We start from the raw sequence: 72,089 nt of genomic DNA, 5'->3' as shown, positions 1-72,089 counted from the left end.
TAAACATCAACCTCACCCTCACTCTAACCCTAACCCTAACCCTCAACCTAACACTAAACCTCACCCTCACCCTCACCATCAGCCTAACCCACACCCTAAACCTAACCATAACCCAAAACCTAATTCTCTACCTCACCCGAACTCTCACCCTAACCTGAACCCTCACCCAAACCCTAACCCTTAGCGTCACCCTAAACATCACCCTAACACTAACCCTAACCCTCACTCTAACCCTAATCCTAACACTAACATTAAACCTAACCCAAACCCTTACCTAACCGAAAATCTCACCCTCACCCAACACACACCCTATCCCTCATCCTCACCGTAGCCCTCACCCTAAACTTAAACCTCACCCTAACCCTAAACGTAACCCTAACCCTCACCCTAACCCTAACCCTAACCCTCACCCTGAACCTCAAACTCACCCTAACCCTCACCCTCACCATAACCCTAACCCTAACCCAAATCCTCACCCTCACCCTAACACTAACCCTAACCCTCAACCTCACCCTCACCCTCACCCTCATCCTAAACCTTACCCTAACCATAAACCCAACCATAACCCTCACCTTAAACCTAACCCTAACCGCAACATGCACCTTCACCCTCACCCTCATACTCACCTTCACACTAAACCTCACCCTCACCCTCACCCTCACCTCACTGTCACCCTAAACATCAGTCTAACCCTAACCCTCAACCTAACCTTAACCCTTACACTAAACTTAACCCTAAACCTAACCCTCACCCTAACTCTAAACCTAACCCTCACAATCAGCCTCACACTAACCCTAACCCTAACACTAAACCTCAGCCTAACCCTAAACATTACCCTAAACCTAATCCGAACCCTCACCCTAACCCTAACCCTAAACCTAACTCTAACCCTCACCCTAACCCTAATGCGAACCCTAACCCTCACCCTCACCCTAAACCTCACCCTAACCCTTATCCTCACACTAACACTAACCCTAAACCTCACCCTCACCCTCAATCTAACCCTAACAATAAATTTTACCCTCACTCTAACCTTAACACTTACCCTAACCCTAACCTTAACCCTCACACTAACCCACACCCTAACACTTATCCTCACACTAAACCAAACCCTAATGCTCAATCTCACCCTCACCCTAACCTTAAACCTATCCCTCACTCTAACCCTAACCCTTACACTAACCCTAACCATAACCCTCACACTCTTACCCTAACCGTAACCCTAACCCTAACCCTCACCTTCACACTCACCCTCAACCTAAACCTAAACCTGAACCAAACCCTCACCCTAACCCTAACCCTACCCCTCACGCTAAACTTCACCCTCAGCCTAACCTTAACACTAAGCTAAATCCTAATCCTCACCCCTAATCCTAATGCTAACCCTAACCCTCACCCTCACCCAAAACCTCACCCTAACCCTTATCCTCACACTAACACTAACCTTATCCCTCACCATCAGCCTCACTCTAAACCTAACACTAAACTTAACCTTCACTCTAACCTTAACACTTACCGTAACCCTAACCCTAAACCTCACAATAAACCACACCCTAACCCTTATCCTCACACTAACCCTAACCTTAAACCTAACCCTCACCCTTACACTAACCCTAACCATAACTGTCACACAAACTCTCACCCTAACCGTAACCCTAAACCTAACCCTCACTTTCACCCTCACCCTCAACCTAAACCTAACCCTGAACCAAACCCTCACCCTAACCCTAACCCTTACACTAACCCTAACCCTACCCCGCACCGTAAACCTCACCCTAACCCTAACCATAACCCTAACCCTAAACCAAACCCTAACACTAATCCTCACCCTAACACTAACACTATCCCTCACCCTATACCAAAACCTAACCCTCACCATAAACCTAACCCTAACTGAAACCTCACCCTAACCCTAAACCTAACCCTCACCCTAACCCTAACCCTTACCCTAAACTTAACCCTAACCCTAACCCTCCCCCCAACCCACCCTTAACGCTAACCCTTACTCTAACTATAACCCTCACCCTTACCCTAACCCTAACCATCACCCTGACCCTCACCCTAACCATAACCCTAAACTAACCCTCACCCTACCCTAACCCTAATACTAAACCTAATCCTCACCCTCACCGTCACCCTCACCATCACCCTCACCCTCAAACTCACCTTCACCCTAACTCTCAAACTAACCTGAACCCTCACCCTAACCCTCACCCTAACACCCACCCTCACCCTCACCCTCAGCCTAAACCTCACCCTAACCCTAATCCTAACCTTAACCCTCACCCTCACTCTAAACATAACCCTCAACGTCACCCTCACCCTCACAATCACCCTAACCCTCGCCCTCAACCTCACCCTCACCCTAATATTCAACCTCACCCTAAACATCACCCTAAACCTAACCCTAACCCTCACCCTCACCCTCACCCTAACCCTAACCCTAACCCTAACCCTCACCCTAACCCTAACGATAAACCTTATGCTCACGCTCACACTAAAACTCACCCTAAACTTTATCCTCATACTAACCCTAACTCTAACCCTAACGCTAAACATCACATTAACCCTAACCCTCTACCTAACCCTAATCCTACCCCTCAAACTAGCAGTCACCCTAAACCTAACACTAACCCTAACCCTAATCCTCACCCTAACCCTAACCCTCACCCTCACCCTAATCCTCACCGTCACCCTAACCCTCACCATAAACCTAACACTAAACCACACCATAACCCTCAACCTCACCGTCCACCTCACCTCCACCTCACCTCAACCTAGCCCTAACACTCAGGCTCACCCTAAACATCACCCTAACACTAATCCTCAATGCAACTCTAACCCTAACCCTCACCCTAACACTAACACTCAAACTAAGACTCATCCGCAACCTAATCCTCATCCTAACCTTAACAGTAATCCTTACCTAACTGAAAACCTCACCCTCACCCTCACACTCACCCTAAAACACACCATCACCCTAGCCCTCACCCTAAACCTAAACCTCACACTAACCGTAACCCTAAACCTCACCCTCATCCTCACCCAAACCCTAACCCTAACCCTCACCCTATCGCTAACCCTAACCCTAACCGTAACCCTCACATTCAACCTAATCCTCACCCTAACAATAACCCTTACTCTTACCTAAACGAAACCCTCACGTTCACCCTCATTCTCACCCTAACACTCACACTCACGCTAGCCCTCACTTTAACCCTAACCCTAAACCTAACCCTAATCTTCACACTCACCCTCACCGTTACCCTCAGCCTAACCATAACCCTAAACCTAATCCTAAATCTAACGCTCAACCTCACCCTCACCCTAACCCTAACCCTAAACCTAACCTTCACCCTCACTCTCACCGTCATCCTCAGCCTTACCATAACCCTAACCAAAATCGTAACCCTTACCCTCACCCTCACACTCACCCTAAACCACACCCTCATCATAGCCCTCACCCTAAACCTAAACCTCACCCTAAACCTAACCGTAAACCTCACTCTTACCCTAACCCTAACCCTAACAATAACCCTAACCCTAACCCTAAGCCTAACCCTAACCCTCACCCTAACACAAACCCCAAACCTAAAATTCACCGTAACTCTAATCCTAACCCTAACCCTCACCCTCACTGTCACCATCACCCTAACACTGACCCTCAACCTCACCCTCACCCTAACCCTCAAACTAAACCTAACCCTCACCCTAACTCTAATCCTAACTCTCACACTCACGCTAACCTAACCCTTACCCTAACAATAACGCTCACCATCATCCTCACACTAACCCTCACCGTAACCCTAACCCTAACCCTACCCCTCACCCTAAACTTTACCCTAACCCTAACCCATTCCCACACCCTAAACCTCACGCTAACCTGAACCCTAATCCTCACCCTAGCATTCACCCTCACCCGAAACATCACATTCACCCTCACCCTGATGCTAACCCTAATCCTAACCCTCAATCTAATCGTAACCCTCACCCTCACCCTCACCTTCAGCCTGATCCTAACCCTGAATCTAAACCTAACCCACAACCTAACTCGAACCCGAACCTGAAACCGAACCCGAACCTGAACCCTCACCCTCACCTTAACCCTCAGCCTCACACTAAACATCACCCTAACCCTAACCCTCACTGTAAACCTAACCCTAACCCTAAAACTAACCATAACCCAAATCCTTACCTAACCGAAAACCTCACGTTCACCCTCACACTCACCCCAACCCTCATCCTCAACGAAGCCCTCACCCTAAACCTAAACCTCAACATAACACTAACCCTAACCCTCACCCTAACTCTAACCTTAACCCTAACCCTAAACCTAACCCTCACCATCACCTTAACCCTCACCCTAAGCCTAACCATCACCCACACCCTAAAACTCACCCTCACCTGAAACCGAACCTGAACCCTAACCCTACCCTAAACCTCAACCTAACTCTAACCTTCACGCTAAACCTCAACCTAACCCTAATGCAAACCCTAACCCTCACTCTCAGCGTAACCCACACCCTAACCCTTATTCTCACACTAAAGCTAACGCTAACCCTAACCCTCACATTAACCCTAACCCTCACCCTAACCCCTCACCTTACCCCTCACCGTAACCCTAAACCTAACCCTCACCCTCACCCTAACCATAACCCTGAACCTAACCCTCAAGCTAACCCTAACCCTAATGCTAACCCTAAACCTCAACCTCACTTTAAACCTCACCCTAAATTTTACCCTCACCCTCAACCTCACCCTAACCCTAACCTTAAGCATAAACCTCACCCTAACCCTCACCCTAACCCTAACCATAATCATACCGCTCAGCCTAATCCTCAACCTAAACCTAACCCTAACACTAATCCTCACCCTATCCCTAACCCTAACCCTAACCCTCACCCTAACCCTCACCCTCACCTTAACACTAATACTAACAATAACCCTCAACCTCACCCTAAGCTTCGCCCTAACCCATACCTTCAATTTAACCCTATCCCTCACCCTCACCCTAACCCTCACCCTAAACCTTACACTCACCCTAACCCTCACGCTAACCCTAACCCTAACACTAACACTAAACCTCACCCTAACCCTCATCTGAAACCTAAGCATAAACCTAACCCTAACACTCACCCTAACCCTTACCCTCACACGAACACTAACCCTAACCTTCAGCCTAACCCTCATCCTAAACCTAACCCTAACCCTAACCCTCATACTGATCTTAGCCCTAAAACAAAATACAACCCTCACACTAACATTAACCCTCACCCTCAACCTCAACCGCACCCCCAGCCTAACCCTAACCCTAACCATAATCCAAACCCTAAACCTCATCCTCACCCTCACCCTAACTCTAAACCTAAACCTAAGCAAATCCTTCACCCTAACCCTAACCCTATGACTAATCCTCGCCCTAACCCTAAAGATAATCCAAAACCTAACCCTCACCCTCAAACTAACCCTTACCCTCACGATAACCCTAACCCTAACCCTCAGTCTAACTCTTATCCTAAACCTAACCCTAACCCACACCCAAAAGCTATCCCTCTCCTTCATTCTCAACCTCACCATCACTCTCACCCTAACCCTCACCCTCACCCTCACCGTAACCCTAACCATAACCCTAACCCTCACCCTAAACCTAACCCTCACCCTCACCCTCACCATCACCCTTAACCTAACAATCACCCTCACCCTCACCCTAACCATAACCATAACCATAAACCTCACCCTAAACCAAATTCTGACCCTCACCCTCAGCCTTATCCTAAGCCAAACCCTAAACTTAAGCCTAATCCTAAACCTAACCCTAATCCTCACCCTCACACTAACCCTAATCCTCACCCTAACCCTAATCCTCACCCTAACCCAATCCTCACCCTAACCTTAACCCTCACGCTCACTCTCACCCTAACCCTAACACTAAACCTAACGCTCACCCTAATCCTAACCCTAATGCTATCTCTAACCCTCACCCTAACCGTAAACCTCACTCTAACCCTTAACCTAACCCTAACACTCACCCTAACCCTAATCCTAACATTACCACTAAACCTCACCCTAAACCTTACCCTCACCATAACCCTAACCCTAACCCTCACCCTCAACCTAACCCTAACCCTAACCCTAAACCTAACTCTCACCAGGACACTAACCCTCACCCTCACCCTCAGCCTAACCCTAATCCTAAACCTAATCCTAACCTTAACCCTCACCCAAAACTTAACTCTAACCCTAACACTATGCTGACCCTCAGTCTAGCCCCAAACCTCACCCTATCCCTGACCCTCACCCTCACCCTAATCCTAACCCTCACCCTAACCCTAATGCTAACCCTAACCCTCTCCCTCACCCTAAATATCACCCAAAACCTAAAACCCACCCCAACCCTAAACCTAACCATCACCTACAACCTAAACCGCACACTCACTCTCACCCTCACTCTCACCCTCACCCTAATCATAACACTAACCCGAACCGTCAACCTAACCAAAACCCTAATCCTCACCCTATCCCTAACCCTCACCTTAAACCTCACCCTCACCCTAACCCTGACCCCAACCCTAACCCTAAGCCTTTCCTAACTAAAAAACTCACTCTCACCCTAATCCTCACCCTAAACCTCCCCCTCCCCCTAGTCCTCACCCTAAAACTAACCCAAACACTAACCCTCACCTCACCCTCACACTCAACCTCAGCCTAACCCTAACCCTAACCCTATTCCTAACCCTAACCCTAAACGTCACCCTCACCCTAAGCCTAACTCTAATCCTAGCCCTAAACCTAATGCTAACACTAGACCTCCCCCTCCCCCTAACCCTAACCCCAACCCTAACCCTCACCCGAACCCTAACTCTAACCCTAATGCTAATCCTAAACCTCAACCTCACCCTAACCCTCACCCTAACACTTACCCTCACCCTCAACCTCACCCTACCCTCACCCTATCACTTACCCTCACCCTCAACCTCACACTAACCCTAACTGTAACCCTTACCCTAACTCTCACCCTAACCCTAAACCTAACCCTCAACCTAACCCTAACCCTCAGCCTAACCCTCACGCTAAACCTAACCCTAACCCTAATCCTTACCCTGTCCTAATCCTAACTCTAACCCTCACACTAACCCTCACCCTCACCATAACCCTATTTCTAACATTAACCCTCAACCTCACCCTTAACCTCGCCCTAACACTTACCCTCACCATAACCCTATTCCTTACCCTCACCCTAACTCCCACCCTAACCCCTACCCTCACCCTAAACCTCATCCAAACCCTAAGCCTAACCCTAAACCTCACCCTCACCCTAACCCTCACCCTAACCCTTACCCTCACCCAAACCCTAACACGAACCCTCAGCCTAACCCTCATCCTAAACCTATCCCTCATCCTAACCATATCCCTCACCCTAACCCTCACACTCACCCTTACCCTAACCCTAACCCTCACCTTAAACCTCACCCTCACCCTAATCCTCACCCTAACCCTAACCCTAAGCCTGTCCTAACTGAAACCCTCAGCCTCACCCTAACCGTCTCCCTAACCCTCAACTTGAACTTCACCCTCACCCTAAACATAACCCTACACCTATCCTAACTGAAACCCTCACCCTCACCCTAACCCTCCCCCCTATCCTCACCCTCATCCTAGCCATCACCCTAAACCTAAACCTAACCCTAACCCTCATCCCCACCCTCACCCTAACTCTAACCTTAACCCCAAACCTCACCCTAACCCTAACTCTAACACTAACACTAACCCTCACCCTAAACATCACCCTAACTCTAAACCTAACCCTACCCTTCAACCTAACGCTCACTCTCACCCTAACCCTAAATCTAACCCTAATCCTCACCCTCAGCCTAACCCTCACCCTCACGCTAACCCTCACCCTAACCCTTATCCTCACCCTAAACTAAACCCTAATCCTAACACTAAACCTCACACTAAACCTAACCCTCACCTTAAACCTAACCCTAACCCTCAACCTAAACTTCATCATAACCCAAACCCTAACTCTCAACCTAAACCAACCCTAACCCTAACCCTAACTGTCACCCTAACCCTCACCCTCACCCTCACCCTCAGCCTAAACTTCAGCCTCACCCTAACCCTAACCCTTATCCTAAAGCTAATCCTCACCCTCATCCTCACCCTAACTCTAACCCTAATCCTAACCCTGAACCTCACCCTAAACCTAAACCTATCCCTAACCCTCACCCTAACCCTAACCCTCACCCTAAACCTAACCCTAAACCTCACCCTCACCCTAACCCTAACCCTCACCCTAACCATCACTCTAACCCTAATGCTAACCCTAAACCTCAATGTCACCATAAACCTCACACCAACCCTTACCTCAACATAACCCTAACACTAATCTTAATTCTCACACATATCCTAATCCTAACCCTCACCATAAACCTAACACTAACCCTAACATGAACCCTCACCCTAACCATCACACTAACCCTAGTCCTCACGCTAACCATTACCCTCAACCTCACCCTAACCCTAACACTCACCCTCACCCTAACCCTAACCCTAACCCTCAACCTCACACTCACCGTAACCCTACCCTAAGCCTCACCCTCAACCTAACCCTAACCATATCCCCAATGCTAAATCTAAATATCACCCTCACCCTAACACTAACCATAAACCTAAACCTAATGCTATCCCTAAACCTCACCGTCACCCTAAACCTCACCTTACACTTAACCCTCACCCTCACCCTCAGTCTATCCCTAACACTAACCCTAATCCAAACTTTAACCCTCACCCTCACTCTAACTCTAACCCTGACCCTCACCCTAACACTAAAACTCACCCTAACCCTAACTCTATCCTTAACCCTCACCCTAAACCTAACCTTAATCCTAAACTTAACCCTCACCCTCACCCTAACAATAACCCTAAAACTCAATTTAACCCTAACCCTAATCCTAACCCTAATGCTATCCCTAAACCTCATCCTCACCCTAACATTCACACTAACTTTAACCCTCACCCTCACCCTCACTCTAACACTAACCCTAAAGCTAACCTTAACACTCACCCTAACCCTAACGCTATCCCTAACCCTGACCCTAACCCTAACCCTAACCCTAATCCTAAACTTAAACCTCAGCTTCACCCTCACCCTCATCCTCAGCCTAAACTTAACCGTAACCCTAATCCTAAACCTAATCCTCACCCTCACCCTCACCCTAACTCTAATCCAAACCCTAACCCTAACTCTCACCCTAACCCTAACCCTAACCCTATCTCTAACCCTCACGCTAAAACTAACCCTCACACTCACCCTAACCCTAAACTTCACCCTCACCCTAAACCTCACCCTAATCATTACCCTCACCATAACCTTTACCCTAACCCTAATCCTCATAATAACCCTAAACCTAACCCTCAACCCTTACCCTAATCCTCACCATCACTCTAATCCTCATCCTCAACTTAACCCTCCACCTAACCCTAACCGTCACCCAAACCCTAAAACTCACTCTCACCCTCACCCTCACTCTCACTGTAATCATAACCCTAACCCTCACCCCAATCCTAATCCTCACCCTAACCCTAACTCTAACCCTCAGCCTAACCCTAACCCGAACCCTCACCATAACCCTCACCCTAAACCTAACGCTAACCCTAAAACTCACTCTCACCCTAACCCTCACCCAAACCCTAACTGTCAACCTCAGCATCACCCTCAGCCTAACCCTCACCCTCAGGCTCACCCTAACCTTAACCATAACCTTAACCCTCACCCTAAACCTAAATCTGACCCTCAACCTCACCCTCACCTTAAGTCTAAGCCTATACCAAAGCCTAATCCTAAAAATGACCCCCACCCTCACCCTCACCCGAAACCTAAACCTCACCCTAACCCTAACCCTAAATCTAGCCCTCACCCTAACCCTTACCCTCACCTTCACCCTAAACATAACCCCCACCCTAATCCTAACCCTCACCCTAACCCAAAACCTCACATTCACCCTCACACTCACCCTAACCCTCACCCTAACCCAACCCTCACCCTAACCCTAACCCTAACCCTAATGATAACCAAAACCCTCACCTGCACCCTAATCCTAACCCTAACCCTAACCCTCACCTTAAAGGTAACACTTACCCTAATGCTATCCCTTACCCTCAAACTCAACCTAACCCTGACTCTAACCTTTGCCCTCACCCTAACCCTCACCCTAACCCTATCCCTAACACTAACATAAAACCTCACCCTAAAACTCAGCCTAACCCTAAACCTAACCCTAAACCTCACCCTAACGCTCATACAAACCCTCACCCTAACCCCAACCCTCACCCTCACCCTAACCCTCACCCTAAATTTTATCGTCACCCTATCCCTAAACCTAACCCTCACCCTAAACCTAACCCTCACCCTAACCTTCTCCCTAAACCTAACTCTCACACTAACACTCACCCTAACCTTCACACGAACCCTAACCATCAGCCAAACTCAAACCCTAACCCTCAGCCAAACCCTCTTCCTAACCCTAACCATAACCCTCAACCTAAATCTACCCATAACTCTCACCCTAACCCTCACCCCATCCCTAACCCTCACCCTCACCCTCACACTCTCCCTCAGACTAACCCTAACCCTAACCCTAATCCTAATTCTAACCCTCACCCTAATCCTAACTCTAACCCTCACCCTCACCCTAACTCTAAACCTAACCCTAACCCTGACCCTGACCCTAACCCCAAAACTATGTCTAACCCTCACCGTCACCCTAACCCTCACCCTAACTCTAATGCTAACCCTAACCCCCACCCTCACCCTAACCCTTACCCTCACCATAACCCTAACCCTAACCCTAATCCTCACAGTAACCCTAACCATAACCCTCACCCTAATGCTCACCGTAACCCTAACCCTCAACCTCACCCAAACACTCACTGTCACCTTAACCCTCACCCTAACCCAAACCTTCACCCACATCCTAACACTCACCATCACCCAGACCCACACCCTCACCCTTACCCTACCCTAATTCTCAACCTAACCCTAACCCTCACCCTAAGCCTAACTCGAACCCTCACACTCACCCTCACCTTAACCCTCACCCTAACACTCACCCTAGCCGAAATGCTAACTCTAACCCTCACTCTCACCCTAACCCTCATCCTAAAACTTATTCTCACTCTAACCCTAAACCTAAAACACACATTAACCATAACGCTCATCCTAAATATAACGCTACCCCTCATCCTATCCCTCACCCTAAGCATCTCCCTAACTGAAACCGTCACCTTCACCCTAACCCTCACCATCACCCTAACATTCACCCTAACCCAAAACCTCACCTACACCCTAAGCCTCACCCTTACCCCCACGCTCAGCCTGTCCTAACCCTAACCCTAATCTTAACCCTAACCCTAATCCTCAGCCTCACCCTCACCCTCACCTTAACCCTAACCCTAACCCTCACCTTAAACCTCACCCTCACTCTAATCCTCATACTAACCCTAACCCTCAGCCTTTTCTAACCGAAACACTCACCCTCACACTAACCCTCACCATGACCATAGAATTCACCCTAAACCTAACCCTAAACCTAACCCTCTATCTCAATGTCACCCTATACCTAACCATAACACTAAAACTAACCCTAAGCCCAACCCTATCCCTAACCCTAATGCTAACCCTAAACCACAACCTCACTCTAACCCTCACCCTAAACCTTACCCTCATCCTTAACCTCACCCTAAACCTAAACCTAACATTAAACCTCACCCTAACCCTCACACTAAACCTTACACTAAACCTAACACTCAGCCTAACCCTCACCCTAACCCTAACCCTAACCCTAATCCTCACCCTCTCCCTAACCCTAATCCTACCCCTCACCCTAACCCTCACGCTCACCGTAACACTAATGCTAACATTAACCCTCAACCTCACCCTAAACCTCGCCCTAACCGTTACCCTCACCATAACCCTATCCCTCACCCTCACCCTAAACCTCGCCCTAACCCTCACCCTCACCAAAAACCCTATCCCTCACCCTCACCCTAAACCTCACCTAAGCCTTACCCTCACCCTCACCCTCACCCTAACCCTAACAATCACCCTAACCATCACCCTAACCCTAAACCTAACCCAAACTCTAACCCTCACCCTAAACTTCACCCTAACTCTAAGCCTAATCCTAACCCTCACACTCAACCTAAACCTTTCCCTCAACCTAACCTTAACCCTAACCCTCAGCCTAAACCTCATCCTAACCCTAACCCTAACCCTCACCTTAACCTTAACCCTAACCCCAATCCTAACACTCACCCTAACCCTAACCCTCACACTCACACTCAAACTCACCCTCAGCCTAAACCTAAACATAAAACTAATCCAAATCGTAACCCTCACCCTCAACCTCACCCTAATTCTAACACTACCCCTACCCCTAAACCTATCCCAAAACCTCACACTGACCCTAACCCTAATCCTAAACCTAACCCTCACCTTCACCCTCACCATAACCCTAACACTCACCCTAATCCTTACCCTCATCATAACCCTATCCCTCACCCTCAACCTCACCCTAACACTAACCCTCACCCTAACCCTAACCATGACCCTAACCCTAACCCTAACGCTCACTCTCACACTCACCCTAACCTACCCTAACCCTAACCCTCAACATAACCTTAACTGAAACACTGATGTTAAATCTACACCTCACCCTCACCCTCACCATGACCCTAACCCTACCCCTCAACCTAACCCTCACACTAACCTTAACACTAACTCTAATCCAAACCCTAAACCTCACCTCCCCCTCACTCTAAATCTAACCCTAACCCTAAACTTCACCCTAACCCTAACCCTAACCCTCACCCTTCCCTACCCTTAACCCTAATGCTATCCCTAACCCTCACACTCACCATACCCTCACCCTACCCTAAACACCCACCCTCACCCTCACCCTAACCCTTATCCTCTCCCTAATCCTCACCCTAACCCTTATCCTAAACCAAACTCTAAACCTCACCCTAATGCCCACACTAAACCTAACCCTAACCCTATCCCTCAAACTCACCCTAACCCTCACCCTAACCCTTACCCTCACCCTAACTCTAACCCTAACTCTAACCCTAAACCTAACTCTCAGCCTAACCCTCATCCTAACCCTAACCCTATCCCTAATCCTCACCCTAATCCTAACCCTCACCCTAACCCTAACCCTAACCCTCACCCTCACCCTGACCCTAACCCTAACCGTCACCCTAAACCTCACCACATTAACGTTAACCCTAATCCTCACCCTCACCCTAAACCTCACCCTAACTCTTAACCTCATCATAACCCTAACCCTAACCCTAGCCCTCACACTCACCTTCACACTCCCCCTAACCCGAACCGTCACCAACACCCTAAACCTCACCCTCACCCTCACCCTCACCCTCACCCTCACCGTTACCTTAACCATAAACCTAACCCACACCTTAAACCTGAATCTAACCCTCAACGTCACCCTAACCCTAACCCTCACCACAAACCTCCTCCTAAACCTAATGCTAACCCTAACCCTCACTCTCACCCTAAACCTTCCCCTAACCCATATCTTCACACTAACCCGAACACTAACACAAAGCCTCCAACTAACCCTAACCCTCACCATAACCCTCACCGTAACATTAAATCACACCCTAACCTAACGCTAACGCTAACCCTCACTCTCACCCTAATCCACACCCTAAACCTTATCCTCACAGTAATCCTAACCCTAAACCTAACCCCCACATTAAACGTAAACCTCACCCTAAACTTAGCCCTTACCCTCACCCTAACCCTAACCCTAACACTCACCTTCACACTAACCATCACCGTCACCCTAACCCTCACCCTAAACCTAACCCCAACCTACAACCACACCGTCACCCTCACCCTCAACCTTACCCTAAACCTCACCCAAACCCTAAATATCACCCTAACCCTAACCCTCACCCTCACGCTAACCCTAATCCTCACACTAACCCTAATCCTCACCTTAAACCTCACCCTCACCCTAAAACTCACACTAAACCTAACACTAAGTCTTTCCTAACCGAAACCCTCATCCTCCCCGTAACCCTCAGCTAAACCCTCCCCCTCACCCTAGCCCTCACCCTAAACCTAACCCTAACCCTTAACCTCATCCTCACCCTCACCCTAACCCTAACCCTAACCCTCACACTAAGCCTAACCCTAACCCTAATGCAAACACTAACCCAATCTTCACTCTAACGCTAAAACTTCGTCTAAACCTCACCCTCACCCTAACCCTTACCCTCACCCTCACCCTCACCATAACCCTCACCCTAACACTAACCCTCAACCTAAGCCTCACTCTAACCCTAAACCTAACCCTAACCCTAACCCTAAAACTCACCCTAACCCTAACCCTAACCCTCACCCTCACACTCACCCTAACCCTACCCTAACCCCAACCCTCAACTTAAACCTAACCTTAACCCTAATGCTAACCCTACCCCTCACCCTAACCCTAACCCTAATCATAACACTCACACTAACCCTAACCCTAACCCTAATGCTAACGCTAAACATCACTCAAATCCTAACCATCACAGTCAACTTTATCCTCACCCTCACCCTAACCCTAACCCTACCCCTCAGCCTAACCCTCACCCTAACCCTTACCCTAACACTAATCCAAACCTTAACCCACACCCTCACCCACACCCTAACTCTAAACCTAACCCTAACCCTAACCCTCACCGTAACCCTAACCCTATCCATAACCCTCATGCTAACAATAAAACTCAGCCTAATCTTAACACTCACACTCACACTCACCATAACCCTAACACTCACCCAAACCCTACCTATAACCTAGCCCTCACCCTAGCACTTACCCTCACCCTCACCCTAAGCCTAACCCTAAACATCACCCTATCCCTCAACCTAAGCCTTAAAATCACCCTAACTCTAATACTAAGCCTAACCCTAACTCTCACACTAAACCTAACCCTATTCCAAACCCTCATGCTAAACCTAACCCTCACCCTCACCTTAACCCTAACCCTCACCCTCACCCTCACCCTAACCTAACCCTCACCCTAACCCTCACCCAAACCCCAACCCTCACCCTAACCCTCACCCTCACCCTAAACCTCACCCTAATCCTTATTCTCACCATATCTCTAAACCTAACCCTAAACCTAATCCTCACACTAACCCTAACCCTAACACACACCCTAATGCTAACCCTAACCCTAATCCTCACCGTTACCCTAACACTTACCGTCACTTTAACATTCACCCTAACCCTAACCGTCACCCACACCCTAACCCTCACCATCACCTGAACCCTCACACAAAACCTAACCCTGCCTCTCACGCTTACCCTCACCCTAAACCTCACCCTAACCCTCACCCTAAACCTAACCCTAACCCTAGCCCTCACCCGAACCCGAACACTCACCCTAACCCTAACCCCAAACCTAACCCTAACGCTAACCCTATCCCGCACTCTCACAATAACTCACACGCTAAACCTTATCCTCACACTAACACTAACCCTAACCTTAAACCTCACATTAACTCTCACCCTCACCCTAATCCTAACACTAGCCTTCACACTATCCCTCACCCTAAATGTAATCATAACCCTCAACCTAATCCTAACCCTAACCCTCACCTTCACCGTCACCCTCACCCTCACCCTCATATTCACCCTAACCCTTAACCCTCACCCTAAACATCAAGTTAAAAATAACCCTAAACCTAATGCTCACCCTAACCCTAATCCTCACCTTAAAGCTCACCTTCACTCTAATCCTCACCATAACCCTATCCGTAAGCCTTTCGTAACCGAAACCCTCACCCTCACCCATATCCACATCCTAACACACACCCTCACCCTAGCCCTCACCCTAAACCTAACCCTAACCCTAAACCTCACCCTCACCTTCACCCCCACCCTCAGACTAACCATAACCATAACCCTACTCCAAACCCTAACCCTTACACTATACCTAATCCTAAGCTTAATGCTAACACTACCCTCACCCTCACTCTAAGCCTAACCCTTACCCTAACCCTCACCCTAATCCTAATCTGAATGCTAAATCTAAACCTCAAACTCACCCTAAACCTCACCCTAACCCTTATCCTCACCCTCACCGTCACCCTAATCCTTACCCTGACCCTAACCCTCACACTAACCCTCACCCTAACCCCAATCCTAACCCTAACCCTCATCCTAACCCTCACCCTAACCCTAACCCTAACACTAATCCTCACCCTAACACTAACCATAACCCTCATCCTCAACCAAACCTTAAATCTAACCCTAAACCTAACCCTACCTCTCACCCTAACCCTCACCTTAACCCTAACGCTAACCCTCACCCTAACCCTAATGCTAACCCTAATACTCACACTAACCATAACCCTAACCCTATCCCCATCCTTCACCCTAACCCTCACCCTAATCCTAACCCTAACACTAACCCTCAGGCTAATGCTACCCCAATCCTGAACCATCACACTTACCCTAACTCTCAGAGGCACCCTAACTCTCACCCTAAATATCACCCTCATCCGAACCCTCACCTTCACACTAACCCTAACACTAACAATAACCCTAACCCTCACCCTCAAATTCACACTTACCCTAACCCTAACCCTAACCCTAACCCTCACCCTCCCATTCACACTCACTCTAGCCCTAACCCTAACTTTCACCCTCAGCCTAAACATCACCTTAAACCTAACCCTCACCCTAAACCTAACCAGAACCCACACACTCACCCTAACCCTAACTCTAAACCTAACCCTCACCCTAAAACTCACACTAACACTCACGCTAATCCTAACCCTCACTCTCACCCTAACCCTCACCTAAATACTTACCCTCAACCTAACCCTAACCCTAACCCGCATACTAAACCTAACCCTCACCCCAAATCTAACCCTAAACCAAACATAATCCGAAACATAACCCTCACATTCACCCTCACCCTAAACCTAACCCAAACACTCACACTCACCCTAAACCTCACCCTCAACCTAAACAACACACTAACCCTAACCGTCACCCTAAACCTAACCCTAACCCTCACCTAACCCTAACCATCATCTTAACCTTAACCCGAACCCTCATTTTCACCCTAGCCCTCATCTTCACCATAATCCTAACAATAACTGTAACCCTAACCCTAATCCTCACACTAACCCTAACCCTAACACTCACCCTAATGCTCACCCTAGCCCTAAACCTCGCCCTCACCCTAACGCTTACCGTCACCTTAACACTCACCATAACCCTAACCGTCACCCACACCCAAACCCTCACTCTCACCCGAACCTTCACCCAAAACCTAACCCTGCCCCTAAAGCTTACCTTCACCCTAAACCTAAACAAAACCCTCACCCTAAACCTAAACCTAACCCTAACCCTCACCCTCACCCGAACCCTCACCCTAACCCTAACCCCCTCCCTAACCCTAACACTAACCCTAACCCTCACTCTCACCATAACACACACCCTAAACATTATCCTCACCCTCACCCTAACCCTAACCCTAGCCTTCACCCTACCCCTCACCCTAAACCTAACCGTAACCCTCACCCTAACCCTAACCCTAACCCTCACCTTCACCCTAACCCTCACAGTCACCCTAAACCTTACCCTAACCCTAAACCTCACCTACACCCTCACCCTCACCCTCACGCTCACCTTCACCCTAACCCTCACCCTCACCCTAAACATCAATCTAACAATAACCCTAACCCTAACCATAATGCTCAACCTAACCCTAATCCTCACCTTAAAGCTCACCCTCAGGTTAACCCTCACCCTAACCCTAACACTCACCGTAACCCTAACAGTCACACTAACCCTAACATAACCCTCACCCTCACCCTCACCTTCACCCTAATCCTAACCCTAACCCTCATCCTAACACTAACTATCAGCCTCATCCTCACCCTCACCCTAACCCTAACACTAACCCTAACCCACACGGTCACCCAAATCCTCAAACTAACCCTAACCCTAACCCTTACCTAACCGAAAAACTCACCCTCAACCTCACCCTCACCCTAAACTTCACGCTCAACCAATCCCTCACCCTAACACTAACCCTCACCCTAACCGTAACACTCAAACTCACCCTCAAACTCTCCCTAACCATCAACCTATCTCTAACCCTCATCCTAACACTAACCCTAACCCTACTGCTAACCCTAAAACTCACACTCACCCTAACCCTCACCCTAAACATTACCGTCACCCTAATCCTAACCCTAAACCTCACACTAAACCTAACCATCAGACTAACTCTAACTCTACCCCTCAGCCTAAACCTCACCCTGAACCTAACACAAGCCTAATCCTTAACTTATCCTTAAGCTTAACCCAAACCCTCACCCTAAACCTCACCCTCACCATAACACTAATGTTAACCCTAACCCTCAAATTCACCCTAACCCTCACCCTAAACCTTACCCTCACCCTAATCCTAACCCTCACCCTCAAACTAATCCTCACCCTAACACTTACCCACACCCTAACCCTCACCCTAACCATAAACTTAACCATAAACTAAACCTAACCCTAACCCTAACCCGCACACTAACCCTACACCTAACCCTCAGCCTAACCCTCATCCTAACCCTAAACCTAAACCTAACCCTAACCCTAACCCTAACCCTAATCCTCACCGTAATCCTAACCCTCACCCTCACCCTCACCCTAACCCTCACCCTCACCCTCACACTAACTCTCAACCTCACCCTAAACCTCACCCTAACCCTAACTCTCACGCTAACCATAACATTAAACCTCACCCTATCGCTAACCCTCACCCTAAATCTCACCCTAACCCTAACGCTAACCCTAAACCTCACCCTCACCCTAACACTCACTTTAACACTTATTCTCACACTAACCCTAAACCTAATCCTAACCTTCACTCTAACCCTAACCCTCACACTTATCCTATCCCGACACTTCACCCTAACTCTCACCATAACCCTAACCTTAACCCTCACTCTAAACCTAACCCTCACCCTAAGCATAACACTAACCCTCACTCTAAACCTAACCCTCACCCTCACCCTAACACTCACAGACACCCTAAACCTCACCGTAAACCTAACCCATAACCACACCCAAACCCTCACCCTCACCCGAACCCTAACCCTCACACGAACACTCACCCTCACCCTAACACTCAACCTAACCCTTACCCACACCCTAACCCTAAACCTCACCCTCACCCTAACCCTCACCCTAACCCTTACCCACATCCTAACCCTCACGCTAACCCTAACAATAAACCTAACCCTCACCCTCACCCTCACCCTAACGCTAACCATAACCCTAACCCTTAGCTCACCCTAACCCTCACCCTCACACTAACACTCATCCTAAACTTTACGCTCAACCTAAACCAAACACTAACCCTAAACCTAACACTCACACTAACCCTAACCTTAACCCTCAGCCTAACCCTTATCCTAACCCTAAACCTAACCCTTACCCTCACCCTAACCCTAACCCTAACTCTAATCCTAACACTAACCCTCACCCTCACCTCACCCTAACCCTCACACTCACCACAACCTCAACCTAACCCTACCCCCACCCCACTCCATAATTCTCACCCTAATCCTAACACTCAACCTAACACTAACCCTACCCCTAACACTCACCCACACACTAACCCTAAACCTAACGCTAACCCTCATCCTAACCCTAATCCTCACCCACACCCTAACCCTCATGCTCACCCGAAAACTCAACCTCACCCGAAACCTCATCCTCACCCTAACCCGAACCCTCACACTAAACATCACCCAAATCATAACCCAAAACCTAACCCGAACCTTAACCCAAACCCTCACCCTCACCCTCACCCTAACCCTCACCCTAACCTTAACCATAAATCTAACCATAACCCTCAAACTAACCGTGCCCCTCATACTAACCCTAACTCTAAGCCTAATCTTCACCCTCAACCTGACCGTCACCCTCAGCCTAAACATAACCCTAACCCTCTTCTTATTCCTAACCCTCACCCTCACCCTCAGCCTAAACCTAAACCTAAACCTAACACTCACATTCACCCTCACCCTCACTCTCATCCTAACCCTCACCCTCACCCTAACCCTCATCCTCACCCTAAACATCACCGTAACCCTAACACTCACCATAACCCTAACCCTAACCCTCACCCTAAAACTAACCTCAGCTTAACACTCACCCTCACCCTAATCCTCACCCTAACCCTAATCCTAACCTAACCGAGACCCATATCCTCACCCTAACACTCACCCTCACCTTAGCCCTCACCCTAAACCTAACCTTAAACCTAATCCTCACCTTCCACCTCCCCTTCCCCCGAAGCCTTACCCTAAACCTAACCTTAATCCTAACCCTAACCCTCAACCCCACCCTTACCCTAACCCTAACCCTAACCCTAACACTAACCCTCACCCTCATCCTCATCCTAACCCTAAACCTAACCCTAAAAATTACCATGACCCTAGCCCTAACCCTAACCCTAACCATAAAACTCACCCTAACCCTTAACCTAACCCAAACCCTCACCCTCACCCTCACCCTCATCCTAAACCTCACCCTGAACCTGACCCTAACCATCACCCTAACCCTTACCCTCACCCTAACCTTCACCCTCACCCTCAGCCTAACCCTAACCCTAACCCTAATCCTAACCCTAACACTCACCCACATCCTAACCCTAAACTTTACACTCACTCTCAACCTAAACCTCACCCTCACACTAACTCTCAACCTCACCCTAAACATCACCCTAACACTAACCCTCAACCTAACCCTAATCCTAAGCCTCACCCTAACCCTAAACTTCACTGTAACCCTAACCCTAACCCTAACCCTCACCCTCACCCTAACCCTCACCCTAACCCTCACCCTAAACTTTATCCTCACACTAAACCTAACCCTAACCCAAACCCTCACACTAACCCTAAACTACACCCTAACCCTATCCCGACAACTCACCCTAACCCTAAAAGTAACCCTAACCCTCACCCTAACCCTAAACCTAAGCCTAACCCTCACCTTCACCGTAACACTCACCATCACCCTAACCCTCACCCTAACCCTAAATTTCAACCACACCCTAACCCTCATCCTCACCAGATCTCGACCCTCACCTGAACACTCAGCTGCACCCTAAACGTGACCCTCACAATGACCATCACCCTAACACTAACTCTCACCCTAACACTAAACCTAACCCTCAACCTAATCCTAACGCTCAACCTAACCCTACCCCTCACCCTAAACCTAACCCTCACCCTAAGACTAACCCTCATACTAAACCTAACACTAACATTCACCCTCACCCTCAACCTCAACCTCACCCTAACCATAAACCTCATCCTAACCCAAACCCTAAACCTAATGCTAACCCTAAACCTCACCCTCACCCTAACCCTAACCGTCACACTAAACCTAACCATCACCCTAAACCTTGCCGTCACCCTAACCCTAACCCTTACCCTCACCCTACCCTCACCCTAACACTTACCCACACCCTAACCCTCACCCTACCCCTAAAACTAACTCTCACCCTAAACTTCACCCTAAGCCTAACCACAACCCTAAGCCTAACCCTGACCCTAACCCTCACAATAACCCTAAACCTCACCCTCACCCTTACCCTCAACCTAAACGTTACCCTCAACCTAACCCAAACCCTAACCCTAAACCTAACACTCACACTAAACCTTACCCTAACCCTCAGCCTAACCCTTATCCTAACCCTAACCCTAACCCTAACCATAACCACAACCGTAACCCTAACCCTAACCCAAATCCTCACAGTAACCCTAACCCTAACCCTCAGCCTAACCCTCATCCCAACTCTAAATCTAACCCTAACCCTCCCCCTCACCCTAACCCTCCCCCTCCCCCTAATCCTCACCCTAACCCTAACCCTAAGCCAAACCCTCACCCTCACTCTCACGCTAACCCTCACACTCACCACAAACCTCAACCTAACCCTATCCCTTCCCCTATCCCTAAACCTCACCCTCACCTTAACCCTAACCCTAAACCCAACTCTAACCCTATCCCTACCCCTCACCCTCACACTAACCATAAACCTAACGTTAACCCTCACCCTATCCCTAATCCTCACCCACAGCCTAACCCTCAACCTCACGTGAACCCTAACAATAACCCGAACCCTCATCCTCAGCCTAACCCTCACCCAAAATATCACGCAAAACCTAACCCTCACCCTAACCCTAACCCTAACATTCACCCACACCCTAACGTTCACCCTAACACTTATCCTCACCCTAACCCTATCCCTAACCCTAACCATAACCGTCACATTAGCCGTAACCCTTACCCTAACCCTAACCCTAACCATAAACTTCACCCTCACCATCACCGTAAAATTAACCCTAACCCTAATCGTCACCCTCACCCTCACCCTCACCATCACCCTAACCTTCACCCTCACCCTAAATATCACTCTAACCCTAACATTCCCCCTAACCCTACACCTCAACCTAACCCTCACCCTCCCCTAACACTCAGACTAACCCTAACCCTCACGCTAACCCTAACCCTCACCCTCACTTTCACCCTCACCCTCAGCCTAATTCTAACCCTAACCCTAATCCTAACCCTAACCATAAACCTCACCCTAACCCTAACCCTAACCATCATCCTCACCCTCACCCTCACCCGGACCCTCAACCTAACCCTCAACCTCAGATTCACCCTCAAACTAACCCTCAACCTCACCTTAAACATCACCCTAAACCTAACCCTCACTCTAACCCTAAACCTAACCCTCTACCTAAACCTAACCCTAACCCTCACCCTCACCCTAACCCTAACCCTAACGCGAACCATAAACCTCACCCACAACCTAACCCTCACCCTAACCCTTATCCTCACACTAACCCTCAACCTAACCCTAACCTTCACCCTAACCCTATCCCGACACCTCAACCTTACTCTCACCTAACCCTAACCCTAACCCTAACCGTCACCCTAACCGTAACCCTAAACCTTACCCTCACCCTCACCCTAATCCTCACTGTCACCCTAACACTCACCCTAAACCTAACACTCAACCACACCCTATCCTTCACCCTCACCCGAACCCTCAACCTCACGCGAACAGTCAACCTCACCCTAATCTCACCCTCACAATAAACATCAACATAAACCTAACTCTCACACTAACACTAACCCTAACCCTCACCCTAAACCTAACCCTCAACCTAACTCTAACCCTCACCCTGATGCTCAGCCTACCCCTACCCCTAACCCTCACCCTAAAACTACCCTAACACTAAACCTCACCTTAAACCAAACCATCCTCTAACCCTAACGCTCACCCTATCGCTAAAGCTAAACCTACACCTCAGCCTCACCCTAACCCTCACCCTAACCCTTATCTTCACACTAACCCTCACCCTAACTCTAACACTAACCCCCACATTAACCCTAATCCTCAACCTATACCTCACCCTCACCCTAACCCTAACCAAAAACCTAACCCTCACACTCACCCTCACCCCAACACTCACCCTCACCATAAACGTCACCCTAACCTTAACCCTCATCCTAAACCGAACCCTAACCCTCACCCTAAACCTAACCCTAACCCTCACCCTAATGTCACCCTATCACTAACGCTAACCCTATACCTCACCCTCACCCTAACCCTCACAAAAACCCTTATCTTCACACTAACCCTAACCATAACCATAACCATAACCCTCACACTAAACCTAAGCCTCACCCTAACCCTATCGCTACCCCTCATCCTAACCCTCACCCTAAACCTAAACCTAACCCAAATCCTCATCCTATCCCTAACCTTAACCCAAACCCTCAACCTATCCCTCAACCTCACCATAACCCTCACACTTATCCTTACCCTCACCTGATCCCTAACCCTCACCCTCAACCTAACCCTCACCCTAACACTTACCCACACGCTAACACTAACTCTAACTCAAACCATAAACCTTACCTGCACCTTAAGACTCAACCTAAACCTAACCTTCACCATCACCCTAATATTCACCCTAAATTTTACCCTCACCCTAACACTTACCCTAACCCTAAACCTAACCCTCACATTAACCCTGAACCTAACCCTCAACCTAACCCTTATCCTAACCCTAAACCTAACCCTAACCCTCAACCTAAACTTAAATCTAACCCTAACCCTAACACTAAACTTCATCCTAACCGAACCCTCACCCTCACCCTCCACATCACCCTCCGCCAAACCCTAATCTTAAAACTAAACCTAACACTTACCCTCACCCTCACCTTAACTCTAACACTAAACCTAACCCTAACACTCACAATCACCCTCACCCTAATCCTAACCGTATCCCTAACCCTAACCCTAACCCTAACACTCACCGTAACCCTCACCCTATCCCTAACACCAACCCGAACCCTCATCCTCACACTAAACCTCAGCCTAATCCTTAAGCTCACCAGAACCCTAACCCTAATCCTAACCCTAATCCTCACTATACCCTAACCCTCATGCACACACTAACCCTCACCCTCACCCTTACCCTCACCCTAAAACTCACCCCAATCCTAACCTTAACCCTAATCCTAAACCTAACACTCACCTTCAAACTCACCCTAACACTAACCCTAACACTAACCCTAACCCTCACTCTCACCCTCACCCTAATCCTCACACTCACCCTAACCCTACACCTCTCCGTAACTCTCAAATTAACCCTAAACCTAACCTTACCATTCACCCTCACCCTGACCCTCAAACTCAGACTAATCCTAACCCTAACCCTATTCCTAATCCTAACGCTTAGCCACATTTTCAACCTAAACATAACCGTAACCCTAACCCTCACCCACAACCTCACCCTCACCCTCACCCTCACCCTCACCCTAAACATCACCCTAACCCTAACCTTCACCCTAACCTTAACCATAACCCTCACCCTAAACCTAAACTCAGCTTAACCCTCACCATCACCCTAATCCTCACCCTAACCCTATCCCTTACCTAAATGAAACCCTCAGCCTGACCCTCAACCTAACCCTAACCCTAACAATAACCCTAACACTAACTCTAACACTAACCCTAAAACTCACCCTAAAACTAAGCCTAAACCTCACCCTCACCCGCACCCTAGCCCTAACCCTCACACTAACCATAACCTTAACACTCAGGCTAAACCTCATCCTAACCCTAACCCTAAACCTAACCCTCAACCTCATCCTAACCCTCACCTTCATTTTCACCCTCACCCTCACCCTAACCCTAACCCTAACCCTCATCCTCAACCCCACCCTCTCCAGCACCCTCACACTAACCCTCACCCTCACCCTCACACTCACACTAACACTAAACCTCCCATTAAACAGCACCCTAACCCTAAACCTCACGGTCACCCTAAACCTAACCCTAACACTAACCCTAAGCCTCACTATCACCCTAACCCTCACCCTAATCCTTAAAATCACACTAACCCTATCCCGAACTCTAACCCTCAAACTAACCCTAACACTCACCCTAAACCTATCCCGACACCTCACCCTAACTGTCACCCTAATCCTAACCCTAACCCTAACCCTCACCCTCACCGTCACCCTAACCTTCACCCTAACCCTAAGCCTCAAACACACCCTAACCCTCACCCTCACCGGACCCCTCACCCTCACCCGAACACTCACCCTTACCCTCAGCCTCACCCTCAAAATAAACATCACCCTAACCCTAAATCTCACCCTAACACTAACCCTAACCTTCACCGTAACCCTAAGCCTCAACCTAACACTAACCTTCACCCTGAAACTCACCCTAACCCAAACGTAACCCTAAACCTCACCCTAACCCTTACCCTAACCCTAACACTCACCCTAAAACTAACCCTCACCCTACCACTAACCCTCACACTATACCTAAAACTAACACTCTTCCTCAACCTCTACCTAACCCTAACCCTAACCCTCATCCTAACCCTAACGCTAAACATAATGCTAACCCTAAATCTCACCCTCAGCCTAACCCTCACCCTAAACCTTACACTCACCCTAACCCTAACCCTAACCCTCAGACTAAACCTATCCCTCACCCTAAACCTAACCCTAAACCTCACACTAAATCTAACCCTCACCCTAATCCTAACCTTACCCCTCATCCTAACCCTCACCCTAAAAGTAACTCTAACCCTAATCCTCACCCTATCCCCAATCTGAACTCTAACCCCAACCCTCACCCTCCCCCAACCCTAATGCTAACCCTAACCCTCCACCTCTCCCTAACCCTCACCCTAACCTTTTCCCTCACCCTAACCCTCACCGTAAAAGTTACGCACACCCTAAACGTCCCCCTAACCCTAACCCTATACCTAACCCTGACCCTAACCCTAACCCACACCCTTACTGTCACACTCACCCTCATCCTAACCCTAATACTTACCTATTCCTAACCCTCACCCTCACCCTCACCCTAACTCTAAACCTAACACTCACCCTCACCCTCACCCTAACCCTATCCCTAACCCTCACCTTAGCGCTAACCCTCACCCTATACCTCAACCTCACCCTAATACTAAATGTAAGCCTAAGCGTCAACCTAACCCTCACCCTAAACCTAACACTAAACCTAACCTTTATCCACACACCATACCTCACCCTAACCCTTACCTTCACTATAATCCTAACCCTAACCCTCACCCTAACACTAAACCTAACCCTAACCCTCAACCTAATTCTAACCCTATCCCTAACCCTCACCCTCCCACTAACCCTAACCCTAACACTAACCCTCACCCTAACACTAATCCTCACCCACACCCTAACCCTCTCCCTCACCCAAACCCTCACCCTTCCCCGAACACTCATCCTCACCTAACCCTCAACCTCACCCTAAACCTCACCCCAACCCTAACCCTTACCGTAAACCTAACCCTTACCCTCACCCTAACCATAACCCTCAACCTAACCCTCAACCTCACGCTAATCCTCACCATAACCCTAACCCTTACCTAAAAGAATCCCTCGCACTAACCCTCACACTAACCCTCTCCTCACCCTAGCCCTCAGGCTAAACCTATCACTAACCCTAACCCACTCCCTCACCCTTAACCTCATCCTAACCCATACCCTCTGCCTAACACTGAGGCTAACCCTATTCCTAATCCTAACCCTCATACGCACCCTCACCCTAAACCTAACCCTAACACTAACCCTCACCCTCACCCTCACCCTCACCATCATCCTCACCCTCACCGAATGCTCACCATCACACTAAACATCACCATAACCCTAACCCTCACCCTAAGCCTAACCCTAACCCTCACCCTAGCAATAAACTCAGCTTAACCCTCACCCTCAACCTCAATTTCACCCTAAACCTAACCCTAAGGTAAATGAAACCCTTACCTTCACCCTCACACTAACCCTCACACTCACCCTAGCCCTCACCCTAACCCTAAACCTAACCCTTACCCTCAACCTCTCCCTCCCCCTACCCCTCAGCCTAAACCTAACCCTAAACATAACCATAAACCTAACCCTCCCCATCACCCAAACATTCACACTAACACTTACCCTCAAAATTACCCTAACCCTAACCCTCACCTTTACCCTCACCCTCACCCTAATCCTAACCCAAACCCTAAACCTAAACCTAACCCTAACCACTAACCCTCTCTCTCACCCTCACCCTAATCCAAATCCTAACAATAACCCTAAACCTCACCCTCACCCTAACCCTCACCCTAACATTTACACTCACCCTCACCCTTACCGAAACCCTCACCCTCACCATCACCCTAACCCTAACCCTTACCCTCACCCTACCCCTAACCCTAACCCTAAACCTAACCCTCACACTAACCCTAACCTTCACCCACACCTTAAAAACCACTCTCATCCTCACCCTCATCCTAAACCTTACCCTCACCCTAAACCTAACTGTAACAATAACCCTAATCCTAACCCTAAACCTAACCCTAATCCTAAACCAAATGCTCACCATAACCCTCACGCTCACGCTAACTCTAACCCTAATCGTCACACTCATCCTAACCCTCAGCCTCACCCGAACAATCACCTAAACCCTAAAACTCACCCTCAGAATAAACATCACCCTAACCCTAACCCTCACCCTAACGCTAACCTTAACCCTCACCCTCACCCTGAATCTCACCCGCACCCAAAACATCACCCTAACCTTAACCCTCTCCCTAACCCTCACCCTAAACCTAACCTCAGCTTAACCCTCAACCTCACCCTAATCCTCACCCTAAACCTAACCCTTACCTAACCGAAACCCTCACCCTCACCCTCACCTTAACCCTAACCATAACCCTAACAATAACCATAACTCTAACCATAAACCTAACCCTAAATATCAACCTACACCTAATCCTAACCCTAACGCTCACCCTCACCATCAAACTCACCCTAACCCTAAACCTAACGCTCACCCTAAATGTCACACTCACCCTAAACCTCACCCTAATAGTACCCCTACCCCTCTCCCTAACCCTCACCCTAAGCCTAACCCTAACCCTAACCCTAACCCTAAACCTAATCCTCACACTAATCTTAAACCTAAGGTTAACTTCAACCTAACCCTAATCCTCAACCACACCCTCACCCGAACCCTCACCCGAACCCTAACCTTCACCTAAACATCACCCAAACCATAACCCTCACCTTATCGTCACACTAACCCTAACCCTAACCCTAACATTAACCCTCACACTAACCCTCACCCTCACCCTCACCCTAACCCCAAACCTAACCCTCACACTAACAATCACCCTAACCCTTACCCTAATACTAACCCTCACCCTAAACCTAACCCTAAGCCTAGCCCTCACCCTCACCCTCAAGCTTATCCTAACTCTCACCCTCACCCTGAATATCACCCAAACCCTATCTCTCACCCTAAACCTAACCCTAACCCTGACCCTCACACTAACCCTCATACTCAATCAAAACCTCATCCTAATCCTCAACATAACACTAACCCTAACCCTTACCTAACAGAAACCGTCACCCTCAACCTCAGCCTCATCATAAACCTCACCCTCACCCAAGCCCTCACCCAAAACTTAACCCTCACCATAATCCTAACACTAACCCTCACTCTCACCCTAAACCAAACCCTAACCCTAACCCTAACCCTAAACCTAAACCTCACCATAACCCTAACACTAACGCTAACCCTCAATCTCACCCTACCACTCACCCTCACCCTGAACCTCACCCTCAACTTAACCCATATCCTCACAATATCCCTAACCCTAAACCTAACCCTAACATTCACCCTCACCCTCATCCTAACCTTAACACTAACCCTAATCCTAAAACTGACACTCACCCTCACCCTAACTCTAACCCTAACCCTAACCCTCACCCTCAACCTCACCCTAACTCTAACCCTAAACTTAATCCTATTTCTAATCCTCACCCTCACCCTAAATCTAACCCTAACCCTAACCCTATTCCTCAACCTCACCCTCACCCTAAACGAAATCCTCACCCTAACCCTCAACCTAAAACTCACCCTCACCCTAATCCTCACCCTAACATTAACCCTTACCTAAACAATCCCTCACTCTCACCCTCACTGTCACCCTAACTATTACCATAAACCTAACCCTAACCCTCACCCTCACTCTCAGCCTAACCCTAAACCTAACCCTAACCCTCACCCTACCATCACAATAACCCTAAATCTAACCCAAACCCTAACCCTCACCCTAACCCTACCCTCAACTTCACCCTTACCTTAACCCTAACCCCCAAACTCACCCTAACCCTCACCCTAAAACTAAATCTAATCCTAACCCTAAACTTCACCCTCACCCTCACTGTCACCCTCCGCCTAAACCTAAACCTAACACTAATCCTAACCCTAACCCTCACCTTCACCCTCACCCTAACCCTAACCCTAACCCTAACCCTAAACTTTACTCTCAACCTAAACCTAACAATAACCCTAACCCTAACCTGAACCTTAATCCTAACCCTAACCCTCAAGCTAAAGCTAAACCTAACGCTAAAAGTCACCCTAACCCTAATCCTAACCCTAACATTCACCATCACCCACACTCTCACCCTAAACCTAACCCTCGCCCTCACACTCACCCTCAGCCTAAACCATAACCCTAACCATAATCCTAACACTAACCCTCAACCTCACACTAACCCTAACCCTAAACCTAAACCTCACCGTCTCGGTCACCCTCACCGTCACCTTAACACTCACCCTCAACCTCACCCTCACCCTAAGCATTACTCTCACCATAACCCTCACCCTAACCCTAAACATAACCCTCATCCTAACCGAACCCTCACCCTAACCCTCACCCTAACCATAAACATAACACTTACCCTCACCCTCACCCTAACCCCCACCCTACCCTTCAACCTTAAACTAACCCTAACTCTATCCCTAAGCCTAACCCTCACACTGACACTAACCCTCAACCTAACCCTAACGCTACCCCTCAGACTAACCCTCAGCCTAAACCTAAAACTAACCCTAAACCTCACCCTCACCCTACCCCTAACCCTCACCTTCACCCTAACCCTAACTCTCACCCTCACCCTAACCCTAACCCTCACCCTCACCCAAACACTCATTGTCACCCTAATCCTCATCCTAACCCTAACCCTAACCCACAAACTAACCATCACCCTCACCCGAACTCTCAGCCTCACCAGAATGCTCAATCTCACCCCAACCCTCAGCCTCACCCTAAACATCACCCTAACCCTAACCTTCACTCTAACCCTAACCCTAACCCTCACCCTAACCCTAACCCTGAACGTAAACCTCAACCTCACCCTAAACTTCACCCTAAACCTAACCCTAACCCTTACTTAAACGAAATCCTCACCCTCACCCTCACTGTCACCCAAACCCTCACCCTAACCCTAACCCTAACCCTAACCCTCACCCTCATCCTCACAGTAACCCTAACCCTAAACCTAACCCTCACCCTAAACCTAACCGTAACACTAACATAACCCTCATGCTCACCCTCTCCCTAACCCTAATGCTACCCCTAAACCTTACCCTACCCGTAACCCTCACCCTAACCCTAACCCTCAACCTAACCCTAACCCTAACCCTCACAGTCACCCTAAACCTCACCATCACCCTAACCCTCATCCTTACCCTAAACCTCAGCCACACCCGATCGCTCAACATCACCCGAACCCTAACTCTCACCCTAAACCTCACCCATACTCTAAACCTCAGTCTAACCCTAACCCTCACCAAAACCGTAAGGCGAAACCTCACCCTAATACTAACCCTCACACAAAACCTCACCCTCAAGCTAATCCTCACTCTAAAAATATCCCTAACAATTACCTACCCTAAACTATTACCCTCACCTTCACCCTCACCCAAAACCTCACCCTCATCCTAGCACTCAGACTAACCCTAAATCTAACCCTAACCCTAATCCTCACCCACACCCTCCACCTCCCCCTCAGCCTAACCCTAACCCTGACCCTAACCCTAACGCTAAACCTCACCCTCACCCCAAACCTAACCCTAAACCCAACCCTAACAATAACCCTAACTCTAAAGCTCAACCCAATCCTATCCCTAAGCCTCACTCTATACCTAAACCTAACGCTAAAACTCACCCTAACACCAATTCTAAACCTAACCCTCACCCTAAACCTAACCCTCACCCTCACGCTAACCCTAACACTCACCCTAATCCTAAACCTCACACTAACCCTAACGCTATAACGCTAACCCTCACCCTCAACTTAACCCTCACCCTAACCCTTATCCTCACACTACCCGTAACTCTAACCCTAACCCTCACACTAACCCTAACCCTCACCCGAACCCTAACCCTACCCCTCACACTAACCCTAACCCTAACCCTGACCCTAATGCTAACCCTCAACATAACCCAACACTAACCCTAATCCTCACACCCAACCTCCCCCGGACCCTCACCCTCACTCAAAACATCACACATAAACCTAACCCTCACCCTAAACCTAACCCTAACCCTCACCCTAACCATAACCCTCAACCTAATGCTCACCCTCACCCTAATCCTCACCATAACCCTAACCCTAACTCTTACATAACCGAAAACCTCAACCTCAACCTCACCCTCACCCTAAGCCTCACCCTCACCCTAGCCCTCACCCTAACCTTAACTCTCACCCTAAACCTAACACAAAATCTCACCCTCACCCTAAACCTAAGCTTAACCCTAAAGCTCATCCTATCCATCAACCTAAATCTAACCCTAACCCTAACGCTCACCCTAAACCTCAAATTAACCCTAACCCTCAACCTCAACATAACCCTCACCATCACCCTCACCTTAACCCTCACCCTAACGCTTATCCTCACACTAATCGTAACCCTAATCCTGAAACTAACCCTAACATTCACCCTCACTCTCACCCTAACCCTAACCTTAACCCTAATCCTAACACTAACCCTCAACCGCACACTCACACTAACTCTAACCCTAACCCTAACCCTCACTCTCACCCTCACCCTAAACCTAAACCTAACCCTAACCCTAAACCTAAACCTAAACCTAACCCTAACCCTAACCCTAATCCCCACCCTATACCCAACTCTAACCCTAACGCTCACCCTAACACTCACCCTCAAGCTAACCCTAATGATAAACCTAACCCGTACCCTCAACCTAACCCTCACCCTTATCCTTGCCCTCACCCTAATCCCAAACCTCATCCTCACCCTAACCCTCACCCTAACCCTTACCGTCGCCCAAAACACTCACCCTCACTCTAAACCTAAACCTAACCCTAAACCTCACCCTCAACCTCCACCTCCCCCGCAGCCAAAACCTAACCCTAACAGTAATCCTAAACCTATCTCTCACACCCACCCTCACCCTAAACCTAACCCTAAACTTAAAGCTAAACCTCACCCTCACCCTCACCCTCACCCTAACACTAAACTTAAAAATAACCCTAACCCTAACCCTAATCCTAACCCTAAACCTCACCTAAGCCTAACCCTCACTCTAACCCTAACCCTAACCTTCACCTTAAACCTAATCCTCACCCTAAAACTCACCCTAACCCTAACGCTAACCCTAACCCTCAACGTAAACCTAACCATCACCTTAAAACTTATCGTCACACTAACCCTAACCCTAACCCTAACATTAACCCTCACACTAACCATCACCCTCACCCTCACCCTAACCCTCACACTAACAATCACCCTAACCCTAACCCTAATACTAACCCTCACCCTAAACCTAAACCTAAGCCTAGCCCTCACCCTCACCCTCAAGCTCACCCTAACTCTCACCCTCACCCTAAATACCCAAAACCTATCTCTCACCCTAAACCTAACCCTAACCCTCACCCTCACCCTATCCCTCATACTCAACCAAAACCTCATCCTAATCCTCACCATAACACTAACCCTAACCCTTAACTATCAGAAACCCTCACCCTCACCCTGACCCTCACCATAAACCTCACCCTCACCCAAGCCCTCAACCTAAACTTAACCCTCACCATAATCCTAAAACTAACCCTAACTCTCAACCTAAACCAAACCCTAACCCTAACCCTAACCCTAAACCTAACCCTCACCATAACCCTAAACCTAACGCTAACCCTCAACCTCACCCTACCACTCACCCTCACCCTGACCCTCACCCTCAACTTAACCCATATCCTCACAATATCCCTAACCCTAAACCTAACCCTAACATTCACCCTCACCCTCATCCTAAACTTAACACTAACCCTAATCATAACACTAACACTCATCCTCACCCTAAGTCTAACCCTAACCCTAACCCTCACCTTCAACCTCACCCTAACTCTAACCCTAAACTTAATCCTATTTCTAATCCTCACCCTCACCTTAAATCTAACCCTAACCCTAACCCTATTCCTCAACCTCACCCTCACTCTAACCGAAACCCTCACCTTAACCCTCAACTTAACCCTCACCCTCACCCTAATCCTCACCCTTACCTAAACAAATCCCTCACCCTCAACCTCACTCTCATCCTAACTATACCATAAACCTAACCCTAACCCTCACCCTCACTCTCAGCCTAACCCTAACCCTAACCCTAACCCTCACCCTAACCATCACAATAACCCTAAATCTAACCCAAACCCTAACCCTCACCTTCACCCTCACCCTAACCCTAACGCTACCCTCACCTTCACCCTTACCCTAACCCTAACCCTCAAACTCACACTAACCCTCACCCTAAACCTAAATCTAATCCTAACCCTAAACTTCACCCTCACCCTCACTGTCACCCTCCGCCTAAACCTAACCCTAACCCTAATCCTAACCCTAACCCTCACCTTCACCCTCACCCTAACCCTAACTCTAACCCTAACCCTAACTCTAAACTTTACTCTCAACCTAAACCTAAAAATAACCCTAACCCTAACCTGAACCCTAATCCTAACCCTAACCTTAACCCTCAAGCTAAAGCTAAACCTAATGCTAAAAGTTACCCTAACCCTAATCCTAACCCTAACATTCAACATCACCTACACTCTCACCCTAAACCTAACCCTCACCCTCACCCTCACCCTCAGCCTAAACCATAACCCTAACCATAATCCTAACCCTAATCCTCAACCTCACCCTAACCCTAACCCTAAACCTAAACCTCACCGTCTCGGTCACCTTCACTGTCACCTTAACACTCACCCTCAACCTCACCCTCACCCTAAGCATTACTCTCACCATAACCCTCACCCTAACCCTAAACATAACCCTCATCCTAACCGAACCCTCACCCTAACCCTCACCCTAACCATAAACATAGCACTTACCCTCACCCTCACCCTAACCCCCACCCTACCCTTCAACCTTAAACTAAGCCTAACTCAATCCCTAACTCTAACCCTCACACTAACACTAACCCTCAACCTAACCCTAACGCTACCCAACAGACTAACCCTGAGCCTAAACGTAAACCTAACCCTAAACCTCACCCTCACCCTACCCCTAACCCTCACCTTCACCCTAACCCTAACTCTCACCCTCACCCTAACCCTAACCCTCACCTTCACCCTAACCCTAACTCTCACCCTCACACTAACCCTAACTCTCATCCTCACCCTAACCCTCACTGTCACCCTAACCCTCACCCTAACCATAACCTTAACCCACAAACTATCCGTCACCCTCACCCGAACTCTCAGCCTCACCAGAACGCTCAATTTCACCCCAACCCTCCGCCTCACCCTAAACATCACCCTAACCCTAACCTTCACTCTAACCCTAACCCTAACCCTCACCCTAACCCTAACCCTGAACGTAAACCTCAACCTCACTCTAAACTTCACCCTAACCCTAACCCTAACCCTTACTTAAACGAAATCCTCACCCTCACCCTCACTGTCACCCAAACCCTCACCCTAGCCTTAACCCTAACCCTAACCCTCACCCTCATCCTCACAGTAACCCTAACCCTAAACCTAACCCTCACCCTAAACCTAACCGTAACGCTAACATAACCCTCATGCTCACCCTCTCCCTAACCCTAATGCTACCCCTAAACCTAACCCTACCCGTAACCCTGACCCTAACCCTAACCCTCAACCTAACCCTAACCCTAACCCTCACAGTCACCCTAAACCTCACCATCACCCTAACCCTCATCCTTACCCTAAACCTCAGCCACACACCATCACTCAACATCACCCGAACACTAATACTCACCCTAAACCTCACCCATACTCTAAACCTCAGTCTAACCCTAACCCTCACCAAAACCATAACACTAACCCTCATCCTAAGACTAACCCTCACACAAACCCTCACCCACAACCTAATCCTCACCCTAACAATATCCCTATCCCTTCCCTAACCGAAAAACTTACCCTCACCCTCACCCTCACCCAAAACCTCACCCTCATCCTAGCCCTCACACTATCCCTAACCCTAACCCTAACCCTAAACCTCACCTACATTCTCCCCCTTCCCCTCAGCCTAATCCTAACCCTGACCCTAACCCTAACGCTAACCCTCACCCTCACCCCAACCGTAACCCTAAACCTTACCCTAACAATAACCGTAACCCTAAACCTAAACCTAATCCTATCCCTAACCCTCACCCTATACCTAAACGAAACACCAAAACTCACCCTAACACCAATTCTAAACCTAACCCTCACCCTAAACCTAACCCTCACCCTAACCCTAACCCTAACTCTCACCCTAACCCTAAACCTCACCCTAACCCTAACGCTAACTCACACCCTCAACTTAACCCTCACCCTAACCCTTATCCTCACACTAAACCTAACCCTAACCCTAACCCTCACACCAACACTAACCCTCACCAGAAACCTAACCTTACCCCTCACACGAAGTCTCACGTAACTCTGACACTAATGCTAACCCTCACCATAACCCAACCCTAACCCTAACCATCACACCCACCCTCCCCCTCCCCCTCACCCTAACCTTCACCCTCACCCTAAACATCACGCAAAACCTAACCCTCACCCTAACCATAGCCCTAACCCTCACCCTAACCCTAACCCTCAACCTAATGCTCACCATCACCCTAATCCTCACCATAACCCTATCCCTAAATCTTACATAACCGAAACCCTCACCCTCAACCTCACCCTCACCCTAAGCCTCACCCTCACCCTAGCCCTCACCCTAACCTTAACTTTCACCCTAAACCTAACACTAACTCTCACCCTCACTCTAAACCTAAGCTTAACCCTAAACCTCATCCTATCCATCAACCTAAATCTAACCCTAATCCTAACGCTCACCCTAAACCTCAAACTAACCCTAACCCTCACCCTCACACTAACCCTCATCCGAACACTTATCCTCAAACTAAACCAAACCATAACCCTAACCCTTACACTCACATCAACCCTAACCCTCACCCTAACCCTAAACCAACCCCTCACCCTAAACCTCACCCTCACCCTAACACAAAACCTAACCGTCACCTGAAACCTAACCCTAACCTGCACACTCACACTAACGCTCACCGTCACCCTAAACCTCACCCTAATCTTAACCCTCACCCACACCCTAACCCTCACTCTCAACCGAATCCTAACCCTCACCCTAAACCTAAACCTCACTCTCACCCTAAGCAACACCCTAACCCTCACAATAACCCCTATCCTAACCCTCACCCTAACCCTAACTCTCAAGCTAAACCTCAACCGAAACCTAATCTTCACCCTAATCCTAACCCTAACCCTTACCTAACCGAAAACCTCACCCTCACCCTCACTGTAACACTCACCCTCACCCTAGCTCTCAGCCTTACCCTAGCCCTCAACAAAACCTACCCTTAACCCTCAAACTCACCCTCACCCTAACCCTCAACCTCACCTTCAACAGTTCCCTCACCCTAACCCTCAACCTAACCATAACCCTAACCCTCACCCCAAACCTAAACCTCACCCTAACTCTAAGGATAACCCTACCCAAAACCTCACCCTAACCCTCACGCTAAGCTTAAATCTATCCCTAACCCTAACCCTCACACTAAACCTAACCCTCACCCTAACCCTAACCCTAACCCTCACCCTAATCCTCACCCTAACCCTAACCCTAACCTTAACACTGACCCTCAACCTAACCCTCACCCTCACCCTAATCCTCACACTCACCCTAACACTAACCCTTACCTAACCGAAAGCCTCAACCTCACCCTCACTCTCACCCTAACCCTCACCCTAAACATAACCCTAAGCCTTAGACTCACTCTTAGCCTAACCCTAAACCTAACCATTTCCCTAACCCTCACCCTAAACCTAACCATAAACCTAACCCTCACCATAAACTTCACCATAACCCTAACGCTAACCCTAACATTTACCATCACCCTAAACCTCACCCTAACCCTTACCCTCAACCTAACCCTAACCCTAACACTCACACAAACCCTAAACCTCACCATAACCCTAACCCTACCCGTCACCCTAACCTCAGCATAAACCTAACCCTAACCCTCACCCTAAACCTAACCCTAAACCTCACAGACACCCTAACACTCGCTGTCACCCTAAGCCTCACCCTAAACCTAACCCTCACTGACAACCTAACGCTCACCCTCACCCTCACCCTAACACTCACCCCAAACGTCACCCTCACCCTAAATCTCAACCTAAACCTAACCTTCACCAAAACCCTAACCCTAACCCTAACCCTTACCCTAACCCTCACAGTAACCTTAAGCCTCAACCTAATCCTCACCCTAAGAATAACACAAACCCTTACCTAAACGAAACCCTCAGCCTCACCCTAAACCTCAGCCTCAAACTCACCCTCACCCTAAACCTAAACCTAACCCTAAACCTAAACCTCACCCTCAACCTCCCCCACACCAGCAGCCTAACCCTAAACCTAACAGTAATCCTAAACCTAACCATCACCCCCACCCTCACCCTAAACCTACCCCTAAACATAACACTAACCCTCACCCTCACCCTCACCCTCACCCTAACCCTAACCCTAACAATAACCCTAATCCTAACCCTAATCCTAAACCTAACCGTCACCCTAACCCTAAGCCTAAACCTAAAACTCACTCTAACACTAATCCTAACCATACCCCTCACCCTAAACCTAATCCTCACCCTAAACCTCACCCTAACCCTAACGCTATCCCTAAACCTCACCCTAAACCTAACACTCACCCTAACCCTTATCCTCACACTAACCCTAATCCTAACCCTAACATTAACCCTCACACTAACCCTCACCCTCACCCTAACCCTAACCCTAACCCTCACACTAACCCTCACCCTAACCCTAACCTTAATACTAATCCTCACCTTAATCCTAACCCTAAGCCTAACCCTCACCCTCACCCTCAAACTCACCCTAAATCTCACCCTCACCCTAAACATCATCCAAACCCTAACTCTCACCCTAAACCTAACCCTAACCCTCACCCTCACCCTAACCGTCAAACTAAACCAAAACCTCATCCTAATCCTCACCATAACACTAACCCTAAATCTTACCTAAAAGAAACCCTCATACTCACCCTCACCCTCACCATAAGCCTCACACTCACTCAAGCCCTCACCCTAAACTTAAACCTCACTGTAACACTAACACTAACCCTCACTCTCACCCTAACCCAAACCCTAACCCTAACACTCACCCTAACCCTATACCTCACCCTAACCCTAAGCCTCACCCTAACCCTTAACCCTAACCCTCACCCTAACCATAACCCTAATCCTCAACCTCACTCTACCACTCAGCCTCACCCTCACCCTCACCCTAACAATCAATTTAACCCTTATCCTCACAATAACCCTAACCCTAACCCTAACATTCACCCTCACCCTCACCCAAACCCTAACCCTAACCCTAATCCTAACACTAACCCTCACCCTCACCCTCACCCTAACTCTAACCCTAACCCTAACCCTCAACCTCAACCTCAGCCTAACTCTAACCCTCTTCTTAATCCTATATCAAATCTTCACCCTCACCCTAAATCTAACCCTAACCCTAAACCTATACCTCAACATTACCTTCACCCTAACCATAACCCTTAACCTAACCCACAACCTAACCCTCACTCTCACCTTAATCCTCACCCTCAACCTAACCCTTACCTAAACGAATCCCTCACCATCACCCTCACTCTCACCCTAACCCTTACCCTAAACCTAACCCTAACCCTCACCCTCACCCTTAGCCTAACCCTAACCCTAACCCTAACCCTCAAACTACCCCTCACAATAACCCTAAATCTAACCCAAACTCTAACCCTCAATGTAACCCTCACCCTAAACTTAACGCTAACCCTAACACTTACCCTCACCCTAACTCTCAACCTAACCCTTACCCTCACCCTAACACTCATGCTGACCCTTACCCTCAACATAACCCTAACCCTAACCCTAACCCTCAACCTAATCCTAACCCTCACCCTAACTCTAACCCTACCCCTCACCCTAAACCTCACCCTAACCTTAACCCTAACCCTAATTCTCACCCTAAATCTAACCCTAAACCTCACAGTCACCCTATCCCTCAACGACACCCTAACACTCACCCTAACCCTAACCCTCACCCACACCTTAACACTCAACCTCATCAGAACCCTAACGCTCACCCTAAATCTCACCCTCTCCCTTAACCTCACCCTAAGCCTAACCCTCACCAAAACGGTAACCCTAACACTCACCCTAACCCGAACCCTCACACTAACCCTCACACTCAACCTAATCCTCACACTGACAATAAACATACCCCTTACGTAATAGAAACCCTCACCCTCACTGTCACCCTCAACCTCACCCTAGCCCTCTGCCTAACCCTAACCCTAACCCTAAACTTAACCCTAATCCTCACCCTAACCCTAACTCTCACCCTCAGCCTTGTACTCACCCTAAACCTAACCCTAACCCTAATCCTAAACCTAACCCTCACCCTAACCATCACCCTCACACTAACCCTCACCATCACCCTAAATATCACCCTAAACCTAACCCTCACCCTAACCCTAACACTCACCCTAACAATAACCATGACCGTAACCCTCACCCTAACCATAACGCTAAATCTAACCCTAATACTCACCATCATCCTAACACTCAGCCGAAACCTAACCCTCACCCACACTCTAACCCTCACCCTCACACGAACACTCACACTAACCCGAATCCTCATCCTCACCCTAACCTGAACCCTAACACTCACCCTAACTCTAACCCTAAGCCTAATCCTAACATTCACCCGTATCCTCACCCTAAACCTAACCTTAACCCAAATCCTAAAACTGAACCTCAACCTCACTCTCACCCTAACTCTAATCCTAACCCTCACCCTCACCCTAATTCTAACCCTAACCCTAATCCAAATTCTAACCCTCAGTCTCACACTCACCCTAACTCTAACATTAACCCTAACCCTAATCCTCACCCTCACTCTCAGCCTAACCCTAAGCCTCACCCTAACCCGCACCCTAAACCTAACCCTCAACCCAATCCTAACGCTAACCATAACCCTCACCCTCACCTTAAATCTCACCCTAACCCTTAAACTCAACCTAACCCTAACCCTAAACCTAACCCTAATCCTCGCCCTAACCCTAACTCTCACCCAAAACCCAAAACTCAATCTCACCCGAAACCTCACCATCACCCTTGCACTCACCCTAACCCTAACCCTAACCCTAATTCTAAACCTAACCCTCACCCTAACCATCACCCTCACACTAATTCTCACCATCACCCTAAATATCACCCTAACCCTAACCCTCACCCTAAACCTAACACTCACCCTAACACTAACCCTCACCGTAACCCTCACCCTAACCGGAACGCTAAATCTAAACCTAATACTCACCATCATCCTAACACTCAGTCGAAACCTAACCCTCACCCACACTCTAACCCTCACCCTCACACGAACAGTCACACTAACCCGAATCCTCAACCTCACCCTAACCCGAACTCTACCACTCACCCTAACCATAACCCTAACCCTAACCCTGACCCTAACCCTATCACTCACCCTAACCCTAACCCTAACCCTAATTTTAACACTGAACCTCACCCTCACTCTCACCCTAACTCTAATCCTATCCCTAATCCTCAACCTCACCCTAACTCTAACCATAACCCTAATCCAAATTCTAACCCTACTCTAACCCTCACCCTAACTCTAACCCTAACCCTAAACCTAACTTTCACCCTCACCCTCTCCCTAACCCTAACTGTCACCCTAAACCGCACCCTAAGCCTAACCCTCACCCTAACCCTAACATTAACCATAACCCTCAACCTCACACTAATCCTCACCCTATCCCTTAAACTCACCATAACCCTAAACCTAACACTAACCATAATCCTCACCCTAACCCTAACTCTCACCCACAACCTAAAACTCAATCTCAACTTAAACATCACCCTAACCCTAACACTCACCCTAACCCTAACCCTCAATGTAACCCTCACCCTAACCCTAACACTAACCATAACCCTAACCCTCACCATCCCCCTAACACTCACCCGAAACCTAAACCTCACCCAAACTCTAACCCTCACACTCACCTGAACACTCACACTCACCCGAACCCTCAACCTCACCCAAACCCTAACCCTAACACTGACCCTAAACCTAACCCTAAACCTAACCCTAACACTCACCCTAACCCTAACTGTAGCCCTAACCCTCACCCTCACCCTAACACTACTCCGTAACCTAATCCTCACCCACACCCTGACCTTCACCATCTCCCGAACACTCACACTCACCCGAATATTCACCTACACCCTAACACTCATCCTCACCCTAAACATCACCCTAACCTTAACCCTCAACCTAACCCCAACCCTAACACTCACGCTAACCCTAGCTCTCAACCTAACCCTCACCCTCAACTTAATCCTCAATCTGACCCTAAGCCTAATACTTACCTTATCAAAACCCTCACCCTCACCCTCACCCTCACCCTAACCCTCACCCTCACCCTAGCCCTCAACCTAACCCTATCCCTAACCCTCAGCCTCATCTTCATCCTAACCCTAAACCTAACCCTCAGCCTCACTTTCAACCTAACCCTATCCCTTACCCTAAACCTCACCTTAACCCTAATGATAACCCTATCCCTAAAACGAACCCTAACCCTCACCCTCACCCTAACTCTAAACGTAAACCTAACCCTCACGCTAACCCTCACCCTAACCCTAAAGTTATCCCTAACCCTCACCCTCACCCTCAGCCTCACCCTCACCCTCAACCTAAACCTCACCCTCAACCTAACCCTAATATTAACCCACACCCTAACCCTCACAATAACCCTAAATCTAACCCAAAACCTAACACTCAATTTAACCCTCACCCTAAAACTAACGCTAACCCTAACCCTTACCCCCACCCTAACTCTCCCTCTAACTCTTACCCTCACCCTAACCCTCTTGCTGACCCTTACCCTCAACCTAACCCTAACCCTAACCCGCAACATAATCCTAACCCTAACCCTACCCCTCACGCTAAACCTCACCCTAAACTTAACCCTAACCCTAATTCTCACCCTAAATCTAACCCTAACCCTCACAGTCACCCTAACCCTCACTGACACCCTAACCCTCACCCTAACCCTAACCCTCATCCACAACTTAACGCTCAACATCACCTGAACACTAACGCTCACCCTAACACTCACCCTCACCCTAAACGTCACCCTAAACCTAACCCTCACCAAAACGGGAACCCTAACACTCCCCCAACCCTAAACATCACACTAAACCTCACCGTGAACCTAATCCTCACCCTGACAATAACCATAATGCTTACCTAACAGAAACCCTCACCCTCACCCTCAACCTCACCCTAGCCCTCAGCCTAACCCTAACCCTAATCCTAAACCTACTACTCACCCCCAACCCTCACCCTAACCCTAAACACTAACCCTACCCTCACCCTCACCCTTACCCTCACCCTCACCCTAACTCTAAACCTAAACCTAACCCTCACGCTAACCCTCATCCTCAACCTAACCCTAGCACTACGCCTCACACTAACCCTCATTCTAACCCTCACCCTCACCCTAGACCTCACTCTAACATTAACCCCCACCCTAACCCTAACACTAACCCTCACCCTCACCCTAAACCTAACTCTAACCCTAACCCTCACCCTAACCCTCACCATAACCCTATTCATAACCCTAACCCTCACTCTAACCCTCACCCTAACTCTAATCCTCAACCTCACCCTAATCCTCACCAAAACCTTAACCCTCACCCTTACCTAAAGGAAACCCTCACACTCAGCCTCACCCTAACCCTCACCCTCACCCTAGACCTCACCCTAAACTTAATCCTCAACCTAAAATTAACCCTCACTCGAACCCTATTACTAACCCTCACCCTCTCCCTAACCCTGACCCTAACTCTAACCATCACCCTAACACTAACCCTAACCCTCACCATAACGCTAACATTCACCCTAACGCTCACCCGAACCCTAATGCTAACCTTAACACTCTCCCTCAACCTAAACCTCAGCCTAACACTTATCCTCAAACTAAACCTAACCCTAACCGTCACACTAACAGTAATCCTCACCCTATCCCTAACTCTTACCCTAACCCTCACCCTAACCCTCACGCTCACCCTAACCCTAATGCTAACCCTAACACTCAACTTCACCCTAACACTTACTCTCACCTTCAAACTAACCCTAACCCTCACCCTAAACCTCACCCTAACCCTAACCCTAACCATATCTCTAAACTGAATCCTAACCCTCCCCTCACCCTAACTCAATACCTAAACCTAACCCTCATGGTAACCCTCACACTAACCCTAAAGTTATCCCTAACCCTCACTCTCACCCTCACCCTCACACTCTCCCTCACGCTCACCCTCAACCTAGCCTTCACCTAACCCTAACCTAACCCTAAACCTCCCCCTCAACCTCCGCCTCACCTTTAGTCTAACCCTAACCCTATTACTAAACCTACACCTCACCCCCACCATCACCTTAACCCTAAACCTATCCCTAACCCTCACCCAAACCCTCACCCTAACCCTAATCCTCAACCTAACCCCCACCTTCACCCTAATCCTCACCATAACCTTAACCCTAATCCTTACCTAACCGAAAATCTCACCCTCACCCTCAACCTAACCCTCCCCCTAACACTTATCCTCACACTAAACCTAACCCTATCCCTCACACTAACCCTAATCCTCACCCTATACCAAACCAAAATCCTAACCCTCACCCTAACCCTCACTCTCACCCTAACCCTAATGCTAAACCTAAACTCAAACTCACACTAACCCTCACCCTAAACCTTGCCATCACCCTAACCCTAAACGTAACCCTCCCCCTAACCCTAACTCTAAAACTCACCCTCACCCTAACATGAAACCTAACCTAACCCTTACACTAACCCTCACCCTAACGCTTACGCTAACCCAAACCTCAACCTCACCTTAACCTCACCCTAATACTTACCCTCACTATAACCCTAACCCTAACCCTAATCCTCACCTTAAAAATAACCCTAACCCCCACCCTAAAATTCACCCTCATCCGAATCCTTACCCACACCCTAACACTCACCTTACTCTAAACAAAATCCTAAGCCTAACCCTCAACATCACCCTCACCCGCACACTATCGCTAACCCTAACCCTAACCCTCAGCCTCATCCTCACTGTAACCCTCATCCCACCCTAAACATCACCCTAACCCTAAACCTCACCCTAACCCTCACCCTCACTCTAAACAGTACCCTAACCCTAACTCTCACCCTAACCCTAAACCTAACCCTCACCCTAACTCTCACCCTAACCCTAACGATAACCCTAACACTCACCCTCACACTAAACCTCACCCTAAACTTTAACCTCACACTAACCCTAACCCTAACTCTAACCAAAACCCTCACCCTCACCCTAACACTCACCCTCACTCTAACCCTCACCTTAAACTTAACTCTCACCCTAAACTTAACCCTCACCCTAACCCTAACACTAACACTCACTCTCACCCTAATCCTCACCATAACCTTAACCCTAACCCTTACCTAACCGAACCCTCACACTCACCCTCACACTAACCCTCACCCTCAATCTAGCCCTCACGCTAATCTTAACCCTCACCCTAACCCTATAACTAACCCTCACCCTCTTCCTAACCCTAACCCTAACCCTCACCCTAATCCTAACCCTAAAACTCAACCTAAAGCTAACTGTCACCTTTACACTCCACCCTAACCCTAATGCTAACCCTAACCCTCAACCTCACCCTAACGGTCCACCTAACACTTATCCTCACACTAAACCTAAACTAACCCTCACACTAACCCTAATCCTCACCCTAACCCAAACCCTAAACCTAACCCTCACCCTAACCCTCACCATAACCCTATTCATAACCCTAACCCTCACTCTAACCCTCACCCTAACTCTAATCCTCAACCTCACCCTAATCCTCACCAAAACCTTAACCCTCACCCTTACCTAAAGGAAACCCTCACACTCAGCCTCACCCTAACCCTCACCCTCACCCTAGACCTCACCCTAAACTTAATCCTCAACCTAAAATTAACCCTCACTCGAACCCTATTACTAACCCTCACCCTCTCCCTAACCCTGACCCTAACTCTAACCATCACCCTAACACTAACCCTAACCCTCACCATAACGCTAACATTCACCCTAACGCTCACCCGAACCCTAATGCTAACCTTAACACTCTCCCTCAACCTAAACCTCAGCCTAACACTTATCCTCAAACTAAACCTAACCCTAACCGTCACACTAACAGTAATCCTCACCCTATCCCTAACTCTTACCCTAACCCTCACCCTAACCCTCACGCTCACCCTAACCCTAATGCTAACCCTAACACTCAACTTCACCCTAACACTTACTCTCACCTTCAAACTAACCCTAACCCTCACCCTAAACCTCACCCTAACCCTAACCCTAACCATATCTCTAAACTGAATCCTAACCCTCCCCTCACCCTAACTCAATACCTAAACCTAACCCTCATGGTAACCCTCACACTAACCCTAAAGTTATCCCTAACCCTCACTCTCACCCTCACCCTCACACTCTCCCTCACGCTCACCCTCAACCTAGCCTTCACCTAACCCTAACCTAACCCTAAACCTCCCCCTCAACCTCCGCCTCACCTTTAGTCTAACCCTAACCCTATTACTAAACCTACACCTCACCCCCACCATCACCTTAACCCTAAACCTATCCCTAACCCTCACCCAAACCCTCACCCTAACCCTAATCCTCAACCTAACCCCCACCTTCACCCTAATCCTCACCATAACCTTAACCCTAATCCTTACCTAACCGAAAATCTCACCCTCACCCTCAACCTAACCCTCCCCCTAACACTTATCCTCACACTAAACCTAACCCTATCCCTCACACTAACCCTAATCCTCACCCTATACCAAACCAAAATCCTAACCCTCACCCTAACCCTCACTCTCACCCTAACCCTAATGCTAAACCTAAACTCAAACTCACACTAACCCTCACCCTAAACCTTGCCATCACCCTAACCCTAAACGTAACCCTCCCCCTAACCCTAACTCTAAAACTCACCCTCACCCTAACATGAAACCTAACCTAACCCTTACACTAACCCTCACCCTAACGCTTACGCTAACCCAAACCTCAACCTCACCTTAACCTCACCCTAATACTTACCCTCACTATAACCCTAACCCTAACCCTAATCCTCACCTTAAAAATAACCCTAACCCCCACCCTAAAATTCACCCTCATCCGAATCCTTACCCACACCCTAACACTCACCTTACTCTAAACAAAATCCTAAGCCTAACCCTCAACATCACCCTCACCCGCACACTATCGCTAACCCTAACCCTAACCCTCAGCCTCATCCTCACTGTAACCCTCATCCCACCCTAAACATCACCCTAACCCTAAACCTCACCCTAACCCTCACCCTCACTCTAAACAGTACCCTAACCCTAACTCTCACCCTAACCCTAAACCTAACCCTCACCCTAACTCTCACCCTAACCCTAACGATAACCCTAACACTCACCCTCACACTAAACCTCACCCTAAACTTTAACCTCACACTAACCCTAACCCTAACTCTAACCAAAACCCTCACCCTCACCCTAACACTCACCCTCACTCTAACCCTCACCTTAAACTTAACTCTCACCCTAAACTTAACCCTCACCCTAACCCTAACACTAACACTCACTCTCACCCTAATCCTCACCATAACCTTAACCCTAACCCTTACCTAACCGAACCCTCACACTCACCCTCACACTAACCCTCACCCTCAATCTAGCCCTCACGCTAATCTTAACCCTCACCCTAACCCTATAACTAACCCTCACCCTCTTCCTAACCCTAACCCTAACCCTCACCCTAATCCTAACCCTAAAACTCAACCTAAAGCTAACTGTCACCTTTACACTCCACCCTAACCCTAATGCTAACCCTAACCCTCAACCTCACCCTAACGGTCCACCTAACACTTATCCTCACACTAAACCTAAACTAACCCTCACACTAACCCTAATCCTCACCCTAACCCAAACCCTAAACCTAACCCTCACCCTATCCCTCACACTCACCCTAACCCTAATACTAACCTTACCCCTCACACTAACCCTCACCCTAACCCTCACCCTCACCCTGGACCTCACCCTAAACTAAACACCCACCCTAACCCTAACAGTAAACCTAAACCTCACCCTCACCCTCACCCTCCACCTAAGACTAACCCTAAACCTAACACTAATCCTAAACCTACCCCTCACCCCCACCCTCACCTTAAACCTAACAATAACCTTAATGCTTACCCTCACCCTCACCCTCACCCCCACCCTCACGCTAAACAGTACCCTAACCCTAACTCTCATCCTAAACCTAAACCTAACCCTCAACCTAAACCTAAGCCTCACCCTAACCCTCATCCTAACCCTAACTATAACACTAACCCTCACCCTGACCCTAACCCTCAACCTAACCCTAAATCTAAACCTAAACCTCACCCTAACCCTCACCCTAACACTCACACTCACCCTAGCTCTCAACCTAACCCTAACCCTCAAACTAACCCTAACCCTAACCCTCACCCTAAACATCAACCTAACCCTATTCCTCACTTTAATCCTAACCCTAATCCTCACCCTAAGCCTAACCCTCAACCTAAACCTCACCCTCAACCTAGCCCTCACCATAACTCTAAACCTAAACCTAACCCTAAACCTCACCCTCACCCTCTGCCTTCCACTCATCCTAACCATAACCCTATTCCTAAACCTACCCATTACCCCCACCATGACCCTAAACCTAAGCCTAACCCTAACGCCAACCCTCAGCCTCACCCTCACCCAAAATCTAACCCTAATTATAATCCTAACCCTAAAATTAACCTTAATCCTAACCCTAACACTTACCCTAACCATAACCCTAACTTTAAACTCACCGTAACCCTAATCTTAAAACTAACCCTCACCCTAGTACTAACCCTCACTCTAACTCTCACCCTAACCCTCACCCTAAACCTAACCGTAATCCTAACCATTAACCTAAACCTAATCATAACGCTCACCCTCAACCTAAACCTCAACCTAACCCTAACGCTAACCCCAACCCTAACGCTAACCCTTACCTTCACCCTAACCCTAACCCTCACACTAAACCTAACCCTCACACTAACTCTAACCCTCACCCTAACCCTAACCCTACCCCTCACACTAACATTAACCCTAAACCTAAACCTAATCCTAACCCTCACCCAAAACCTAACCCTAACCCTAAACCTAAAACTCACAATAACCTTAGCCCTCACCCTAACAGTAACCCTAACCCAAAACTTAACCTATTCATCACCCTCACCCTAACCCTCACATTAACCCTTACTCCGACCCTAAACTGTACCTTAACCCTAAACCTAACCCTAACACTAACACTCACCCTAACCCTCACCCTAACCCTAAGCCTAAACCTAAGCCTCAAGCTCACCCTATACGTCACACTACCCTTACCATCTCCCGAACTCTAACCCTAAACCTCATCCTAAACCTAACCCTAACCCTAACACTAAACTTAACCCTCATCCTAACTCTAACCCTAAACAAAATCCTAACCCTAACCCTCACACTCACCCTAACACTCAACCTCATTGTAAACATCACCCTATCCCTAACCCTCACCCTCATCCTAACCCTAACCCTCACTCTAAACCTAAGGCTAAACCTAACCCTCAGCCTCACCCTAAACCTCACCCTAACCCTTATCTTCACTCTAACCCTAAACCTAACCCTAACCCTCACACTAACCCTAACCCTCACCCTAACCCTAAACCTACTCCTCAACCTAACCCTAACCCTAACCCTAACAATCATTCTAACCCAAACCCTCAAAATAACCCTAACCCTCACCCTAATCCTAACCCTAACACTCACCCTCACCCTCACCCTCACCCTAACCCTAACCCTAACCATCACCCTAACCCTACCCTAAACCTAATGCTACACCTAACCCTCACCTTCAGACTAACCATCACCCTAACCCTTACCCTCACCCTAATCCTTACCCTAACCCTAACACTCATACTAAACCTAACCTCACCCTAACCCTAAACCTACACCTCAGCCTAAACCTCACCCTAATCCTAACCCTAAGCCTAATCCTACCCCTATCCCTAACCCTAAGCCTAACCCTCACCCAAACACTCACATTATCCCTTACCCAACCCTGATCCTCAACCTGTCACTAATCCTAACCTTAACCCTAACCCTCACCCTCACCCTAACCCTAACCCTCACCATAACCCTTACCCTAAACCTCAACCTAAACCTAACCCTTACAATAACCCTTACCCTAACCCTAATGCTAACGCTAACCTTCACCCTAAACTTCACCCTAACCCTTATCCTCACACTAACCCTAACCCTAACCCTCACACTAACCCTAATGCTCACCTTAACCCTAACCCTACCCCTCAACCTAACCCACACACTAACCCTAAACCTAACCCTAACCCTCACCATAACCCTAATCCTAAACCTCACCCTCATTTTCAACCTCACCATCACCCTAACACTCAACCGAACCTGAACGCTCAGCCACACCCTAACCCCACCCTCACCCAAACCCTTATTCTCACCAGAAACCTCACCGTCACCCTAACCTAACACTAAACCTAAATATAAACCTAAACCTCACCCTCACCCTAACCCTAACCTTAACCCTAACCCTAACCCTCAAACTAACCCTCAACCTCAACCTAATCCTCAACCTAACCGAAACACTAAACCTTACCTAACTGAAATCCTCACCCTCACCCTCACCCTCACCCTAACCCTAACACTCACCCTCACCCTAACACTAACCCTAACCCTAACACTCACCCTAAACCTAACCCTAACCCTAATGTTACACCTAACCCTCACCCTCACGGTAACCATCATCCTAACACTCACCCTCAGCCTAAAACTTACCCTGACCCTAACACTCACACTAAGCCTAACCCTCAACCTAATCTTAACCCTACACTAAACCTAACCCACACACTAACCCTAACCCTCACCCTCACCTTAACCCTCACCATCACCCTAACACTCACCCTCACCTTAATCCTCACCGTCACCCTAACACTCAACCGAACCTGAACGCTCACCCACACCCTAACCCTCACCCTCACCATCACCCTTATCCTCACCCGAAACCTCACCCTCACCCTAACCCTAAACCTCACCCTCACCCCCACCATTATCCTAACCCTAACACTAACCCTAAACCTCACTCTAACCCTAACCCTAATGCTAACCCTAAGCCTAAACCTAACCCTCACCCTCACCCTAAGACTAATCCCAACCCTAATCCTAAACTAAGCCTCACCATCACCCTAACCCTAACCCTAACCCTAACCCTAACCCTCACCCTCACCCTAACCCTAACCCTAACGCTCATCCTAACCCTCACCCCAACCCTAACGCTAACCCTTACCCTCACCATCACACTAACCATCACCCTAACCCTTATCATCACACTAACCCGAACCCTATCCCTAACCGTAACCCTCACACTAACCCTATGGCTCACCCTAAACCTAACCTTGCCCCTCACCCTAACACTCACCCTAACACTCACACTAACCCTCACCCTAAACCTAACCTTATACCTCACCCTCGCCCGAACCTTAAACCTCACGTTAAAATTCACCTTCACCATAAAGATCACCCTAACCCTAATACTCACCCTAACTCTAACACTAACCCTCACCCTAACCGTAACCCTAACCATAAGCCTAACCCTCAAGCTAACCCGCACCCTAACCCTCACCCTAACTCTAATGCTATTCTTACCCGTCACCCTAAACCTTATCTTAACACTAATCCTCACCATACCCCTAACCGTAACCCTAACCCTAATCCTCAACCTAACCCTAACCCTCACCCTCACCCTAACACTCACCCTCACCCTCACCCTCACCCTCACCCTAACACTCACCCTAACGCTAAACTTAACCCTAATCCTAAACCTAACCCTCATGCTCACCCTCACCATTACACTAACCCTAAAACTTACCCTAAACCTCACCCTCATCTTAACGCTCACCCACACCCTAAACATCACCCTAAACCTAACCCTCACCCTAAACCTAAACCTCACCCTAACCCTCACCATAACCCTAAGCCAAGGCTAACCCTAACCCTCACCCTACCCCTCACCTTAACCCTTACCCAAACCAAAATACTCAACCCTAACCCTTACCTTCACTCTAATGCTAAACCTCACCCCAATCCTAACACTTACCCACACCCTATGCCTAACCTTAACCATAAACCTAATCGTAAATCTAACCCTCACTGTCACCCTAACCCTAAACCTAAGCCTAACCCTCACCTTCACCCTAACCCTCACCCTAACCCTAACGCTAACCCCCACCCTCACCCTAAACCTAACCCTCATCCTCACCCTCACCCTAAGCCTAACCCTAACCTTAAACCTAACACGAAATCCAACCCTAACCTTCACCCTAACCCTCACACTAACCCTAATGCAAACTCTAAATCTGAACCTTTCCCTAAACCTCACCCTAACCCTTATCCTCACACTAACCCTAACCCTAACCCTAACCCTACCCCTCAAACTAAGCCGCATCCTAAACCTAACACTAAACCTAACCCTCACTGTAACCCTAACCCTAATCTTAACCCTCACTCTCAACCGAACCCTCACCATCACCCTAACAATCACCCGAACCCGAATGCTCACCCAAACCCTAACCCTCACCCTCTCCTGAACCCTCACCCTAATCCTAAATCTAACTCTAACCCTCTCCCTAACCCTCACCCTAACCCTAACGCAAACCCTAACTCTCAACCTCACCCTAACCGTCACCCTAACCCTTATCCTCACACTAACCCTAACCGTAACCCTAACACTAACCTCACACTAACCCTAACCCTCACCGCAACCCTAACCCTCACCCTCACCCTAACCCTCACCGTCACCCTAACTCTCACACTATCCCTAACACTCACCATCACCCTAAAACTCCCCCGAACCTGAACCCTCACCCACACACTAACCCTCACCCTCTCCTGAACCCACACCCTCACCCAAAACCTCACTCTCAACCTAAAACTCACCCTAACTCTAAACATAACCCTAACGCTAACCCCCACCATAAACCTCACCCAAAACCTAACCCTCAAAATAACCCTCAACCTCACACTAATCCTCACCATAACCCTAACCCTAACCCTTACCTAACTGAAACAATCAGCCTCACCATCACCCTCAACCTCAACCTAACCCTCACCCTCACCATAGCCCTCACCCTAACCCTAAACCTCACCCTAATCCTAACCCTCACCTCACCCTCACCCTTACAATAACCCTAACCCTAAACCTAACACTCACCTTAACCCTAACGCTAAACCTAATGCTAACATAATCTTCACCCTCACCCTAACACTTACCCTCACCCCAAACCTTACCATAACCCTAACACTCACACTAAACCTAACCCTCACCCTACCCCTAAACCTACCCCTCAGCCTAAACCTCAAACTAACCCTAACCATAACTCTAATCCTCACCCTATCCCTAAGCCTAATCATAACCCTCATGCTAACCCTCACCTTAACACTTACCCAAACCCTAATCCACACCCTATCACTATTCCTAACCCTAACCCTAACCCTTACGCTCAACCCCACCATAACCCTCACCCTAACCCTTACCCTCACCCTAATGCTAACCCTAACCCTAAACCTCACCCTAATCCTAAACCTCACCCTTACCCTCACACTCACCCTAAGCCTAATCCTAACCCTAATCCTAAATCTAACCCTCACTGTCACCCTAACACTAAAACTAACCCTAACTCTCGCCCTCATGCTAACCCTAATCCTAATTCTCACCCTAACCCTCACCCGAACAGTAACCCTAACGCTCACCCTAACCCTCACCCCAACTCTAACGCTAACCCTTATCCTCACCATCACACAAATCATCACCCTAACCCTTATCATCACACTAAACCTAACCCTATCCAAAACCCTTACCCTCACACTAACCCTAACGCTCACCTTAAACCTAACCCTTCCCCTCACCCTATCTCTCACCCTAACACTCACACTAACCCTCACACTCAACCTAACCCTAAACCTCACCCGAACACGAACCCTAAACCTCACGTAAAAACCCACCCTCACCATAAACATCACCCTAACCTTAACCCTCACCCTAACTCTAACACTAACCATCACCCTAACCCTAACCCTAACAGTAACCGTCAAACTCACTCTCACCCTCAACCTAAACCTCACCCTCACCCTCACCCTCACCCTCACCCTTACATTCACCCTCACCCTAAATATCACCCTAACCCTACCCTCACTCTAAACCTAAACCAAACCCTCACCCTCACCCTACACTAACCCTCACCCTAAACCTTATCCTCACACAACCCTAAAACTCACACTAACCCTAAACCTCACCCTATTCCTAACCCTAACCCTCACCCTCCCCCTATAACAATAATGATAACCCTAACCCTCACCTTACCCTAACCCTCACCCTAAACCTGACCCTCATTCTAACCCTAAGGCTCAGCCTCAACCTAAAACTCAACCTAAACCTTACCCTCAACCTTACCCTCACACTAATCCTAACCCTAACCCTAACCCTCACCCTACCCTAAGCTCACCCTCACCCTCAGCCTCAGCCTAAGCCTAAACATAAACCTAACCCTAATCCTAACACTAACCTTCACCCTCAGCCTCACCCTAACCCTAAACCTATCCCTACCACTTACCCTAACCGTAAACCTCACCCTAACACTAACTCTAAACCTCATCCTCACCATAAACCTAACCTGAACCCTAACACTCACCCTAACCCTATCCTCACACTGAGACTAACACTCACACAAACACCAAACCTCACCCTATCCCTAATCCTATCCCTATTCCTCACCCTCATCCTCACCCTCACCCTACCGCTAAAACTATGCCTATCCCTCACCCTCAACCTAAACCTCATCCTAACCCTTACCCTCACCATAACACTAACACTAACCCTAACCCTAATCCTCAACCTAACCCTAACCCTCACCCAGACCCTACCACTCAACTCACCCTCACCTTCACCCTAACCCTAACACTCACCCTAACGCTAAACTTAACCCTAATCCTAAACCTAACCCTCATGCTCACCCTCACCATTACACTAACCCTAAAACTTACCCTAAACCTCACCCTCACGCAAACCCTCACCCTCACCCTAAACATCACCCTAACCCTAACCCTCACTCTAACCCTAACCTTAACCCTCACTTTAACCCTAACACTCACCCTAACGCTCACCCTAACACTAACGCTAACTCTAACCCTCACCCTAACCCTGAACCTACCTCTCAACCTAAGCCTCACCCGAAACCTAACCCTAACCTAACCCTCACCAGAACCCTAACCCTAACACTAACCCTCACCCTCATCCTAACCCTCACCGTCACCCTAACACTCACCCGAACCTGAACCCTCACCCAAACCCTAACCCTCACCCTCACTTAATATCACCATAACCCTAACCCTTACCTAACTGAAAACCTCACCCTCACCCTCACCGTCAACCTGACCCTCACCCTCACCCTAGCCCTCACAGAACCTTAACCCTCACCCTAACCCTAACCCTCACCCTCAACCTCACCCTAACCCTAACACTAACACTAAACCTCACCCTAACACTAACCCTAACCCTAATTCTAACCCTAACCCTCATCTTCACCCTAACCCTCACCCTAACTCTAACTCTATCCCTACCCATAACCCTAAACCTCATCCTAACCCTTACCTCACCATAACCCTAACACTAAACCTAACCCTAATCCTCACCATAACCCTAACCCTCACACTCACCCTAACACTCACACTCATCCTCACCCTCACCCTCACCCTAACACTCACCATAACACTAACCCTAACCCTAATTAAAAACCTAACCCTCATGCTCACCCTCACCCTAACCCTAACCCTAAACCTAAACGTAACCCTCACCCTCACCCTAACCCTCACCCTCACCCTAAACATCACCCTAACCCTTACCCTCACCCTAACGCTAACCGTAACCCTCACCCTAACCCTAACCCTCACCCTAACCCTCACCGTAACCCTAAGCCTAACCCTAACCCTCACCCTCACCCTAAACCTCACCGTCACCCTAAACCTAACCGTAACCCTCACCCTAACCCTAACCCTCACCGGAAACCTCACTGGAACCCTAAGCCTAACCCTAACCCTCACCCTCACCCTAACCCTCACTGTCACCCTAACAATCATCCGAACCCTCACCCTCACCCACACCCTAATCCTCACCTTCTCCTGAACCTCACCCTCACCCTCACCCTCACCTTCACCTTAACCCTAACCCTAATTCTAACCCTAACCCTCACCTCAGCCTAACCATCACCCTAACCCTTACCCTCACCCTAATCCTTAAACTAACAAAAACTCACATTAAACCTAATATTCACCTTAACCCTAACCCAACCCCTCAACCTAAACCTCACCCTAACACTTACCCTAAACGTAATCCTCACCATATCCCTAACCCTAACCCTAACCCTCACATTAACCCTCACCTTCAACCTTACCCAATCCCTAATCCGCTCCCTATCACTAATCCTAAACCTTATTCTAACCCTCACCCTCACCCTAACCCTCACCCTAAACCTTGCCCTCACCCTAATGCAAACCCTAACCCTAACCCTCACCCTAATCCTAACCCTCATGCTCAACCTCACCCTAAGCCTAACCCTAACCTTAAACCTAATCCTAAATCTAACCCTAACCCTCCCCCTAACACTCACCCTAACCCTAACACAAACCCTAAACCTCAACCTCAACCTAACCCTCAACCTGTCCCTTATCCTCACACTAACCCTAAACCTAACCCTAACACTAACCCTCACACTAACCATAACCCTCACCCCAACACTAACCCTCACCCTCACCCTAATCGTTACCGTCACCCTAACTCTCACCCTAATCCTAACACTCACCTACACGCTAAACCTCATCCTCACCCTCACCCTAAACCTCACCCTCAGCCTCATCATCACCGTAAACCTCACCCTAACCCTAACACTCACCCTAAATCTAACCCTACCCTTCACCCTAAACTTAAACCTAACCATAACTCACACCCTCACTCTCACCCTCACCCTCACTCTAACCCTCACTCTCATCCTTAACATCACCCTAACCCTAACACTCACTCTAAACGTAACACTAACCCTCAACCTAACCCTAACCCTCACCCTAACCCTCACCCTAAACCTAACTATAACCTTTAACTTCACCCACACTCTAACCCTTATCCTCACACTATCCCTAACCCTCACCCTAACCCTCAACCTAACCTAACACTAAAACTCACACTAACCCTAACCTTCACCCTAAACCTAACGCTCAACCTAAACCTCAACCTAACCCTAACTATAACCCTAACCCTCATCTTCACCCTAACCCTCACCCTAACCCTTATCCTCACACTAATCCAAACCCTCACACTAAACCTAACACTCACCCTAACCCTAACACTTACCCTCAACCTAAACCTAACCATAACCCTTAACCTAAACCTCACCCTCACCCTAACCCTCACCCTAACCCGTACCGTCACACTGACTCTAACCCTAATACTCACACTAAACCTAACCCTCACCCTCCACCTTACACTCACCCTCACCCTCACCCTAACACTCACCCTAACATTAACCCTAACCCTAATCCTAAACCTAACCCTCATGCTCACCCTCACCCTAACCCTAAAACTAACCCTAACCCTCACGTCACCCGAACGCTCACCCACACCCTAAACATCAGCCTAACCCTAACCCTCACCCGAACCCTAACCCTAACCCTCAGCCTAAATCTAACCCTCACCCTAACCCTCACTGTAACCCTAAGCCTAAACCTAACTCTCACCCTCACCCAACCCTCACTGTCACCCTAACACTCACCGGAACCCGAACCCTCACCCACACACTAACCCTTATGCTCTCCTGAACCTCACCCTCACCCGAAACCTCACCCTGATCCTAACCCTCACCCTAACTTAACCCTCACCCTCACCATAAACCTCACCCTCACCCTCACCCTCACCTTAACCCTAACCCTAACCCTAAACCTCGCCATAACCATAACCCTAAACCTCATTCAAACCCTAACCCTCACCCTCAGCCTAACAATCACCTTAACCATTACCCTCACTCTAATCCTTAACCTAACACTAACTTATATTAAACCTAATTCTCACCCTAACCCTAACCCAACCCCTCAGCCTAAACCTCACCCTAACACTAAACCTATACCTAATCCTCACGCTATCCCTAACCCTAAACCTAACCCTCATCCTAATCCTCACCGTCACCCTAACTCTCACCCTAATCCTAACCCTCACACACACACTAAACCTCACCCTCACCCCAAACCTAAACCTCACCCTAAGCCCCACCCTCACCATAAACATCACCCTAACCCTACCACTGACCCTAAATCTAACCCTAACCCTCACACTAACCCTAACCCTAACCATAACTCACACCCTCACTCTCACTAAACTTAAACCTCACCGTAACCCTCACCCTAACACTCAGGCTAACCCTAACCCTGACTCTCACCCTAAAACTCACCCTAACTCTTACCCTCACACTAACCCTAACCGTAACCCTAACCCTCACACTAAACCTAACCCTCACCCTAATCCTAAACATAACCCTAGACCTCAACCTCACCCTAGCCCTCATCCAAACCCTAAACTAAAACTAACCATAACCCTAAACCTAAATCTAAATCTCACCCTCAACCTCAACCTCACCATGACCCTCACCCTAACCCTCACCCTCACCCTCACCCTAACCATAACCCTAACCCTCACCCTAAACCTAACTCTGACCCTCAACCTAACCCTAAACATAAGCCTAGTCCTAAAACTAAGCCTCACTCTCACTCTCAACCTAAACCTAAACCTCACCCTAACACTAACCCTAAACCTAGCCCTCACACTAACCCTTACACTCACAGTCTCTCTAACCCTCACCCTAACATTAACAATAACACTAACCCTAACCCTAAGCCTCAACCTCACCCTCACCCTAACCCTAACACTCACCCTATCCCTAAACCTAACCCTAACCCTACAACTCAACATAACCCTCACCCTCAACCTAACCCTAAACCTAACCCTCACCCTAACCCTAACGATAAACCTTACCCTCATGCTCACCCTAAAACTCACCCTAAGCTTTATCCTCATACTAACCCTAACTCTAACCCTAAAGCTAACGGTCACACTAACCCTAACCCTTTCCCTAACCCTAATCCTACCCCTCAACCTAACTGTCACCCTAAACCTAACCCTAACCCTAATCCTTACCCTAACCCTAAACCTCACCCTCACCCTAACCCTCACCGTCAACATAACCCTCACCATAAACCTAACACTAAACCACACCCTAACCCTCACCCTAAACCTAACCCGAACTGTCACCTTCCCCCTAACCCTCAGCCTCACCCTAAACGTCACCCGAAACCTAACCCTCAATCTAACCCTAACCCTTACCGTCACCCTAACCCTAACCCTCAAACTAATCCTCACCCTCAACCTAATCCTCTTCCTAACCCTAATCCTAATCCTTACCTAACTGAATACCTCACCCTCACCCTCCCACTCAACCTAAATCACACCCTCACCATAGCCCTCACCCTGAACCTAAATCTCACCCTAACCCTAACCCTAAACCTCACTATTACCCTAAACCTAACACTAACCCTAACCCTAACAATAACCCTAAACCTAAACCTAATCCTAACTCTAACCCCAATACTAACGCTAATCCTAACCCTAACGCTAAACCTCACTCTCACTGTCACCATCACCTTAACCCTGAACCTCAACCTCACCCTCACCATAACCCTCACACTATCCCTAGCCCTCACCCTAAACCTAACCCTAACCATCACCCTCACACTCATCCTCACCCTAATACTAACCCTAACCCTAACCCTCAACCAAAACCTCACCCTAACACTAATCCTAACCCTAACCCTTACCAAAAACCTAATCCTAACCCTAATACTCACCCTAACCCTAAACCTCACCCTAACCCCTATCCCCACTCTAAACCTAACCCTAATCCTCACCCTCACCATCACCCTAATTCTAACCCTAAACTTAAACCTCACTCTAACCCTAACTTTTACCCTAACCCTAACCCTAACCCTCACCCTAACCCTAACCCTAACCCTAACCCAAACCCTCACCCTCACCCTAACCCTAACCCTAACCCTAACCTTCACCCTAACGTCACCCTAACCCTAACGATAAACCTTACCCTCATGCTCACTCTAAAACTCCCCCTAAGCTTTAGCCTCATACTAACTCAAAGACTAACCCTAAGGCTAACCGTCATACTAACCCTAACCCTCTCCCTAACCCTAATCCTACACCCCAATCTAACCCTCACCCTAAACCTAACCCTAACCCTAACTCTCACCCTAACCCTAAACTTAACCCTCACTCTCACCATCACCCTCACCGTCACCCTAACCCTCACCATAAACCTAACCCTAAACCACACCCTAAACCTCACCCTCACCCTCACCCTTACCTGAACTGTCACCCTCACCCTAACCCTCAGGCTCACCCTAAACCACACCCTAATACTAACCCTCAATCTCACCCTATACCTAACCCCCACCCTAACCCTAACCCTCAAACTAACCCTCATCCACAAACTAATCCTCATCCTAACTCTAACCCTAAACCTCACCCTCACCCTCACCCTAACCCTAACCCTAACCCTCACCCTAAACCTCACCCTCACCCTAACCCTAACCCTCACCCTAATCCTCAACCTCACACTAACCCTCAACTTAATCCTTACCCTCAACCTGACCCTAAACCTAACCCTAACCCTCACACTAACCCAACCCTCACACTAACTCTAACCCTACCTCTCAACCTAACCCTCACCCTCAACCTAACACTAACCCTAACCCTCACCCTAACTCTGACCCTAACACTCACCCTAAACCTAACCCTCACACTAACCCTCACACTCAACCTAATCCTCGCCCTAACAATAACCCTCTTACCTAACCAAAACCCTCACGTTCACCCTCATTCTCACACTAACACTCACAGTCACGCTAGCCCTCACCTTAACCCTAATCCTAACCCTAAACCTAATCTTCACAATCACCCTCACCGTCACCCTCAGCCTAAACCTAACCCTAACCCTAATCCTAAACCTAACCCTCAACCTCACCCTCACCATAACCCTAAACCTAAACCTAACCTTCACACTCACCCTCAGCCTTACAATTACCCTAACCCAAATCGTAACCCTAACCACACACTCACCCTCACACTCACCCTTAACCTCACCTCACCATAGCCCTCACCCTGAACCTAAACCTCACCCTAACCCTAACCCTAAACCTCACTCTTTCCCTAACCCTAACACTAACCCTAACCCTAACAATAACCCTAACCCTAAACCTAATCCTAACTCTAACCCTCATCCTAACCCTAAGCCAATACCTAAAACTCACCCTAAACCTAATCCTAACCCTAACCCTCACCCTCACTGTCACTGTCACCCTAACCCTGAACCTTAACCTCACCCTCACCCTACCCCTCACACTAATCGTCGCCCTCACCCTAACCCTAACCCTAATCCTCACGCTCACCCTCAAACTCAGCCTAACACTTAAACAAACCCTAATCCTAACCCTAACCATCACACTCAACCTAACCCTAACCCTAACCCTAAACCTAACCCTCACCCTCACCCTAACCCTAACCCTAACCCTCACAATGACCCACACCCTAACCCTAACCCTAAACCTAACCCTCACCCTCACCCTCACCCTCACCCTAACCCTAACCCTAATGGTCACCATAACCCAAACCCTTACCCTAACCCTAACCCTACCCTTCACCCTAACCCTCACACTCAGCCTAACCCTAAACCTAAACCTCACTCTAAACCTAACCCTAACCCTAACCCTTACCCTCACCCTAACCCTAACCCTAAACCTAACCCTAATCCTTACCTAACTGAAAACCTCACCCTCACCCTCAGACTCACCCTAACCCACACCCGAACCGTAGTCCTCACCCTAAACCTAAACCTCACCCTAACCCTAACCCTAAACCTCACCCTCAACCCTCACCCTAACCGTAACCCTAACCCTAAACTAACCCTCACCCTAACCCTCACACTCACCCTAACCCTCATCCTAACCCTTACCCTCAACCTGACCCTAACCCTAACCCTTTCACTAATCCTAACTCTCACACTAACCCTAACCCTACCTCTCACCCTAACCCTCACTCTCACCCTAACCCTAAACCTAACCCTAACCCTAACACTCAGACTAGCTCTGAACCTAAAACTCACCCTAACCCTAACATTCACACTAACGCTCACATTCAACCTAATACTCACACTAACAATAACGCTAACTCTTACCTAACCGAAACCCTAAGTTTCACCCTCATTCTCAAACTAACACTCACACTCACGCTAGGCGTCACCTTATCCCTAACCCTAACCTTAACCCTAATCTTCACCCTCACCCTCACCATCAACCTCAGCCTTACCATAACCCTAACCCAAATCGTAACCCTTACCCTCAAACTCACTCTCACACTCACACTAAACCTCACCCTCACCATAGACCTAAACCTGAACCTAAATTTCACCCTAACCCTAAACCTAAACCACATTCTTACCCTAACCCTAACCCTAACACTAACAATAACCGTAACCCTAAACCCTAATCCTAATTCAAATCCAAATCCTAACCCTAATCCTATACCTAAAACTCACCCTGACCCTAATGCAAACCCTAAGCCTTATCCTCAATATAAAAGTAAACCTAACCCTGACCCTCAACCTCACCCTCACCCTAACCCTCACACTAACCATAGACCTCACTCTAACCCTAACCCTAACCCTCACCCTCACCCTCACACTCAGCCTAACACTTAACCAAACCCTAACCCTAAACCTAAACCTCACACTCACCCTAACCCTAATCCAACAATAAACCTCATCATCACCCTCACCCTCACCCTCACCCTAACCCTCACCCTCACCCTCACCCTAACCCTCACCATCACCCTAAACTTCACCCCAACCCTAACCCTCACCCTAAACCTAAACCTAACCCTAACCCTCACCCTCAACCTAACCCAAACACTAACCCACACCCTAACCCTATTTCTTACCCTATCCCTAACCCTAACACTAACCATCAACCTAACACTAAATCTAACCCTCACCCTAAACCTAACGCTTAACCTAACCCTAAACCTAAGCCTTACCCTCAACCTAACCCTTACCCTAACCCTAACGCTCAACCTCACCCTCACCCTAAACTTAACCCTAACTCTCACACTCACCCTAACCCTAATCCTAACCCTAACCCACACCTTCACTGTCAACCTCACCCTAACACTCACCGTCAACCTCACCTTCACCCTAACCCAAAACTAACCCTAACCCTCACCCTCACCCTCACCCTCACCTTTACCCTATCCCTAAAACTAACCCTAATCCTCACCATAACCCTCATCCTCACCATAAATCTAACCCTCAAGATCACCCCCACCCTCACCCTCAACCTCACCCTCATGAAAACCTTTACCCTCGCCCTAACCCTAAACCTAAACCTAACTCAAAACGTAAACCTAACCCTAACCCTCACCCTAACCCTTATCCTCACACTAACCGTAATGCTAACCGTCACCCTCACCCTCACCCTAAGCCTAACACTAAGCCTAACCCTCAACCTCACCCTCACCCTAACCCTAAACTGAAACTTAACCTTCACGCTAACCCTAACCCTTACACTAACCCTAACCCTAAACCTCACACTAAGCCTCACCCTAACCCTAAACCTAACCCTAACAGTCACCTTCACCCTCACACTCACCCTAACACTAACCCTGAACCTTACCCTTACCCTAACCCTAACCCTAACCCTAACATTAACCCAAAACCTAACCCTAAACCTAAACCTAACCCTAACCCTAAACCTAAACCTAAAACTCACCGTAACCCTAATCCTAACCCTAAACCTCACCCTCACAGTCACTGTCACCCTAACCCTGACCCTCAACCTCACCTTCACACTAACCCTAACCCTCACCCTAACCCTAACCCTAACCCTCACACTAAACCTAACTCTAACCCTAACCATAACAATAACGCTCACCATCATCCTCATCCTAACCCTCACCATAACACTAACCCTAACCCTACCCCTCACCCTAAACTTCACCCTAAACCTAACCCATTCCCACACCCTAAACTTCATGCTAACCTGAACCCTAACCCTCACCTCGCACTGACCCTCACCCTAAACATCACCCTCACACTCACCCTAATCCTAACCCTTACCCTAACACTCAAACTAACCTTAACCCTCACGCTCACCCTAACTGTCAGTGTAACCCTCATCCTAAACCTAACACTAACCCACAACCTAACACTCACCCGAACCCAAACCCTCAACCTCACCTGAACCCTCAACCTCACCCTAACCCTCAGCCTCAAACTAAACATCTCCCTAACCCTAACCCTCACTCTAAACCTAACCATAACCCTAACACTAACCATAACCAAAACTTTATGTAACTGAAAACCACACCCTTACCCTCACATTCACCCTAACAATCATCCTCACCGTAGCCCTCACCCTAAACCTAAACCTCAACATAACCCTACCCTAACCCTCACCCTAACCCTAACCTAACCCTAACCCTCACCCTAAACCTCACCCTCATCCTAACACTAACGCTAACCCTAACTCTCAGCCTCACCCTAACCCTAACCCTAACCCTAACCCTCACCCTCACCCTCAACCTCACCCTAACCCTCATCCTATTCCTTACCCTAACCATAACCATAACCCTAACCCTCACTTTCACGGTAACCCTAACACTAACCCCAACATTCACCGTCACTTTCACCTTCACACTCAGCCTCACCCTAACACTCACCGTCATCCTAAACATCACCCTAAACTTAACCCTCAACCTAACCCTAACCCCTACACTATCCCTAACCCTAACCCTAAACCTCAACTTAACCTTAACCCTAACACTAACCTTAACCCCCACCCTAACCGTAATGCTAACCCTAACACTCACCCTCACCCTAAACCTCACCCTAATCATTATCCTGACACTAACCCTAAACCTAACCCTTACCCTCACCCTCAACCTAACCCTAAACCTAAACTTAACCCTCACTCTAACCTTAACAATTACTCTAAACCTAACCCTAACCCTCACACTAACGCTCACCCTAACCCTTATCCTCAGACTAACCCTAAGACTAACCCTCAATCTCACCCTCACCCTAACCCTAACCCTAACCCTAAACCTCACCCTCACCCTTACCCTAACCCTAACCCTATCCCTCAAACTAACCCAAACATTTACCCTAACGCTAACTCTACTCCTCACCCTAACCCTCACCCTCAGCCTAACCCTAAACCTAAACCTCACCCTAAACCTAACCCTAATCCTAAACCTAACCCTTATCCTCACCCTAACCCTAACCCCAACCCTTACCTAAGTGAAAACCTCACCCTCACCCTCAGACTCACCCTAATCCACACCCTACCGTAGCCCTTACACTAAACCTAAACCTCACCCTAACCCACACCCTAAACCTCACCCTCACCCTCACCCTAACCCTAACCCTAACCCTAACTTAACCCTCAACCTAACACTCACCCTAAACCTAAACCTAAACCTAACCCTCACATTAAACCTCACCCTAACCCTAATGCTAACCCTAACCCTAAACCTAAACCTCACCCTCACACTAACCCTAACCCTCACACTAAACCTAACCCTACTTCTCACCGTAACCCTCACCCTCACTCTAACCCTAACCCTAACCCTAATCCTAACCCTCAACCTAACTCTGACCCTAACACGCACCCTAAACCTAACCCTCACACTAACCCTCACATTCAATCTAATCCTCACCCTAACAATATGCCTAAACCTTACCTAACAGAAATCCTCACGTTCACCCTCATTCTCACCCTAACACTCACACTCACGCTAGCCCTCACCTTAACCCTCAGCCTAACCCTAACACTAATCTTCAGCCTCACCCTCACCGTCAGCCTAACCCTCACCATAAACCTAACCCTAACCCACAACCTAACCCTCACCCGAACCCGAACCCTCAACCTCACCTGAACCCTCACCCTCACCATAACCATCAGCCTCACACTAAACATCTCCCTCACTCTAAACCTAATCATAACCCTAACACTAACCATAACCCAAACACTTACCTAACCAAAAACCACAGCCTCAACCTCACACTCACCCTAACCCTCACCCTCACCGTAGCCCTCAAACTAAACCTAAACCTCAACATAACCCTAACACTAACTCTCACCCTAATCCTAACCCTCACCCTAACCCTCACCATAAACCTCAGCCTAATCCTAATCCTAACCGTAACCCTAACCCTCACCCTAACCCTCATCCTCACCTTAACCCTAACGCTAACCTTAACTCTCACCCTCACCCTAACCCTAACCCTAACCCTCAACCTCACCCTCACCCTCACTCTCATCCTATCCCTTACCCTAAGCGTAACCATAACCCTAACACTCACCTTCAACGTAATCCTAAGCCTAACCCCAACATTCACCGTCACTGTCATCTTCACCCTCACCGTCACCCTAAAGATCACCCTAACCCTAACCCTCCACCTAACCCTAACCCTTACACGAACCCTAACCCTAACCCTAACCCTCAACTAAACCCTAAACCTAACCCTAACCCTAACCCTAACCCTAACCCTAATGCTAACCCTAACACTCACCCTCACCCTAAACCGCACCCTAACCATTATCCTCACACTAACCCTAAACCTCACCCTCACCCTCACCCTAAACCTAACCCTAAACTTACCCTCACTCTAAACTGAACACTTACTCTAACCCAAACCCTAACCCACACAATAACACTCACCCTAACCCTTATCCTCACACTAACCCTAATCCTAACCCTCAACATCACCCTCACACTAACCCTAACCTGAAACCTAACCCTCACCCTAAATCTAACCCTTTCACTAACCTTTAAAATATCCCTTTCACTAACCCTAACACTAACACTCACACTAAGCCTCACTCTAAACATAAACCTAACCCTAACCCTCACCTTCAACCTCACCCTGACACTAAACCTAAACCTGAACCTTACCCTCACCCTAACCCTAACCATTACCCTAACCAAAACCCTACCCATAACCCTAACTCTCACCCTCACCCTAACACTAACCCTAAACTCAACATTCACTGTCACCATCACGCTCACCATAACTCTCACAGTCACCCTAAACATCACCCTAACACTAACCCTCAACCTAAGCCTAACTTACACTAACACTAACACTTACACTAACCTTAAACCTAAACCTAACCCTCAAACTAACCCTAACCCTAACCGTAACCCTCACCCTCACCATAACACTAACCCTAAACCTATCCCTCAGCCTCACCCTCACCCTAGCCCTAACACTAACCCTAACCCTCACCCTAACCCTAAAATTTATCCTAAACCTAACCCTAACCCTAACCCTCACCCTAACCCTCACTATATACCTAACCATAATCCTAAAACTAACCCTCACCCTCAACCTAATCCTCACCCTAAACCTAACCCTAACCATTACCTAATTGAAAACCTCACAATCACCCTCACACTCACCCTAAACCACACCCTCACTGTAGCCCTCACCCTAAACCTAAACCTTACCCTAACCCTAAAGCTAACCCTAACCCTAACCCTCACTCTAACTCTCAACCTAACCTATATCCTCAACCTGACCCTAACCCTAACCCTAACCCTCACACTAACTCTAACCCTCACAATAAACCTAACCCTACCTCTCACCCTAACCCTCACCCTGACCATAACTCTAAACCTAACCCTAACCCTAACACTCATCCTGACCCTCACCCTCACACTAACCCTCACATTCAACCTAATCCTCACCCTAACATTCAACCTAACTCTTCCCTAAACGAAACCCTCAACTTCACCCTCATTCTCACCCTAACCCTCACACTCACCCTAGCCCTCACCTTAACCCTAATCCAAACCCTAACCCGAATCTTCACCCTCACCCTCACCATCACCCTCAGCCTAACTCTAATCCTAACCCTATTCCTAAACCTAACCCTCAACCTCACCTTCACCCTACCCCTAACCCTAAACCTAACCTTCACCCTCACCCTCACCATCACCATCAGCCTTACCATAACCGTAACCCAAATCGTAACACTTACCCTCACCCTCACCCTCACACTCACCCTAAACCTCACCCTCACAATAGCCCTAACCCTGAACCTAAACCTCACCGTAAACCTAATCCTAAACCTCACTCTTACCCTAACCCTAACCCTAATAATAACCCTAACCCTAACCCTAATTCTAAATCTAACCCTCACCCTAACCCTAAACCTATACTTAAAACTCACCTTAACCCTAATCCTAACCCTAACCCTCACTGTCACTGTCAACGTCACCCTAACCCTGACCCACAAACTCACCCTCACCCTAACCCTCACACTAACCCTAGACCTCACCCTAACCCTAACCCTAAACCACACCCTCACCCTCACACTCAGCCTAACACTTAACCAAACTCTAATCCTAACTCTATCCCTCACACTCACTCTAAGACTAATCCTAACCATATCCCTCACCATCACCCTCACCCTCGCCCTCACCCTAAAACTTACCCTCAAACTCACCCACACCCTAACCCTCACGGTCACCCTAAACGTCACCCTAAACCTAACCCGCAACCTCACCCTAAACCTAACTCTAACCCTAAAGCTCACCCTAACCCTAAGGATAAACCTTACCCTCACGCTCACCCTAAAAGTTACCGTAAGCTTTATCCTCCTGCTAAACCTAACACTAACCCTAACGCTAACTGTCACACTAACCCTAACCCTCACCCTGACCCTAATCCTACCCCTCAACCTAACGCTCAACGTAAACCTAACCCTAATCCTAACCCTCACTCTAACCCTAATCCTCACCCTCACCCTCACCATAACACTCACCATCACCCTAATCCTCACCATAAACCTAACCCTAAACCACACCCTAACCCTCACCCGAACCGGCACCCTCACCGTAACCCTCAGCCTCACCCTAAACATCACCCTAACCCCAACCCTCAATCTAACGCTAACCCTAACTCTCACCCTAAACCTAACCCTCAAACTAACCCTCACCCTCAACCTAATCCTCACCCTAACCCTAACACTAATCATTACCTAACTGAAAACATCACCCTCACCCTCACACTCACTGTAACCCACACCCTCACCGTAGCCCTGAGCTTAAACCTAAACCTCACTCTATCCCTAAAACTAAACCTCACCCTCACCCTCACCCTAACCCTCACCCTCACCCTAACCCTCAACCTAACCCTCACCCTCACCTCAACCTAAACCTAACCCTAATCTTAACCTTCACATAAATCGTAACCCTACCCTAACCCTAACCCTAACCCTCACCCTCACCCTAACCCTCACACTCACCCTCACCCTAACCCTGACCCTAACCCTCACCCTAACTCTAACCCTAACCCCCACCCTAACCCTAACCCTCACAATAAACCTCACATTCAACCTAATCCTCACCCTAACAATAAGTCTAACTCTTACCTATCCAAAACACTCACCTTCACCCTCATTCTCACCCTAACACTCACACTCATGCTACCCCTCACTGTAACCCTCAGCCTCACCCTAAACATCACCCTAACCCCAACCCTCAATCTAACACTAACCCTAACCCTAATTGTAAACCGAACCATCAACCTCACCCTCAACCTAACCCTAACCCTAAACCTAACCTTCACCCTCACCCTCACCGTCACCCTCAGATTTACCATAACCCTCACCCAAATCCTAACCCTTACCCTCACCCTCACCTTCACACTCACCATAAACCTCACCCTCACCATAGCCCTCACCCTAAACCAAAACCTCACAATAACCCTAACGCCAAACCTCACTCTTACCCTAACCCTAACCCTAAACCTAACACTAAAAATAACCCTAACCCTAACCCTAATCCTAACCCTAACCCTTACCCTAACCCTAACCCTAAACCTAAAACTCACCCTAATCCTAATCCTAACCCTAACCCTCACCCTCACCCTCACACTCAGCCTAAACCTTAACCAAACCCTAATCCTAACCCTAACTTTCACACTCATCCTAACCCTATACCTAACAATAACCCTCACAATCACACTCACCCTAACCCTCACCCTAACCCTGACCCTCAACTCCACTCTTACCTTAACCCTCAAACTAACCCTAGCACGCACCATAACCCTAAACCTAACCCTACCCCTCAACCTCACACTCAGCCTAACTCTTAACCAAACCCTAATCCTAACCCTAACCATCACACTCACCCTAAACCTATACCTAACAATAACTCTCACAATCACCCTCACCCTCACCCTCACCCTAACCCTCACCCTCATCCTCACAGTCACCCTAACCCTCACCGTCACCCTAAACTTCATCCTAAACCTAACCATCCCTCTAACACTAAACCTAACCCTAACACTAACCCTCACCCTAACCCTCACCCCAACCCTCACCCTAAACCTAACAATAACCCTCATCCTAACCATAACCCTCACCCTAACTCTAACTCTAACCCTAACCATAACCCCCACCCTAACCCTAAACCTCACCCGCAACCTCACCCACAGCCTCAGCCTAACCCTAAACCTAACCCTAAACCTAAACCTAACTCTCACCCCCTCACTCACCCTAACACTAACCATAACCCTAAAGTTAACCCTCACCCTCACCCTCAACCTAACCCGAAACCTCACCCTAACAATAACTGTAACCCTAACCCTAAACCTAATCATAACGCTAACCCTCACAATAACCCTAAACCTAACCCTATAACTCACCCTAAACCTAAACCTAACCCTGCCCCTCACCCTAAAACTAACCCTCACCATAACCCTACCCCTAACCCTCACACTAAATATAACCCTCACCCTAACCCTCATCCTAACCCTAAATCTAACCCTAAACCTCACCCTCAACCTAACCCTATCCCTAAGCCTTATCCTCACACTAACCCTAAACCTAACCATAACCCTATCCCTCACACTAACCCTAACCCTCACCCTAACACTAACCGTACCCCTCACACTAACCCTGACCCTAAACCTAACCCTAATCCTAACCCTCACCTTAATCCTAACCCTAACACAAACCCTCACCCTCACCTGAACCCTCACCCGAACCCTCACCCTAAACATCACCCTAACATTAACCCTCACCCTAACCCTAACCCTAACCCTCAACCTACCCCTCACACTCAACCCAATCCTCACCGTAACTGAAAGCGTATCAATTTCCTACCCAAAATGCTCCCCCTCCCCCTCCCCCTAACCCTCACCCTCACCCTACTCCTCAACCTAAAAACTCACCCTTACCCTAACACTAACCCTCACCTTCACCCTCACATTAAACCTAACCCTAAAGCTAATCCTTACCATAACCCTCACCATAACCCTAAACCAAACCCTTACCCTAACCCTCACCCTAACCCTCACCCTCACCCTAACCATCACCCTAGCTCTAATCCTCACCCTAACCCTAAATCTCACCCTAACCCTAACCCTAAACCTAAACCTAAAGCTCACCCTAACCCTCACCCTGACCCTCACCCTGACCCTAACCCTCACCCTAGCCCTAACCCTACCCCTCAACCTAACCCTCATCCTAACCCTAAACCTAACCCTCACCCTAAACCTAACCCTCATCCTCACCCTCACCCTCAGCCTAACGCTAATCCTAACCCTAATCTTAAACCTAAACCTCAACGCCTCGCTCATCCTAATCCTAACCATAACCCTAATGCTAACCCTCACCCTCACAC

Source organism: Dipodomys merriami, unplaced genomic scaffold (assembly GCF_024711535.1).
Source record: "Dipodomys merriami isolate MVZ:Mamm:240054 unplaced genomic scaffold, mDipMer1.0.p SCAF_66, whole genome shotgun sequence".
NCBI classification, from domain to species: domain Eukaryota; kingdom Metazoa; phylum Chordata; class Mammalia; order Rodentia; family Heteromyidae; genus Dipodomys; species Dipodomys merriami.
Note: the sequence above shows the minus strand (reverse complement) of the source record.